This window comes from Neurospora tetrasperma (genome assembly GCF_000213175.1).
Source record: "Neurospora tetrasperma FGSC 2508 unplaced genomic scaffold NEUTE1scaffold_81, whole genome shotgun sequence".
NCBI lineage: Eukaryota > Fungi > Ascomycota > Sordariomycetes > Sordariales > Sordariaceae > Neurospora > Neurospora tetrasperma.
Window position 1 is genome coordinate 8,090,201 of NW_009799179.1, and position 65,840 is coordinate 8,156,040.

The 65,840-nt window shown below is 44.1% G+C and overlaps 14 protein-coding genes across 14 annotated transcripts; 6 read left to right on the forward strand and 8 right to left on the reverse strand.

The window, feature by feature from the left end:
* Nucleotides 1–19,642: 19,642 nt before the first annotated feature.
* On the forward strand, nucleotides 19,643–22,261 carry NEUTE1DRAFT_73917 (uncharacterized protein; the record flags this gene model as incomplete). The annotated part of the gene is made up of 2 exons (XM_009858686.1): nucleotides 19,643–20,056; nucleotides 20,119–22,261. The coding sequence occupies 2 exons, from the start codon at nucleotides 19,643–19,645 to the stop codon at nucleotides 22,003–22,005; spliced, it is 2,301 nt and encodes a 766-aa protein (XP_009856988.1).
* On the reverse strand, nucleotides 22,213–23,783 carry NEUTE1DRAFT_51277 (uncharacterized protein; the record flags this gene model as incomplete). Its single annotated transcript, XM_009856664.1, has 2 exons — nucleotides 22,213–22,298; nucleotides 22,358–23,783. 2 exons carry the CDS (start codon nucleotides 23,781–23,783, stop codon nucleotides 22,213–22,215), a joined length of 1,512 nt encoding a protein of 503 aa, XP_009854966.1.
* Nucleotides 23,784–24,202: 419 nt separating this feature from the next.
* On the forward strand, nucleotides 24,203–25,423 carry NEUTE1DRAFT_119177 (uncharacterized protein; the record flags this gene model as incomplete). Its single annotated transcript, XM_009858687.1, has 4 exons — nucleotides 24,203–24,323; nucleotides 24,424–24,449; nucleotides 24,510–24,638; nucleotides 24,717–25,423. 4 exons carry the CDS (start codon nucleotides 24,275–24,277, stop codon nucleotides 25,224–25,226), a joined length of 714 nt encoding a protein of 237 aa, XP_009856989.1.
* Nucleotides 25,424–25,449: 26 nt separating this feature from the next.
* NEUTE1DRAFT_92625 (uncharacterized protein) lies at nucleotides 25,450–28,392 on the reverse strand (the record flags this gene model as incomplete). The annotated part of the gene is made up of 3 exons (XM_009858688.1): nucleotides 25,450–26,604; nucleotides 26,661–28,126; nucleotides 28,202–28,392. The coding sequence occupies 3 exons, from the start codon at nucleotides 28,386–28,388 to the stop codon at nucleotides 25,555–25,557; spliced, it is 2,703 nt and encodes a 900-aa protein (XP_009856990.1).
* A 1,768-nt stretch (nucleotides 28,393–30,160) lies between these two features.
* On the forward strand, nucleotides 30,161–31,357 carry NEUTE1DRAFT_106297 (uncharacterized protein; the record flags this gene model as incomplete). The annotated part of the gene is made up of 6 exons (XM_009858689.1): nucleotides 30,161–30,244; nucleotides 30,309–30,495; nucleotides 30,555–30,694; nucleotides 30,749–30,929; nucleotides 30,991–31,140; nucleotides 31,215–31,357. The coding sequence occupies 6 exons, from the start codon at nucleotides 30,161–30,163 to the stop codon at nucleotides 31,355–31,357; spliced, it is 885 nt and encodes a 294-aa protein (XP_009856991.1).
* Nucleotides 31,358–32,041: 684 nt separating this feature from the next.
* NEUTE1DRAFT_119178 (uncharacterized protein) lies at nucleotides 32,042–32,998 on the forward strand (the record flags this gene model as incomplete). Its single annotated transcript, XM_009858690.1, has 3 exons — nucleotides 32,042–32,144; nucleotides 32,214–32,380; nucleotides 32,492–32,998. The coding sequence occupies 3 exons, from the start codon at nucleotides 32,115–32,117 to the stop codon at nucleotides 32,658–32,660; spliced, it is 366 nt and encodes a 121-aa protein (XP_009856992.1).
* Nucleotides 32,999–34,206: 1,208 nt separating this feature from the next.
* NEUTE1DRAFT_51131 (uncharacterized protein) lies at nucleotides 34,207–34,599 on the reverse strand (the record flags this gene model as incomplete). Its single annotated transcript, XM_009856656.1, has 1 exon — nucleotides 34,207–34,599. A coding segment is annotated over one exon (393 nt), but the record flags the coding sequence as incomplete, so codon positions are not given.
* Nucleotides 34,600–34,736: 137 nt separating this feature from the next.
* On the forward strand, nucleotides 34,737–37,586 carry NEUTE1DRAFT_92629 (uncharacterized protein; the record flags this gene model as incomplete). Its single annotated transcript, XM_009858691.1, has 2 exons — nucleotides 34,737–36,834; nucleotides 36,913–37,586. 2 exons carry the CDS (start codon nucleotides 34,867–34,869, stop codon nucleotides 37,231–37,233), a joined length of 2,289 nt encoding a protein of 762 aa, XP_009856993.1.
* A 198-nt stretch (nucleotides 37,587–37,784) lies between these two features.
* Nucleotides 37,785–39,192, reverse strand: NEUTE1DRAFT_73932 (uncharacterized protein; the record flags this gene model as incomplete). Its single annotated transcript, XM_009858692.1, has 2 exons — nucleotides 37,785–39,069; nucleotides 39,156–39,192. The coding sequence occupies 2 exons, from the start codon at nucleotides 39,190–39,192 to the stop codon at nucleotides 38,078–38,080; spliced, it is 1,029 nt and encodes a 342-aa protein (XP_009856994.1).
* Nucleotides 39,193–39,922: 730 nt separating this feature from the next.
* Nucleotides 39,923–41,236, reverse strand: NEUTE1DRAFT_51919 (uncharacterized protein; the record flags this gene model as incomplete). The annotated part of the gene is made up of 1 exon (XM_009857261.1): nucleotides 39,923–41,236. One exon carries the CDS (start codon nucleotides 41,234–41,236, stop codon nucleotides 39,923–39,925), a length of 1,314 nt encoding a protein of 437 aa, XP_009855563.1.
* A 962-nt stretch (nucleotides 41,237–42,198) lies between these two features.
* NEUTE1DRAFT_126708 (uncharacterized protein) lies at nucleotides 42,199–43,825 on the reverse strand (the record flags this gene model as incomplete). Its single annotated transcript, XM_009858693.1, has 2 exons — nucleotides 42,199–43,684; nucleotides 43,730–43,825. The coding sequence occupies 2 exons, from the start codon at nucleotides 43,823–43,825 to the stop codon at nucleotides 42,308–42,310; spliced, it is 1,473 nt and encodes a 490-aa protein (XP_009856995.1).
* A 4,758-nt stretch (nucleotides 43,826–48,583) lies between these two features.
* On the forward strand, nucleotides 48,584–50,721 carry NEUTE1DRAFT_92636 (uncharacterized protein; the record flags this gene model as incomplete). The annotated part of the gene is made up of 2 exons (XM_009858694.1): nucleotides 48,584–49,336; nucleotides 49,412–50,721. 2 exons carry the CDS (start codon nucleotides 48,854–48,856, stop codon nucleotides 50,021–50,023), a joined length of 1,095 nt encoding a protein of 364 aa, XP_009856996.1.
* Nucleotides 50,722–51,296: 575 nt separating this feature from the next.
* On the reverse strand, nucleotides 51,297–55,559 carry NEUTE1DRAFT_73938 (cytoskeleton assembly control protein SLA1p; the record flags this gene model as incomplete). Its single annotated transcript, XM_009858695.1, has 4 exons — nucleotides 51,297–51,820; nucleotides 51,887–53,725; nucleotides 53,786–55,229; nucleotides 55,362–55,559. 4 exons carry the CDS (start codon nucleotides 55,557–55,559, stop codon nucleotides 51,795–51,797), a joined length of 3,507 nt encoding a protein of 1,168 aa, XP_009856997.1.
* A 1,923-nt stretch (nucleotides 55,560–57,482) lies between these two features.
* On the reverse strand, nucleotides 57,483–60,683 carry NEUTE1DRAFT_150719 (uncharacterized protein; the record flags this gene model as incomplete). The annotated part of the gene is made up of 3 exons (XM_009858696.1): nucleotides 57,483–57,889; nucleotides 57,949–60,574; nucleotides 60,674–60,683. 3 exons carry the CDS (start codon nucleotides 60,681–60,683, stop codon nucleotides 57,499–57,501), a joined length of 3,027 nt encoding a protein of 1,008 aa, XP_009856998.1.
* Between the last annotated feature and the right edge of the window lie 5,157 nt (nucleotides 60,684–65,840).

Sequence of the window (65,840 nt, forward strand, 5' to 3'; positions counted from 1 at the left end):
AAAATACCTCCTTAATTCTAGAACCCCTAAATTTATTAATATTATTAATACTACGGATAAATTAATATAGATTTATTACTCCTAATAGATAGGTACGGTTAAAGACTTTGATAATAATAGCTATTGAACTATTTCGTTTATATAAGTTTAAATATTATTAACTATAATAAAAGTCCAACCCGGTAAAAAATTTATATTTATAGTAGAGTTCGAGAATATTATATTAACCCCTAAGACGGCTATTGTACTTAATAAAGTAATTAATAAAACGATTAACGGCGTTTATAATTACGAACTAACCGAATAAAACGCTTTAAAATTCCTCTATAATTTATTAAAACGAAGCTTATCCCTAGGTATTAATAAAAACGAAGATATTCCGGAAATTAAATCTATTTATAGCGTTAAAATGTATAATTACGACCCTACGTATATATAATACGTCAAAATACTACTAAATAAATACAACGTATATAATAGGTACAATATTATTAAAATAAACGAAGAAGATATACTTCGTATTAACTTGGTCAAAAATTAATATAAATAAAAAGTCTTATCCAAGTTATACCAATTTAGAATATAAGATCACTAGTTTCTTAATAAAATATTAAATAAAATATATAATAATAGTAAATTCGAATAAATATATAGAGTAACGCCTTTCGGCTATCTCTATTTTATTATTTAGCGTACTATTAATAGTATTTATAAAGGTTATATTATAATTAATTTGCGGCTATTGAACCGTATTATTATTAACGATTCGTACCCTCTACTAACCTAAAATTCTATTATTGCCCAAATAAAGAATAAGAACTTCGCTAATTACTTCGACGGTTTAACATTCTTCTACTAAATCGGTATTTACTTACCCTATCGAAACAGAATAATCTTAATTAGTCCGAGAGGATTAAAACAATCGAATATTACGTTAATAAGCTACAAGAATTCGCCGGCTTATACGTAACGATTTATCGACCGTAAATTCTATTTATACCGTACATTCGCAATAGGATATATTAACGATATTATTATATTTAATAATACAGCCGAAGACTATTTTAAACACTTAGAAATAATCTTTAAGCTCTTTAAAGAAATTAATCTTAATATTGTACTAAAAAAGTTATTCGTCGCTTTTCTATCCGTTTATCTATTCGGTTATTATATAAATAGTCTAAGTATAATTACTATTACCGATTATATCGTAACTATTTATAATATCTAATAGCCAACCGATCTAACGTTATTAGAATACTATATTAAATTAGCGAATTTTCTTAAGAGGTTTATTCCCTAATTCGCCTAAAAAATTAGTCCCTTAGAAGAGAGGAAAACTAAACTTATTAAATCTAATAAAAAGGATAGTAAAATACTAAAGAAAAAGTTATTAGTAGTAAGAAAGATATTTACTAGTACATTAAACTTTATACTAACGGATCTCGAAAAAGAAATATTCGCTATTTTATAAAATTAATTAATAAAGGAGATAATAGTCTTCTACTATTACCCTAATCGGACTACTTTCTTTAAAATCGATACTTCGAAGAGGTAAAGCTTTAGTATTATAATTTTTTATATCGATAGTAACTAGTAGAACGGTAAATCTATTCCTATTTACAAAATTCAACCTATCCTTTTCTATAGTAAGCGGTTATCCGCCGCGGGAAAGAATTATTAGCCAACTAAATTTAAAATCGCTTACCTTATATAGGTTTATCGATCCCTCTATTAATTAGTATAATTATATACTAAACCTATTATTATATTAAAGACTATCATATACTTATTAATATAATTAAGTAAATTAATTTAAATATTATTAACTTTATAAAATTAAATTCAAGGTTTATTATTACTTTAATATATTTCTCCTAATTTAAATTCGATATTTATTATATACTGAGGAAGGTTAATATTATACCCAACGCCCTATTTAAACTTCCTAAGGCCGAAGCCGAGCTATATCTGGAAACTAACAAGCTTAATAATATTTAGAAAGACACTATATATATAATTTATATTTATATAGATAACGATATAAAGACTAAGTTTATCGACGGCTATATAAAGGATAAATATTATATTACTATCGTACGAAAATTGAAAGAATATAACAAATATAGTACAAAACTCAGTCTTAACGCCAATAAACAATTCCCCTTCCGGTTTAAGGATGGGCTACTATACTACTTTCTTCGCATAAATAAATTAAAACTATATATACCTAGTATTACTTTATAAAACGTATTAGCCCTTACTTATAATAAATACTATTATTTCAGTCTAGTGAGGATAATAAAGGAATTAGAAAGACTCTATTTTCTTTATATAATAAAAGTCTTAAAGCGATATATAGAATATTACCTATAATACCTAAAATTTAAAACTAATTATAAAATTACCCCCGGACTAATAAAGCCTATTCGACCCTACCTTATACTATTCTATATTCTTTATATAAATTTCATCGTAGGACTTCCAAAATAAATAAGTTAATTAACGGTCTAGGGTAGAGACTAATATAATGTAATAATAATCGTTATTTATAATTTTAATAAGAAAACCCTATTAATCCCCAATTATATAGACTATATAGCGGAGTAATAGGTTGAGTAATTAATTACTATACTACTCCTCTACGATTAGGGTCTATTCCGAATATCTATTTCCGATTGAGATATAAAATTCTTATCCGTAGTATAGAAGGTAATTTTCTGGAAGTTGAATATTATATTAATATATATTATAATATAAAATTCAAAGTTAAATAGTTAAATTGAATAATAAAACTAAGAAATTAAACTAACTATTTGATACTATATAGCGGAGAACCCTGAAATTCTATAGTTAGATATTTTGCCTACTCTATAGTATAATTTAAATTATAGTTTATTAATATTATTAAGCCGTACCCCTAACGAATTTGTAATAGGATTTAAACTTAATATAGTATTAAACTTGCTTAAATTAGAGAATATAGCTAATAATCTGTAGGTTATTAGAAAATAATATAATTGTAAAACTATTAAAGCTATTAATTAGGCTACAACTAAATACAAACTATTATTTGATAAAGGTTATTGACAATTTCAATTCACCGAAGGAGATAAAATTATACTATAACTATATAAAGGCTACACTTAACTTAGGATTAAATTGTATAAATATATTAACTAACGGGTTAGCCTATTTATGATTAAATAGAAAATTAATAATTTTATATATATATTTAAATTACTTCGTATATAGAAAATTTATTCTATTATCTCCATAAGTTACTTAAGAGAATATTCTAATAGTAAAGATTTATTTTATTACGAAGAGTAATTAAGCGAGCGTATTATTATTAATAATAATATTAATAATTAATAATTATATAGTGTTGAGAAGATTATAGACCGAAAGATTTTATAGTATAGGGGTAAGCCTTTAATCGAATATTAGATCAAATATAAAGGATATAGTATAGAGTATAATAAATAGTACCTACGAAGTGGTCTATATATTAACAGATTAATAGAAAATGCCTAAAATCTCGTATATAATTACAAATAATTCTATTCTATTAATCCTAAATTGTTTATGCGTATAAATAAATTATTATTAAATAAAACTACAATTACTGAAGTCGACTATATCCCTAAATCGAATATTATTATCGTTATTCCGACAAAAAGCAAACGAAAAGAAACGTTAATAACCTCGGACATAGCGCTACTTATTACGCTAACTAAAATACTTTTAATAACAAAATTTAGAAAAAAGTATATCTCTAATATAAAAGCGTTCGTATCCCCAATTTAACTATCGCTACAATTACTACCTTCTATACTATCGCTTCCCAAATAATTATTATTATAATTACTACCTTTTATACTATTACTTCCCAAATAATTATCGTTATAATTACTACCTTTTATACTATTACTTCCTAAATAGAAAATACCCTCGCTAACCGGGCTCTAGAAAATTAATTTATAAGAACCTTTATATTCTACTCTATTGCAAGTTTAATATCCCTTTATATTACCGACTATTTAAATCTAAATAATTAATTTATAAAATGCTTAACGTCCCCTTATTTTACTACCTACCCAAACTTAGAATATTAAACTATAATAAACTCAATATACCGTTTATTAAATATTATCGCGTATAATAAACGCCGACAACGAAAAATATAAATTGATAATCACGCAGCTTACTGATGTATAGAAGTAAACGGGCCTACTATAAATCTAACTATTATTGAAGAAACGAACTAGTAAACCCTAATTTAAATACGCCGACGATACCCTACTCCCAATCGTCGAGCAAACTATTTACTTACCCGCGGAAGAGAAAGCTGTAATTATAAACTTACTTATAGACTACGGCGTTTATAAACGAATATCTAATAATAATTATTATAATTGTAATTACAATATACGTAAAATTATTATAACTATTAAAGGAACTAATTTATATAAGGGAATTGATAACGCTATCGCCGAAAGCGCTATTAAATTGCTTAATTATATTATTATTAAAGCGGCCTACTTTATAATAGTAGTATTAAACTATAATATAAAAGAATAGATAGGCAACTTCGAAGCCGCCGGCTTTATATTTATAATTAAGGCTAATTATTACTACATTTATACTAGTAACTAATCTATAATCTTCGCGTATTAGAATAATAAAATAGTGCCCCTAGTAAAATAGAAGATGAGAGAAATAATAGATTTTATTATCGATAAGGCCGTATACGCGTTTAATACGAATAAACCAACCGATATATAAATAATTTCCTACGAAGAATTCAAATTGAAAGCTTATAGTATTATAGCGGTCTATTTATAAAATATAGGCCTAATCGATAAATAATATACGGCTATTATAAAGGCGCGCTAGAATTAGCTTTTAATATATTCTAACAATAAAGAAATACGTTAGGGCCCGATTGAACCGACTATTCCAATCGCCCGTAATATAAAACTAATTACCCTAATACCGAATATTAAAGAATTAATAGTCCTTAGAACCCTCGATTCTATTAAATAAATAACTATTAATACTACTAAACCAATTACTATTAATAATACTACTAATCTAATAATACCTAAATATATACTTAATACTATTAATAATAATTTGGCTAAGAGGCGTAAATCCTAGGAAGTATTTTAAACCGAATTGAACAAACTTAGAAAGATTTACCACGAACTTCGTAAGGATTAGAAAAGATAATACAAAAATTAAGAAAGCTAGTACAATAATTACTACAAATTTAATAATAATTATATTAATCTATGTAACGAATACGACGGTTTATAATATAAATATAAAATAATAATTAAGGAGTATAAAGAAACTCTAAATAAATTAAAAGAAGTAATCTACTACTCTAGGCAAGTACTTAAAATTATTAGAAATCTACCTAAAATCGAAGGTATAAATACAATAAATTATTAAAATAATATTAATACGGCTATTAACCGGGGATATAGACCTGGCCTAACGACCGATTTATTATTCGAAATAAAGTAAATCGCCCAGACTGTATAAAATAATCTAGTATTTAATAATACAAACGAAACTATAGGCTCCTTAAATAGGCCTAAATACTTATATATAATAGAAATATAAGTAAAATATCGATATATATTTATAAGGGTTAAACCCTAGACCGGCTTTAAGAAATTAATTGAAGCGCCCGTGCAACCCGCGGCCCAACCCGCACAGCCCGTATAATACCTATTTTAAATACTTATCCCCGAGCCAGCTACTATCCCCGTATATATTAAAATCCAATCTACCGAGGATTGGAGTACGTTAGAGGACTATTAAAAGCATTTCGGAAGCTTAAGTCTATTATTAAAACAATTATCGAACGATTATTATAGGACATTACATTGGATGTAACTATCTTAATTCTATTTCCTTTTTTTAATTTCCTTTATTATAGTCCTATTAAGACTAATTGAATATAATAACAATAATTTTTCTCTAAAGAATAACCATCGCCCGCTATAGACTATTCTACTATTATTTTACTAATTATTCTTTCCTATACTTATATAAAATTAATTTAAAATACGAACTTTTCTTTATAAACTACATATATCGATATAACTAGCTTAATAATTGTAACAATTATCTTTTTAACGGGGGGCACTGTAAGACGATAACCCTATCGGGTAGTATTAACCCAATTAGAACGACCTAGGTAACTAGGTACAACCCGCAGGCAGGCAAGTCTGACTAGCTTGTACCGCCAGGGTATAAAACCTAGGCAGTATATAAATTGTAGAAAATAGAATAGTTTATTAATTAATACTATTAAATTATCTGTATAACGATCGGGCCGTTCATCTCACATTAGGGCAATTACGCTACAAAGGACGTTTCTAAATCCCGGGAGCCCCGGCTATATCCGAAGTAACTATATTTATAGTTACCGATTAAAAATAACGGTTCAATGCCCTCTATACCGCTATAATATAAAAGACGTACGAAGCTTTAGTATTCGGCTACCCTGGTAGAAAAGGAATAATTTTTACCCTTTTAAAAAAATACTATTAATTATTATTAGAAACCTACGTATAGCGCTTTCTATATAATTATTACGTCTATAGTTCTATAAAAGTTTAAAGAGACGTAAAGAGAGGGTTCTTATAAATATTAATAACCCCCGACTAATACTATAGGGTTATATAAATAGACTATATTATAAACCTCCTAAATATTAATAATAATATATATTTATAGGTTATTAAAAACCAGCTTAGTAAGAATATTATTCTAAAGCCTATACCCTCTATAAATGTAGACCTCTATACGGAGCGCTTTCTTTAATATTTTATATATTACTATAGTTAGCTATATTTAATTGTTAGTAATAAAAATACTAATTAGACGGGTAAATTCTAAAAACATTTTCATAAATTAATATATGTAAGATAACTCTTTAATACGGCTTACTACCTATAGACTAACGGCGGGCCCGAAAGAATAAACTAAGAAGTATACACCTTCTTTAAAGCCTATATTAATTACTTATAGAACGATTAGGACCGTTGGACTCCTATAGCTTAATTAGCGATTAATAGTAAAATAAATATTTTTATTAATATAGCCCCCTTCTTCGCGACTTATAATTATAAAACTAGCCCTATTATCCTTATAATTAAAGATTCTCTAAAGGAACTACCTATTACATCTATCCCCGAGCGGAAGGCCTACAAATGTATTAAAAACCTATAGCAAATCTTAAATATATACTAAACTATTATAATTATAGCCGTATAATAGTAAAAAAGATTCGTAAATTATTTTAAGTAACCTATAAAGTAATTTTAAAATAGAAATAAAGTCTAACTTAACTTTGAAAATTATAATTCCGTACACTCTAAGAAGAAATTTAATATAATCTACGTTAAATATATAGTTTCTAGGGTTCTATCCCTATATATAATTGAACTTAAAGAACTACTATCCGCAATCTATAACGTTTTCTATATAAATCTCCTCCGTAGAGCCGCCGAAGACCCTCTACCCGGATAGTAAACTATAAATTTATAACCCCCAACTATTATTATTAAAGGAGAAAGGGAGTAGGAAATAGAATGAATCTTCTATATAAATAGCTTTATAAAAAGGGGAGGGTATATAATCCGTATAATTTATATAGAATAGAAAAACTTTAGAGAGATTACTTAGGAACTATTTAAAAAGTTCCTAAAAACGACCGCCCTTAATAAATTCGAATAGAAATATAGGTATACAAATATAAATAATAGACTATTAGAATAATACTAGTACAAAGGGACTATTTACTTTAATAAACGTAAGAGAAATTAATTATAATTAAAAATTAAAACCCCTTTCCCCTATACTATAGAAAGGATATAAGGAGGCTAACCCTCTACCTAAATATAACTAATCTATAAAAATGTAAAAAAAAAAGGATAGTTAGAAGAGGGGAGCGGCTATAGTAATAAACTTTATTTACGGATTTTACCCTCCTCTAATATTTTAATATTAATAAAAGTATAGCCTATAAAACCCTCTCCCTCTATATCGCTACTAATTAGAGAGGCTAGACTAATAAAAGGGTTAATTTCTATATTATTATCGGTAGCGCTAAAAGTATAAAGCGGTATAAATATAATATCGGTAGTAGGACTAGTCGGAAAGGTAATCTAAATACAAGTAACCGAGCGGGTAGTATAATAAAGGGGCGAAGTATTAAATAAACCCTAAATTCCTCCCTTAACTAAATTATACTTACCCAACTTTAAAATTAGAAAGAACGATTCCTTCTAAATTTAAAAATTAATTACCTATATACAAAGGTTATTTATAGCGTAATATCAAAATTCAATATTATTATAAATACTATTTATATTACTAATAGTCCGCTATAGAGATTTTAAATAAGTATAAACGTTATTAAATTCTATAAAGGTAATAAAATTAATACTAGTGGTAAAAATAGGCGTAGGAAGGACATTGGAAATAAGCAGGCTAATAACTATAATAAACGTACTAGGACCTACGAATAAATAGTCTACAACCGTATTATTAAATTAACCGCGGATAAAAAAACAATTACTATATTCAAGAATCTCTATAATCGAGATTATATCCTTGTAGGTAATAATAATTCCGCCCTTAGTATTAGAAGTAGAATATCCTTACAATTTCTAATTATAATAAATAGCCTATAAGGGGACAGTAGAGCGATACGCGGGTGCTGGCTACTGTGTATATATTAAGGTTCTACGAAGAAAGAAAGGAGAAAACACTACCCTCCGGGTCGCTTGAGTACTAGAGTTTAAATAGCCGTACGCTCTAGTAACTACCTTATAGTTTAAAATAGTAAGAGAATATTCTAAAAGACCCGGGCACTACTATACTATAGTCCAAGTCGATTAGGGTAGTCTCAATATATATTACCGTCTTAGCGTTCAAATTTAGCTAATTAGAGCCAAATATATTATTGGGCGCTAATCCTATAATATTAGCCCCCCCCCTTCTCCCTCCAACTATAATCGTACACTACAATTAATATTTATATTACCCCTATCTCACCCTTCTATAGTTCTTACTCTCCTTCTTACTCCTTCAATGAATAATTGCAACTATATTGTACGTATACCCTTAATTCTATTTTAGAATAACTTTAAATAACCGTTATTAACCTTTAATTATAATATTAATTCTAATTAAAATCCTTCTAAACTCTAACCTACTACTCCAATTTATTGTTACCCGGCTATAACGCCCGCGCCCGCTCCTACGCCCGCACCCGCTCCTACGCCTATACCTACGCCTACTACTACTACTCTAACGTTTGTTCCAGTTCTTATTCCCGCGCCGGCTTTCGCTTTTACTGTGCCGGTCTCTCTAGTACCCTAGACCCCGGGCGGTAGCGGCGGCGGTAAAAACCGCAAATTTACTAAAGTGCCTATTAAAGGTGCTATAGCTATTTAATACTCCTAATATATAGTATTAGGGGACTATAATACTTACGTACCTAATAAAAGTAAAAACTATTACGTACCTTCTATATTTAAAAAATTTAAATACTTACCGGCGGCAGCCCTCTACTATTTAGGAATAATATTCCTCCTAATTAGAGGAGGACTACCCAAACAATAAAGCTCCGTCTTACTAATCTTTCTATTATATAGTAATTTCAGTTCGTAACGTCGAATAATTAGTAACCGAGGGCTATATAATTCCGTAAGTATCTTTCGAATACCTTCATTCTATTTTAACTACTAATTCAATTTTAAGGATATTACTTACCTTATACTCAATTACCCTATTAGTAAAACGCCGCCAATCCTCCTTTCTACCACCGTAATACTTTCAATTATAATTCCGAATATTTTTATATCTTCGGCTCCAACTTCGGTTAAAGTATTCAAAAAATTAGGGGCTCTAGAGGAGAGCCTTTAAGCTCTTTATATAAATTAGAGTAATTTAGTAACTTTATAATTATTATTATTCGCCGAATTATTTTGGATTAGTTGGGATTTAGTTATTTTAATAAATATTATTATAGAATCTACCTAAAATACTAAATATACCACTACTACAACCGTTATTTATTTAAACGCCCTCGTAGTTAAGTTTAATATCCGAATAATTAAACTAATTTAAACCTTCTAGGAAAGAGTAATAACTAAGGCAATAAATACTATTTTTAACGAATCGGTCGTAGAATTAAAGGTTCGTATTAGGAAGCTAAAGGAGTAGTGTAGGATAATAGAAGGGGATAAGGTATTATTAGGTAAAGAGGATTTATAGGTTCGTTTTAATTTATTATTTAATAGGGAGGATTTATTAGTATTAGTAAGAGGGGAGGTAGTAAAAAATAGGTCGGTAAATATTAGAGTACTTAAAGAGGAAGAGGAGGATTTAATAATATTAATGGAAATAATATAGTAGGAGGGGGATATTTTAGAGGAGAAAATTCGGTTAAAGAAGGTAATTCGGTTTTTAAATTTAATAAAAGAGATTACTTCTCTTCCGAAGAAAAGGAGAAAAGTACGGGTTCCCTACAATAGTACAATTACAATATTATTATTTTTAGGTACTATAGTCGGGTCGGGTATTAGGGCGGCGCTAGGTATTAGAAACTCTTAAATAGGACGAATTAATAGAAGAAATATTTTAAATTTATATAATAAACGGCCGCGTTTTTTACCTTTAAATACTAATTTTACTTACTCTTCTTACTCTATTAATACTTTCCTCTTTGTAAATTAATTTATAGGTCTATTATTAATTCGAGCGTCCCCATATTACCTTTCGAAGAATTCGAGCGCCTTAATATTTTAAAAATCTTTAAATCGGTACTATAAAAATTTATAATAATCCTTCTACTTTATAAAAACTATCCGGTTAATCGGGGTTCTTTTAATATATAGGATTTTTTCTATGTAGTATTCTTCTTCTCCCTCTATAATTACCAGCGGCGGTTATTCGTCGGTTAGGACTTAGCTGGGTAGGGGGTTTCTAATAACCTACTAGAGGAAATTAATATAAAAGATATTATAAATGTTATTTAGGAACTTAGAGAATTCTACAACCAACGGTAAAAGTACTTTTAAAATAATATACTTTACATATAACTAATCTAACTTCTTCTTAAATTTTAGTAAAACATAATTCTTAAGGTTGAATTATACTTTATTACTTACTTAGAATTTCTTTATAGACTAGCGGGTATAGTTAGTAAACCTTTTTTATTCCTAGGCCGCTATAACTATTATAATTTAATATAAATCTATAATTTATAATAATTTCTTAACGAATTATTAGGCCCGGACGTTAGCGGGGATATAAAAATTTCTAATAGCTTCGGAGATTACTAAAACTATTAATTCTAAATCGAAATTATAAATAGCGAAAAAAGGAAATATACTAATCGAAGTATTAATACAACTATTAATAACGAACTACACTAAAGGATACTATTCATACTAATTATCTTAAACCTAATTAATATATACCTTTAAAAAGGTTTATACTTCTTAATTTATTTGTTCTAGGCCGCCGTCGGTTTGAGAGTAATAAACGGTACTAAGAAATTATTTAATCCTAAATAATTCGTAAAATCTATTCTAGAATTATCCGGTCTAATTAGAACCCCGGTCGCTAATTATAAATCGGGGCTACCCGTAATACTATATAAAGTAGCTTATAAATTTCTCAGTACAAATTTCGGCATTTATCGATAGTATTAATTCCAATATAACGTTTTTACTAAGACGGTCTTTAATAACGAATAGGTAAATATTCCCTCTAATTAATAGAAAGTCCGTAATAAAATTTATTTAGATTTTTCGGAAGAATTAATCCGGCACTAATATTAATTAAAATAACCCTTTCCTCTAGGCTCTCTAATACTTAATAAAACTATATATATAGTAATTATATAAAAATTATTTTATATAAATTCCTAATAACAACTAATAAAAGTAACGGACTAGAATTATAATAGTATCTTCTCTACCGGGATATCCGAACGCTTAAAAATCGTACGTAATTTAAATAATATAAGTATAAAAGGTATTAAATTCTCAATCGGGGTCGAATAATTTTACAACTTCTATTTCAATAATTACCAGGTACCCGGGGATCTACAGCCTTCCTTAATATCTCAAACGCCCGAAGTTATTAATAAAATAGTCGGCAATTTAGATTTTAAATTTAAAGGAAGGGGGTAAATCTTTTATATTATTCCTTATTATTTTAAGGACTTACTAATATATAGCATCCTTCCCTACAGTAGAACCCTAAAGTTATTATAAATCCAAATCTTTAAAGACTTTTATACCCTTCCTCCGGGCTACTTAGGAACCCTAAAAATTCATTACCGAAATACGAACGTAATTATATAAAATAGATTCGGAAATAAATTAGAAGTTTCGAACCTCCCTATTATTTTTAGTAGGCCGATTTTAATCCTGCTAGAATAATATATCTAGTACTACCGCTTTTTTACCCGGCCGGTACTAGAGTTCGAAGGAAAACCGGGAAAAATATTCGGCCTAGCGAACTTACTATTCCAATAAATATTACCGGGTTATAAAATATTTTAAATTATAATAATCGGTTAGAATAGTAAAGCTATTATAATTATATAATTCGGCCTATTATTCTTATAAATAATTAATAATCGCTAGTATCTCTTTATTATAAATAGGATAATTATATTCGGCTAGCTTTAATTTTCTCAAGTAGAACGTTATAATACGCCGCTAACCGTCTACTTCTTAAATTAAATAGCCTCTAAGTACAAAGCTACTATAATCGGTCTTAAAGAAAATCGGGTATTTAAAGTCCTACTCAATTAGTATTAGTACTCAAATAAATAGTATCTTTAATAATTAAAATACCTCTTTATATACCGCCAATTATTCGAATAGAACCCCCTTGCTAATTAATACTATAAGCGGTACTACTACTATAGTAAACTCTAATATAAATATCCAGTAGTAATTTATAAATCCTAAAAAACTCTAGACTCCCTTTTAAAACGCTAGAATAGTCTATTCTAGGATAATTTTAACCTTCTCAAAGTCCGCTTAAATACCAACGCTAGCGTAGATAATAAATCCCAAATATTTAACCTTCTTAACTATAAACTCGTACTTATCGGGGTCTAAGTAAAGTCTAGCGTTTCGGAAGCGTTCGAACACTATACGGACCTTTTATATATAGTCTTTTCGAAACCCGTCCGTAAAAATTAAAACGTCGTCTATATATACCGAATAAAAATCGTTAAGAAACTCCCGTAATACTTAATTAATATACCGCTAAAAGGTAATTAGAACGCTATATAACTTGAAGGGTATAATTAACTATTTAAAAAAGCTATAATATATCTAAAATACTATTTTATACTCTTCTCCTTCCGCTATCCGGATTTTATAGAAGGCCTATATTATATCTACTTTATAGAACTACTTTATACCCTTAAATACCCGGAATATCTTTCGGATAAGTAGTAGGGGGTATTAATCTATTCGAATAATTATATTAAAGGCCCGGTAATTATAATAGAAGCAAAAACCTCCGCCCAATTTCCAAATAAAGAGAACGGGGGTTCTAATAGCCAAACTATTAGCCCGGATAAAGCTTTTATTTATTAAATCCTAGAGAATCTTTTTAAATACTAAGAATTCTTTTCGAAATATATTATATAATAGGCCGAAGGGAAGCGGAAAGTTCTTACCGTCCGGTCCCTTTTTTAATTCAATTTTTAAATCGATTCTAGGCTTATAATTATTAAACTAATTAGCTTCCTATTTCCTAAAAAGGGGAATAAAGTCCCAAAAATCCTTAAAAATAATCTACTAAAATTCTTTATCGGTCCAAACCCTTTTAAAAATTAGGGTCTTCTTAATATTCTTAAACCATATAATAAATATAGAAGCTTCTATAACAGCCCGGCCTTTCTCTTTAATAATATAACGGATATACCTAATAAAATTAATAGCAAGGATATATATTACTCCTTTAAATTCTTTAAGAAACAGGGTCTTAGGCTTAGATTCGTCAATATAATTTATTTAAAATTATATAACGCTATACTAAAATTTTTTCTCGTAGAGGATTAAATATACTTAATTAACTATTAACTATAACTTCCCAAAAATAACGGGGTACTCGAACTCCAGTACTATATATATACAAATTAATAAAATATAGCCCTAGAATTCTATAAAAAAGTAAATAATACCTTAAATAGAAGCACCTTCTATAGTTACTATAGCGCCTCGGATTTACTAAACTAAAATCGGAACGATAGGGATCTAAAAATCCTAAATAATATTTTTACTAATAGCGGTATAGTACTAGTAACCTTTATTAATAAAAATATAAAATAAATTAGTAGAATTAATAATAATTAGTATTAGGGTTAATCCTATCTCTATTTAAATTTTAAATTCTTCTACTTTACTTAATACTTTAGAAATAGACTCTAACACCTGACTTCGTACTAAAACTCCTCTTTTCCCTAATCCAATTCGGAGTCCGAAATCTCAATCACTTGAAATTTATTATTAAATAGCAAAGCTATTTAAATAACCTAAATATATACTCCTTTACCTTAGAAGTTTATAATTAGAAAGTACAAATACTTAGTAATAATATAACTAGTAGCGCTGTAATAAATATACTATCCCTCGGCCCAATATTTATCCCTTTCTTCCTATAATACCTATTTAATTTATCCCTTTTACTAAGCGGAAGAAAAACCCTTACTTCGAACGCTACGAATATTAATTATACCTATAAGGATATTACTATTAATATTATATCGAATCCTAAAGGAAGGGGTAGAAGGGGAATTGTAGGTCTAATATTAAAAATTAGAGCGGCCCGAACCGGGGGCGATAGGAAAGTATACTCTAAACTGCCGGTTATTCTAATTATTATTCTAAAAATAATTTTAACAAAAGGTTTAAAACTCTACGGTCTTCTTATATTTATAAATAATATTCTAAAATTACTCTACGTAAGTAAAATAATTATTAGAGAATTTAATAATAAAGAAGTAATTACTAAACTTCTTATTAATAGTACAACGAAGGAACCCTAATTTAATATAACTATCCTAATCGTAACCGCTAATCTTTAAAAGCTTATTATTAAAATTAATAAAAAATTTAAAGAATAATTCGCCGTCCTTCTACTTTATTTTAATAAAATTATTAAAAGTATAATCTTAAATATAATAAGTACTAAAGACTTACCAAATCTATTCAAATAACTCGGTCGGGTCTTTATTACTAGAAAAGGTACAAGCAGTTTAATAACCTTCTAACCGCTACTACTTATTAATCGGTAAAATATTAAAATTAATACGTAGACCGGCTTTGAAATTTATATTATACGTTTTAATTAGCTTATTATAATAGAAGAAAAAGGTAGTAAATTTACCGTCCTACTTAAGGAGCTCGAACGGCTTCCGTTAGTAAGGTCTACTAGAGTTACTATTAAACTCCTCGTCGTTACCGTCGTCGGCTTTAGACTTCCTTCTATTCTTATTACTACTAAAGAAATCCTACTTAGTAGGATATATAAATTCAGGCTTTAGAATAGGTTAAAAATAAATAGAAAAAGGGATTATAAATTTAACCTTCCCCCGTAGCTCTAGGCTAACCTATAGAATTCGGAATAGAATACCAAATAGGCCGGTAGTATCAAAGGGGGCCCCAGTACCTTCAATTACTAAAAAATCGCAAAATACTTCTATATCGGTATCGGTATTATTATTATTATTCAGTATAGAAAAAGAAACTATTCTAATACTAATATACGCCGCGCTATTAGCCGTAGGCAATCCTTCCTTCTAATAATTGACTAATAAGAGGGTAGAACCTAATATAAGGGGATAGTAGAGCGATACGCGGGTACTAGCTACTATATATATATTAAGGTTCTACGAAGAAAGAAAGGAGAAAACGCTACCCTCCGGGTCGCTCGAATGCTAGAGCTTAAATAGCCGTACGCTCTAGTAGCTGCCTTATAGCCTAAGGTAGTAAGAGAATACTCTAGAAGACCCGGGCGCTACTATACCGTAGTCCGAGTCGACTGGGGCAGTCTCAATGCAGATTGCCGTCTTAGCGTTCAAGTCTGGCCAGTCAGAGCCAGATGCATTATCGGGCGCCAGTCCCATAACATAGCCTAAACTATACTAACAGTAAGGAAATAAGCCTTACTAAATTCTATTTTATATATAATATACTTCGTACTAAAGTTAAAATTAACGCCTACGCACTTATAACCGTAAAAGAAATAAAGTTAATACTAAAAAATAGCCAGATTATACTTCTCAACTATAGTAAAACCCTAAGTATAAATTATCCTCTTTTATATATTTATATAAATAGAAGGTAAAATACTATAATATTTAATAGTAGGGTCGTTCTTTACAACCCGGGCCTTAACTCTACCCTAGCGAATAAAAAGACTATCGAAGAATTCCTATTTATTATTATCCTCCTTAAAGACTATAGCTGGCTAAATAGTAAAGATAAGGACGGAAATAATAATAAGTATAGGGGTAAGAATAGTAATAAGAGCGGGAATTAGAATATAAAGAATAATAGGTACGAATTTAGTAAATATAGTAGTAGGAATAGGAACAAGTATAAAAGTAAAAGCGGGAATTTAGCCGGGAGGAATATTAAAAGGACTAGGACCGTACTATAGCAGCGGGTACTAATAAATACTATAGTAATATTTATACAATAGTTAGGGAGAATAATAATAACTAAAGAATTAATTATATGTAGGAGTATAATTAAATTAGGCACTAGCAGGCGAAAAGGAAGGTATAGCGGTCAGAACGCTAAAGGATATAATACCGGCGGGAACAATATATAATTGGAACTACATAGGAGCAACTAGCGTAGGAGTAACCGGCGTAGAGGTAACTAGAATAAGAGCAGCCGGAATAGGAGCGGCCAAAGTAGGAATTACTAGGGCGGGAAACTAGAAAGAAAGAGCAATAGCCTACTACTTATACTACTAAACAAAGAACTACTCGTACTACAAATTATTTAAAAATATTATAAAATTTATATAAGAATTAAAATTTAAAATACAATATTATAACGGCGGACTTACTACTATAATTAGAAATAGGCATAACCTTACAATATGAAAGAATTAAGTAATACATTAGGAAAGAGGAAGAAGGAGAAGGGAAAGGAGGAAGGAAGAATAGAAGGGAATTAAAAGAAAAAGAAAAGTACAAAGTAGAAGGAAAAGTACAAAAGTTAGAGGAAGGCCGGGCATATAAAAAGGTTACACTAATACTAAAATAGGTAAAGACAACTACCGGGCGGGAGGAATTGTATAGAAATAAAAAATATACAATTATTTATATATAATATAACGTTAGCGCTTACACTAAAGGCCGGTACTAGGAGGAGGAGGCTAATATTATAAAACTACCGCCCTAAAGATTTATATCGGGCTCTATAGCCCGACTACTACTATAGTTTATTCTATAACTTACAATAGCGCTATTCTACTATAACGTTAATTATATAGCTATAGCCCCCTTAAAAGGCTACTGCCGCAAGCTCCACTTATAGACCTTTCTCCCTTTCCTCTTTATAGAACCTTATCGATTACTTAAGCGCAGTATCTATATAATACTCTACTGTCCCCCTTATAATTATACCTAAATTAAAAATTACTAAGTCCTTTAGTAGGTACTTTAGTCCATTTTTATAGGATTTTAGTACTAAAAAACTCGCTTTACAACGTATATTACCAACCCGCCGGCCATTAAATTAGAAATTACTAATATTATTTTAGTAAGATTCGTTAATTTTTATATTTTTTAAGAACTCTCTAATCTTTTTTACTAGCTTAGGGTCTTTTTAATAATTCTTATTAACCCGCTTATATATATAATAGTTTTTTTTAAAATTATTCAATTAGTTTGCTATATTAATATACTAGTAGTATTCAAATTTGTAACCTATACGTTCATATATAGGGCAAGCCCTCTTCGACCGTTTATTACAATCTTAATAATTTTAATAATTACTAGCCGGCCTTTTACTTCTATTATTCCGGGGGTTATTAAGAACGTCCTTACTAAATTTAGTATATATAATTACCGCCCCGAACGTACTACCTTTATAAATTTAAGAGCGACCCTTATTTAATAGAAATACTTTAAGAACCGTCTATTTAAATTCCCGGGCTATATTTATAAAAGTATAAAATTTATTATCTTTAATTTAATAATATACTATAATCTAAATAGTAAGTAGGGACCTAGGGAATTTACTTACTATATAGAGGAAGTTTTAATACTAATTCTCTAAATTAATATACTTATCGATATTATAGTATTAATTAATAGTTATAACCCCCTCCTACTCTTCAAACTAAATAGTCCAACTCTTTAAAGTATAAATAAAGCAAACCTTCTCCTAACATTTAGTACAAACGTTATTTCTAACTCTTATTAAATTATAATTAATTGAAGTATATAATTTATTATACTAAATAGTAATAATTTTAGTTTTTAAGAAGTAAATTAAATAAAGCTTCTTAATAGTATACTTTTTTATTTAATCTTAAATATTATTAATATTAATAATAAATTTATTCTAATCTTTCTTCTCGTAGCAATAATCGGTTAGAGCAACTTTATAATTACAAAAGTCGAATTTAAATATAAAGCTTAGGCGTTTAATAATAAAGGAAACTTTTACGGGCGGACTAATAGGAGTTTAAATAAATATTAGGGTCCGAACTAGGACTATAATCGACCGGATAGTTTATAATAGCCGGGTATTAACTATTAAAGAATTATTATCTACTTCTATAATATTAAAGATCTATTATTAAATTTAGATATCCTTAAGGGGTTCTTAAAAGTTAATAATTAATAGTTTAATAGGAGTAGCGGGCTAGAGGATTCGCTTTTCGAGATTTAGGTTAATAAAAGACTAAAACTCCTTATTAAAAGCCTTATCTTTAAATCCCTTTTCCTAAAGATACTAATCTTCAAATTTATTAAGGATAACCTCGCTAATAGTCTTAAAATCGATAAATATTATTATATTACATTACTTTATTTACTTTAGTAAATAATTATTATACTATATTTACTTAGGTTATTTCAACCGGTAATTATCGTATATAAAACTCTTAATTATAGAATACGAGGACAAGCAGGGGTATTGATTGAGTAGAGGGTACAGACTGTATATTGTATAGATCTCTATATTAGGTTAATCCCTCACACAGAAAATCTAGTATCAGAAGGTTGCCAGGGATGCTAGCTTACGTAAGGTACTGGGCTGGCACCCCGGTTACCTCCAGTATCCGACAGCTCCGTCAACAGAGCTCAAGCGGGAGTTAGCGGATCCTGCAGGGATGTTAAGTGCCCTGGACGCGCTAAAGCTTCCAAGACGCGTCTTGCCTGCCTGTCATCTATTCCCTTCTTCAACTTCGAACGAACTCTTTTATCTCAGCGAGGCAGCATTCAGTACCGGAATTGCCAAGCTATGTTGATGAACTGTTTGTTTTGATTTCCGACCGACCGACTAAATTGATAATCAATTTCTACCACTGGCCTCTTCAACAGCTGGCCGCCATGCCTGCCACCCCCGGACGGCGGTCGTCTCGAGCGCAAGAGTTTCGTCTCCCAGGCGTAACCAGAGAAGATTCGGATGATGAGCTTGGGACAGATGATTTGCCGTGGGAATGGATTTATGACAGGGAAGAGGATGAAGGAGAAAACGAGGTTATACCAGCAAGCGGACCGGGATCGAGGAAACGGAAACGAACAACGCAGCCAGAGCGCAAGATTATCGGTGCACAAATGGGGGACTTTGACTGCTACGTGGGAGACACTCTGCTTCTCAAAGCTGAAGGCTCTAACGAAGCCTGGGTTGGCATTGTCTCGGAGTTTTTGGTGGATGATGGCGAAAAGTCAGCCAAGTTCATGTGGTTTTCTTCGGAGAAGGAGATTCGGAATGGTCCGAAGAAGAGAACGGATTTTGTTGAGGTATGTCATCATAATCTTCATCTCAACAGTCTCTGGTTGAAATTGCTAACTTCGAAGTGCAGAACGAGCTGTATATAACACCGAGCTTCGACTTCAACGCCCTGACCACTATCAATGGCAAGGCCATAGTCATGTCCCAAGAAGCCTTTATGAAACAGTACCCAACCGGCAAAGTCCCTCGAAAATCGAAAGAGTTCGGCAAGGTCTTCATCTGCCGTCGAGGCTGCAACACACGAACGTGTACCTACACCGACGAATTCAAATGGGAAGATATCTACAAGGGCAAGGAAGATCTCGAATCCCTCCTCGACTTCGTCCTCAAGCGCACCAAAGCCACACGGAGGAAACGACAACCCAAAGCCGAATCTCCCGAACGAGAATACGCCTCCGACGACGACGCTGACGCCGAACCCGCCGCTAAAGTCCCTCGCACCCCTCGAAAACTCAAAGTCCGCAGCAATGCCGCCACCCCAACCAGCCGACGCAAAGGCACCAAAGCCGCTCTCAGCGCCGCCGTAACGCCCACCTCCCACCGCAAGATCATGATAAAGAGGCACCTCGAATTCACACCCTTGGCCACCCGCGTGCTCTCCCCCATGCACATCCACAACTCCCCCTACCAACTCGCCCGCACCCAACTGCACGTTGCCTCGGTCCCAACCTCCCTCCCCTGCCGCGAAGCCGAGTTCTCGCTCGTGTACTCGCACCTCGAAGCGGCCATCACTGACGGGAGCGGCACCTGCATCTACATCTCCGGCACGCCGGGCACGGGCAAAACCGCCACGGTGCGCGAAGTCGTCTCGCACCTGGACGCAGCCGTGCGCGCCGACGAGCTGGATGACTTCATCTTTGTCGAAATCAACGGCATGAAGATTACCGACCCGCACCAATCCTATTCTTTACTTTGGGAAGCACTCAAGGGCCAGCGCGTCAGCCCCTCACAAGCGTTGGACCTGCTAGAGCGCGAATTCAGCCACCCGTCCCCGCGCCGCGTGCCGTGCGTGGTGCTGATGGACGAGCTGGACCAGCTGGTGACCAAGAACCAGGGGGTGATGTACAACTTCTTCAACTGGCCCGGGTTGAGACACAGTCGGCTGATTGTGCTGGCCGTGGCCAACACGATGGACTTGCCTGAGCGCACGCTGAGTAACAAGATCAGCAGTCGGTTGGGGCTGACGCGGATTACGTTTCCTGGGTATAATCATGAGCAGCTGATGCGGATCGTGCAAAGCCGGTTGGAGGGCGTGCCGGGGGATATTGTGGATGCGGACGCGGTGCAGTTTGCGGCGCGCAAGGTGGCGGCTGTGAGTGGTGATGCGAGACGGGCGCTGGATATTTGTCGACGGGCGGTGGAGTTGGCGGAGGCGGACGCGAAGGTTGTTGCTGAGGCTGAACCGCCAACGCCAAGCAAAAAGAAGGGTGTTGAAGATAAAGTGGTCAGTAAGAAGAAGGGGTCGGCCGGTAGGGTCACGATTGAGACGGTGCGGAGGGCCATTAACGAGGCTACGAGTAATCCGCTGCAGCAGTACCTGAGGGGCCTCCCCTTTGCGTCAAGGTTATTGCTTACGGCGCTGCTGTTGCGTACTCAGCGGACAGGGTTGGCGGAGAGCACGTTTGGAGATGTGCTGGAGGAGATGCAACGGATGATTAAGCTGGCGACCGGAGGCGATAGTCGGCCATTGAATGCTTTGATGGCCACGGCTGGAGTAAGCGTGACAGACTATGGGGATGGTATCATGGGTGGGGCTAGATCCAAACCCGATGTCAGGCAGATGCGGCCGGGCGGACTCGCCATCGCAGCGGTTGACCTGACAGGAGCGGGTGTCATCAACTTGGAAGCTCACAAGGCCGAGCGACCGAGCAAGATCCGGCTGGCTGTTGGAGATGAGGACGTTAGGTTGGCTTTCCGTGATGATCCGGAAATCAAAGCACTGGGTGTGCTTCTTTGAATGATAGTAATGATACCCTATAGTTAAAACATGGACAAAGATTATCGGTCTAATGCTCATTACTCTGAGTGTCAAAGTCCATTTGGTTGATTAACGCGCTATCCCAGGTTTGTCGTCTATCCATTATATCCCTTTTTCGCCTGCTCGTCTTTGACCTGCATTCAAATGAAGAGGTATGACATTCTCAGTTCTCGCCGTTCACGATGCTTAAAACTTCCGCTTAGCCAATGTTGGCTTCCACTCGAGAGGATGCGACTCTGGTGTTGCGCTAAGGTCTTCACCCCAGATTTTGACTAGTCATCGAGTTAGTACCAATATCCTCAAGACTACTGTCATGGCAGGGTAAACTCACTGGTCTTGTCCGCTTCACCACAAATCAAGCGGGCGCCAGACTTGTCAAAGGTCGAGCTCATGATACCCGACTCAGCATCAAGTGAACCAGGCTGAGCAATCGTATCAAGAGCTTGGAAGCGATGGCCCGACTTCCAATCCCAGAAGCTCATGGAACCATTGTCGCCACCAGAGAACATGACGTTTTGGTCGTTCACGGATAACGTGTTGATGATGGCATTGTGCCCCTCAAAGTTCTGCATAAAAGCACCCTCGGGACACTTCCACTGCTTGATGCTGCCTGTGCTACCCGTTGCGAACGTAAACTCGGTTGGATGAGTCGTCAACGCTCGCACACCCTTCTTGTGATGTGTCAAGACGCCCATCGTCTTGCCGGCTGCCAGATCCCACATACGAACGGTCGAGTCCAAGCTGGCTGTGATAACCTGAGGGTCGGCCTCCTGACAGACAAGATCCGCTACTGTGCCTGTGTGTCCAGAGAGGACGTGGATGTTGCTTCTTGTCCGCATATCCCACACACGCGCGACACCGTCGCGACCACCTGTTACCAAAACATCCAGTGTAGGATGCAGCGCAAGGGTATAAACACCGCTGAGATGGCCGTGGTAATGTCGGATAACTTTGTTCGTCTCCAAATCCCAGCACTTGACCATCTTATCCTCACCGCACGAGAACAGGTATGGGTGTCTCGGTGACACGGCCAATCCGCGAACCGTCGAGATGTGTCCGGTAAGAGTCAACTTCAAGGCTCCTGACGCCAAATCCCAAATCTTGATGGTGCGGTCGCCTGCGCCCGAGGCAAACCACTTGTTGTCCGGTTCTACTGCCAAGGCACGCACCCATCCCAGATGGCCCGAAAGCACCTTGAGAAGCTTCCAAGGCGGGTGCCAATCTGGCCTGGGCTGTACCAGCACGTCGGATCGCCGCGCCAGGCTGTTTGTTTGGGGCTCGTTTCGTTGCGCATTTGGTCTGGTTGACGACGCGCCAGCGCCGGGCTTGCTGCGCGAGAGGACCAGAGCATTCGAGTTGGCGGCGGCGGACTTGCTCGGTGGGATACCCTCGATGAGTTTGCGGGCATGTTCTTCGGATTTTGAGGGAGCCTCTTCGATGGCTGGCTTGGCCTTCTTTTTGCGTGGTCCACCGGCTGGCAACTTGGAGGCAATGGCTTCGGGGAGGGTCTGGACGTCGCTGTACTCGGCGTGGAGACGGAGAGATAGGCCGGTCTTGGTGATGTCGGGATCTTCTGACGCAAGCCCAGGGTCGAGTTTTAGACGCTTTCTCCCGGAGGTGCCAGAGGCATCTGTAGTTGTGGCTGTGGCGGCGTAGATGAGTTTCGTTTTTCTAGCGTTCTCGCGGATCATGGTCGAGAGCGGGTTGGCGTCAGGGCCAGAGCCATTGGCGGCGCTGTTGGCAACCTCGGCCGCCATTTTAAGGGAATGAGGTCGAATAGGGTTGTTTCGTCGTTTGGGTTCTTTGTGCGAATTTAATCAAAATGGCCGGAGGGAGTTACAAGTTGGTTGTTGTGATGAAATCCGAATTCGGGGCGTGGTTGTTGACTTGATGTCAAAGTTGAAGATACAGTGATGAAAGTGATACAGTGTGCCGGGCACCGACGAGCGCCACCGGCGCGGCCTGGACGCGGCTGGGAATTTTTGCTGACGTCCTGGTTTGGGGGAGCTTGGGCCACATCTTTTAGCACATTTAGCGTCTTGGCAAACACAGTTGAGCTCACACGGTGTGCCTCTTTCGGACTCTCACCTCATGGAAGCTCCCGGGGGAAGGCATCACTTACATGACGTTCAACTCATGCAACAACATCATCACCAAACCAAACAACTCTTAGGAACTCGATTCAATCGACTTTCTGGTTGGCTTTGAGTCCTATACTACTATTACATAATTCATCTGCTTGATCAATATGGCAGAAGACAAGTTTGCGATTCACGCTGCCGCCCGGGAGGGTAAAGGTGAGCATAGAAAGCTCCAGAACACATTAAGCTGAGCAGTTGAGGACACTCGTTGAACCATCCACGAAATGACTGAGTACTGACATTTCCACGATCTCAGTGTCCGTCGTCGAGTCTCTGCTCAACGTGAGTGGGATGTCGTTCCACAAATCCATATACTTGCAAAATGACTAAACACACAACCAGGCCAACCCCAAGCTCGCTCAACGCAAGGACGACGATGGCCGTCTCCCCATCCACTGGGCCTGTTCCTACAACCGCAAGGAAGTCGTTGAGCTACTCGTGAACCAAAAGGGCTTTGATCCCGATGTTGAAGTAGGAACTCTCAATTTTTTTTTTCCCTTTCCCCTCCCTCTGTTCACCTAGCACTTACAACTTACACCACACAACCAGGACGACATGGGCTGGACCCCCTTCATGATCTCCGCCTCAGTCAAAGACTCCGACGCCATAATCGACCTCCTCCTCGCCCGCGGCGCCGACATCAACCAAACCAACCACCAATCGCAAACCGCCCTACACTTCATCGCCTCCAAAAACAACATCGACCTCGCGCGCAAGCTTTTGTCTCCAGACATGAAACCCAAGCCTGCCTCGGTCCGGGTCAAGGACAAACGGGGGCAATACCCCTTGCACCGCGCCGCGGCTATTGGGTCGGTGCCAATGATCAATCTTTTGTTGCAACACAAGTCGCCGATCAACGCCAGCGACAACGCGGGGTATACGCCGCTGCATCATGCAGTGGCCGAGGGACATGGGCATGCGGCTGTTGCGTTGTTGAAGGCCGGAGCGGAGACGGACAAGAAAGATATGGATGGGTATCTGGCGTTGGATCTGGCGCCGGATAAGGACGTGAGGAGGTTTATTGAGAAAGAGGCAGAGAAGGAGGGGATTGAACTTTAGGTTACCTCGTTTGTAGGTGCAGGTTGGGGGTAGGTGTGGCGAAGATGACATGACGAGGAGAATGAGCGTTGACTTGAGTTGCTCCGAAGAAAGGGAAAGGCATATGAGGAAGTGGTTTACACAAAGTTGTGATACCTTGAGCTAACCCAATATCTATGGACATCAAGATCCAAAATATTTGAAACATCCTTATTCACATTTCCATTGGACTCCACTACGCTTCGTACCTATACATCAGCTCATTTTCATTATCAACCATCTTGAATAGTTTATTATGTATGCAAGAATCACCACCCAGTCCGTCCCCTATCACTCATCACTTACAACCTCATTTCATAGTCCTCTCCACCAAATCCCTATACATATCCTTCAAATCCTGCACATCCGCCTTCAACTCATCCACCTCCTCGCTCTTCTCGCCCAACAGCTCCAGCGTCGTCTCATACCGCTCATTCACCTCCGCCACCTGCCGCTCCAGTTCAGCAACCCTCTCAGCCGCCTTCTTCTGATTCTCCATTTCGCCCATGAGCGCCACAATCTCCGCCCGTGCCTCGTCCCGCTGCTTGGAGATGCGTGCCAGCTCTTCGCGCACCGTCACCTTCTCGCTCTCAAGCTGGCGGATCTTGGCGCTCATGCGCTCCACGAGCTGGACTGAGGGCCCGGCGGCGATCGTGGACACGGAGACCATGTCCTGCAATACGTTGTGCGGAGAGGAGGAGGAGTCGACGCTGTCGAAGCCCGTGTCGGAACGATGGAGCCCAGCGCGTGGGTGCTGGATTTCGGGTGCGCCACCTGCGTCTGATGTTGGGTGAATCGCGGATAAGGGTATGACTGGAGGCATGGATTCTGTAGTGGGACTGAAGAGGGAGTTGCTTCCTGGTTGGGTGCTGCCAGAGGCAACTGATGTGCGGATCAGGCCGGGTTGGCCGGAGGGTCGACGGCTTACGTTTGCTCCCGTTGCCGCATCACCGTTACTTGATGGGGCTGATGCCTTGCGGACCTTGTTGGAAAGGCCTTGGATGCCTAGGAAATCAGTGCTGTAGGTCCTTTGCGCTGTTGATAGTTGGGGTGATCCAGGCCCGCTACCCTCGTTCTTCAGGAATGGGCCGCCCGGGAGACCTTCTAACCAGGATCGTGGCCGGTTTCCTTGTGATTGGAGATCCCTTTCCCTTTCCTCTTTGATTGTTTCCTTCTCAGCCTCCCATGCCTGCTTCTGCTTCTCAAAATCGGCTCGCGCCTCTGCCAGGGCGGCTTCGGCTTCTTCTGCGCGCTTCTTGAGAGAGTCGAGTTGTGAGCGGTAGGACTCAACGTCTTCCTGGTTGGGAAGTTTGGTTTTGGCTTCTTCCAGCTCTTCCTCATTGCGTCTCGCTCGGAGGGCCTAGAGATTATCAGTATTCTGATTTGCAAAGGCATATGACTTCGAAATGTACTTACAGCTTCACGAGCCTTTCTGCGCATGTCAGACTCCCGCTGCAATGCTTCATCACGCTCCTTCTCGAGATTAACTATTCTCGACCGCAAAGTGGTCTCGATCCCTTGCCAGTTCTCGCTTGCAATCGAGTATTGACTTTGCAGGGTTTCCACCTGTCTAAGCAACTTGGCTTGGGAGTCTCCCGTTACGCCCGAGGAAGCTTCTTCAGCGCGGGTCCGCATAGCTTCCAGCTTACTTTCCATCATATGGACTTCGGCCTTTAGCTCTAACTCCAAAGCCTTTGCCTTTTCGCTTGCTTTTTCAGCCTCTTTTCGAAGTTCATCAGCTTGCGCCTTGGCGCGGTCGGCCATCAGGTTCTTCTCGATCTTGAGAGCTTCCACGGATTCTTCCAATTCTGCTATCCGCCGCTGATCCTGTTCTCTTGCCTTGTCGTTGGCCTTTGCTGACATGACATCGGCCTGTTCAGTAGCCTTTTGGATTTGTGATCGTAGTTCAGCGATGATAGTATCCTTGGACTTGACTTCCGGTCGCAAGTAGTTTAGCTCCCGTTGTGACTGGTCCAACCGTTTTTGGAGCTCATTCTGGTTCTTTTCGAGTTCGTCTGAGTGTCGAGCACGCTTGCGCAAGTTCTCTATTTCCCTGTCGGCCTTTTCCTTGGCCGCTTTAAGATTCCCCATCTCTTTTTCATCTTCGGCTTGTTTCTTTCGCAAGTTCTTCAAGATCGTCCGCAGCTTTTGTTCGTTACTAGCAAGATTCTTTCCTTCTTCCATCAGCTGGGCTATTTGTTGATCCTTCTCTGCAAGCTTCTTTTCAGCACTGCCAGCGGGTGCAGATAAAACCTCCTTGCGCGCCGCTGCGGATGCCTCCCTTGCAAGGTACTGGAGCTTGGCCTCCAAAGCATCGATTCGCTCTACGTAGGCGTGGATTTCGTCCTGGTTTTGCGGTCGCGTATCGTCCGATTTCGTTTCCTGGCCATCTGGACGTGCCCTCTCAATGACCTCAACGCTCTTCTTGGGTTCGGTCTTGGCGAGTATCTCCGCCGGTGCTTCCAATTTGCTTTCAGTCGTCGGGGCTTCATCCTCAGTGTTCTCTGGACGTGGCTGATCCGTCGAAGGCCTCACACTATCGGCTTTCTCAGAAACTAACTGTGCTTCCACCTCCTTGATGCCGTCCGCTGAGTCCAGTGGTGCCACTGGCGGCTCCTGTGTTGTATCCTGCGATTTCCTGGGCGTGTCTACGGATGCGCGCGGCGAAGAAACGGCATTCGGACTGTCCTTAGCAGCGAAATTTGGTCTTTCGATGCTGTCGGTCGAGGCACGACTTGGGGCATCCATGCTCTGGCGTGGGCTCGCTTGTGTCGAGGATGACGTTCGATCGAGGTTCTTGCCGGCAGCCTTGGCGGCCACGGCCCTGGCCAACCGCTCTTGTAGACGATCATTGGTACGTGTCGAGGCTGTTCTCGATGGTGCTATAAGTAGCAAAGAGTGTCAGCCATATGTCCTGGACGGATGTACAAGTTTGGGTTCGAATGGAAGCATCCTACTTGGGCTGGCCTTTGCCGGTGATGGTGCCGGCGGAGGAGTGGCTGCTGGTTTGGACTCCTTGTTCTGCTGGGCGGCATCATCATAGTCATCGGCGAGAATGGTGTCTAGTTTGGCCTCGACTCCGGCGACGGCCTGGGATAAGAAGGAGCCCCATCTTGACGAGGCTTGTTTAGCGGGTGCTGCCATGTGATGGTGTGGCCATCCAATGATGGCAGGTCAAGGCCGGGAATCGTGTTTGGAGTTGGTCAGGTACGGGTGGTTAACCGGCTGTCACATGGATCCGTCGTCGCAGTGGCCGTCGTCAGGGATTGTTGAATTGGTGAAGGACTGATGCCGGAATCCCTCGACACGTTTGTCGTTGTGTTAGGCTCGATGGTCTGTGTATCCGCAAAGGTCCGTCGACGGCCGCCTCGTCAGAATCTCGAGGGTGATGTTGCCTGCTTCGGAGGATGCGCCGAGTTCTTGACATCCCAACGCGCCCCGGCTTTCTTCAAGGTAGTCGCCCCTGGTTACCTCTTCATCGACTTGGCTTTGTAAGTGTTAACAAATATCCACTTTCGGCTCGTGGCCCGAGGTATTGTAGAGACGGCTAGGGGATCATGGAAAGGTGACAAGTGGACAGACAGTCTGTCTCCAGCTGATGGCCCGGGTGCAGTTTGATTCCTGGGGTTACCTCTACGGTACCTCTACCTAGCAGGTGCCACCCCCACTAAAGCCACTGTGGCATGCTGTATCTGCTCGCTGTACACTGGCAGTACAAGTTCGGCTGTGCATGCACGAGCCATCCGCTCGGATCCGGGCCGAGCGGGGCCGTTGCCGGGGGTTTGTGGACCCGCGTTTACAGGTTCCGTCTTTTCCAGGCTCGAGCCAGGCACATGTGACAGGAACCATCCTGCCGGTGTCTTCTCTGCTCATGTTTTTGTTTCGGTTTTGCCATATCAGTCGGCGATCAAGATACAATGATCACTTCGGGTCGCCAAAGACTCTGAGAGTGTCTGCCGGTTGTTCTCTCGAAAATGCTGGATATGGTATATATCCGTCACGTACGAGTCGAGGCGTCTAGTGGCATATTTATCGTTTCCAGCATCTACGCTTACGTACCTCTACCATGCAAGCAAAATCTTGCTGCTTTTCTAGTTTGGTCGAGCATTTGGTGACAATGTTGCGCCAGGCCGGACACTGATCCCGCATGGATCCTCGTCTAAACTCCTCTTTGGTAAATCAACTTTAACGCTCGGTTGTTGAGTTGTGTGAACTGCCCAACGTCGACATTTTTGGTGGATCCCGATCACCAAAGGTCTCAGATTTCGAGCAATGGTCTCGAATGTAGGGCGCTTCCTATTTGGAGGTCCACGGACCTTTTGTTCCTGTCCCAGGGCAGCATCCTTCCCCCAGATTTTTACATATACTCGTAGTTCCAGTTGCAATTTTGATGTTTGACCTGTTGTGAGCAAAGAACAACCCGTTCCTGGCGTGCATGGTTCTGCGCTACTTTCTGTTTTCGTCGATTTTCGTACTGTTCCGAGATATCCGGCCTTTCTTGGTTTTCAATTTCACCGAAGCCAAGCCGGTTTTCTCTTGCTTGATCGATCACATCTTGCATTTAGTTGCCCAAGATTTCAACTTTTTACTGTTTCGCTGCGATCCGCCATACCAGGACATCAGAGGCCCTCTCCGTGCTACATCACACATTGCCTTGTAGATTTAGGGGCGTGGCTTATACGACCGACGAATAACACGGACATCTGGTACACTTACTGGCAGATTTGTTTCGACTACAGCAACGATTCTTCACTGCCACAATACCCATCTGCAAGCTTCAGTTCACTTTACGGTTTCCAATCCAGCCACCCAGACCACCTTTTTGGTCGGGCTTGGCGCCATTCCAGGGTTCGGGGTGTTAGCTGTGCGTCTTATTTGCGGCGAGAGCCACGCTATTTGTTAAGCCACAAGTCAGAATGTCGATACTTCAGATTCCTTATCGGGAAGGCCGTGATGGCTTCTGGGGAGAGCAAACATCAACCTTGAACTGGTGTGAAGAGGTACCTAAATCACACCAGTTACAGCCCGCTTTGACCCGCGAGACTCACCATGAATCTGACATAGGATTACAACATCACATACTATTGCGCCGAGCTGGTCAACACATTGACCAACTTAATGTTTATGTGGCTTGGAGTCAAGGGGTTACGCAATGTCCTTGAGTTTAAGCATTCGCCCATTTTCATCCTTGCCTATGTTGGCTACCTGGTGGTTGGCCTCGGCTCCATGGCGTTCCATGCAACTCTTAAGTGTAAGTGAGCTATTGTTTTGTCATGGTGTTATTGTAAATATGCTAACAAACAATCTAAGATGAGATGCAACTCGCCGATGAGCTACCCATGATTTATACCGTCTTTATCATGTGTTATGCCACATTCTCCTACAAGAGATCCCCCAGGACCCAATTACTGATTGCCTCGATCATGGTTGGGCTTGGTATCTTCATCACTGTAAGTAAATCATGATATCTCTTGGGGGGAAACGGAGCTGACCTAGATGTTTAGGTTTATTATCTTTATGCGAAAAACCCAGTTTTCCATCAGGTGGCATTTGCCCTAATCACCGCAACCACCATCTTCCGCGGCTTCTACGTTATGGAGTATCAGTTGAGGCCGCAGCTTAGGGAGAGAAATCCTACCGCGTGCAGCCGGATTATGCGCGAGATGTGGACGTTGGCATTGGTTTGTAAGTGATGCCCAACCTCCCGGTTTTAATGAGGACTACACTAATACTTGGAACAAAATAGCCATTATCACCTTTGTCGGCGGTTTCCTTATCTGGAACATGGACAACATCTTCTGCAGACATCTCACCACCGCAAAGAACCAGCTGCAACTCCCTTGGTCGATTGTACTTGAAGGTCATGGATGGTGGCATATCCTGACTGGCCTAGGTGGTAAGTGCATCCCATAGCCGAAAGACGGCTCTATCGCTGTGGTTTCTTTTTGACTGACACTTGCTCCTATATAGCATACGAAATGATTCTCTGGCGCATCTGGCTGGTTCGTTGCCTCAGCGGCGAGGAGGAGAAATTCATGCTTGATTGGCGGCCTTGGAGGTCTATTCCTCAGGTCGTTCCCAGGACTCACAAGGGTGCAACCAAGAGCAGCTGATAATATCTGGCAAGAGGGCAAGCGTCCTTAGATAATAGACTAAAGATCGATTTAAGAGGATTAGCGAAGATAGTATGATCATCTTGTTGGTAGGATAATGGGACCAGGCACGAATGTAGGCCACTCCTGGTGAACCGATCACGGTCACTTTTTTTCGAGTACAAGTCGATCCGAGGGCAGGGGAGCAGTGAAACACTGATAACTCCGAGTCGCTATCAACATAATTTTCGAGAAGAAAGTCAATGAAGAGAGTGAGTATCGGCATAATGGGTAGTACCGCAAAACTGTCCGTTTGTTGAGGATCAACTGCGACCACAAAGACGATGTCTTCGCAGTAGAAGCTGTGGAGGCATAGGGTATCGTGGAAATAAACACCTCGATTGAGATAAAGGAACCAATGGAAGCATACATCGGTAGTTGCCCATAGAGATACAATGGAACATGGCAAGTTGTAATTTGCAAGAAGCTTGTTGCTTGTTGTGTTGGAAGAACTAAAGACAACTGAAACGGACCCTGAGTGCATCGAACAAAGACATGTGCGGATAGGCGATAAACACACTGTGCTTTCCAGCGCATCACCACTGCACTGTCCAAACTGAGGGTCGCGGCCGCCAACGTTTCCCTCACAGAACAGCTTCCCCCCTTTTGGACTTTCAGATTCAAAACACCCAGACAGCGACAATTCAACCCAGTTGAGGATCAAATCACCGATTATACCCTTGTTCCTCACCTAATCTCTCAGACCGCAACCGCAACAATGTCCATTTCCAACGAAGCTCTTCAAAAGGTGAGCCGGGCATCAACCACTTCAATGACGCTTTGCAGTGAAGCTCTGACATCGACCCCAATGACATAGCTGGTCCGTGAGATCGAAGCGCAGTCGATCGCGGCTCAGCAACAAATTGGTCTCGTCCGCACCCAGCAGGCATCCAAGCAGCGTGAAATGCGTCTGGCCCAGCTCACACGGAATGAGCTCGCCACGTTGCCCGAGACCACTGCCGTGTATGAGGGCGTTGGGAAGATGTACGTACTACCTCTTGATCATCACCTTTACAAACCGACGACCACAGGACACCACGTCCCGGGTGGCCACACCGATTTCCTAACGACACACTCACCAAAAAAAACAAACAGGTTCGTCTCCGTCCCTGTCCCGGCATTGAAGGATAGGTTGAGCACCGAGATGAAGGAGATGGAGACCGAGGTGGAGAACCTGGGCAAGAGGTTGCACTACCTCGAGACGACAGCGAAGAACAGCCAGGAGCATATCGAGAAGATGCTCAAGGGTGGTGGACAGGCTTAAAGGGGAGCTGGGGAGCTGGGTGTCGTTCAGGGACTTAAAGCGCGAGAAGGAAGGGAGGCTGTTGCTTGAAGCGCCGATGAGTTTGGCGCTCACAAGTTTCAACAGGGGAAACGTTATCGATGTCCCTGGAAATAGGAATCGGTAGGGCGGACTATAAAATATTTTTCTTTATGCCAACGGCACCGTGTCTATCACATTCAGCGGTCGGGAACAGATATCCCTTGAGCTTGGAGGTCCAGTTTGTGTCGTTGCTATATGTACACTAGCTGTGTATGGGGATGGCCCGCCCGCCTGCGTGCCAATCGAACAGTATCATATGCCGTTATACGCGGCTGTGTACAGTGTATACTACACTAATAAACACTGTGGAGTCTATCCGGGTAGAGGTAGTTATAGCTGGCGCTTAAATCCCAGCGGATGGAGGAGTGGCGGCCCAAGTCCCGGCCGAGCTCGGCAGCAGGGCACGGTGCCCAACCTGGAAGCTCTAGAAGATTGAGCGAGATGGGATGGGGTTGAGGTATTGGGTGCGTCACGATGTTACAAACATATTTCGATGTTGGGAGATACGACATAGCGTACGGTTGCCTATCATGACAGCACTTTCAGTGTCACCGGCGGCGCGCCTTACCTTGAATTTTTGTGTTCACATGCTGATATTATCATTTTTCATCAAGATTGGTGGCTGCTACGAATCACCACGCCCGATTCATCACAGCAACTGAAGCTCCGGTGGGGCCATCTTTCGGTCGAAAACCACTCGGCAGCCATTTCCTCGAGCAGTCGGAATGCCCTCACACTGTTCCCGTACGGACGCCTCAATTCTTTCTTGCACATTGATCTCGATATCTTGGGTCCTTGAGGTAACACCCGGCTGACAGCTAAGGACCGTGTTCCTTGGAAACAGACATCTGAAAGACACAAGCCTGGCAGCTAGATTCGATCCGCTGCCAAGACCCGGTTACTGCACGCTTCATGCACCTGGGTACAGCCCCTCACTTTTAGCCCTATGCATGGCGACTTTCAGCGACGGCATTCCCGAGTTTCGGGTTGATAACAGCGTTCGCACATTTTTCACATTGAAAAGTCGACGAGGAAGAAAACAATCGAGTTTCACTAGATGCTCAGTCGCCAACAGAGAGAGCTCTTTCAGACTGTGAGACCGTCACTACGGAATGTACACAGAAGCACAACATGTCTGGTTTACCCGACGCGGAAGATACCAGTCACAGCAGCTCATAGGACCCTCAAGCTAGAGCCGATGATTGTCGTTGGCGAGGCTCAGCTCTAAACCCAACCACAGCCCGTGAAACCCCTCCTTTGCGGGTACTGTCGTCTCAGACCCTTCTGCGCGACTTGTTCGTCCTCTACTCGGCATTGGAAAGTGGCTTTGCTTTTTTTCCACTGAAGGGATGGAGAATCTGGATTCTGGATCTTGGGATCTTCACCGTCCACATTCCACAAACCTCCACCACCGACCCGTCCAGATCACGTTCTGAGACCTTTTCTTGTCAGCACCTTGTCTATCGCTTGCCCATCTCTGGTCCATTCACTGGCTCATCATGCCGCCTATGGGCGTCTGGGACATGCAACCGCTAGGGTTGTTGCCGGACCACCCACCCGCTTTTGGACCAACCACAGCCAGGCCACCGTGAGAAACGAGTGAGAGGGCGTGATCACCGTTGCTAGCCCCTCCAGTATCTTCTGGCCTTCTTGTCGGCTCCATGGTTCGGCGGCTGTGTGGCACATGCCGCATCACCCGTCGTGTTTTGATTGTGTCCGAGGGTGTGGTCCGTCTGGGAATACCTGCTTGCCTACCAGACTGAGTAAAAACCCGTACACACTGTGTCGTTAACGTGTCTGGCCGGGGCCGAGCTGACCCAGCCCAACCATGCCTCATGGGTCCATTGAGACCTTCCCTCCTGATGCTCTCCCATGCTACCTTCCATGCCCCCCTGCGCTAGACCACAGAGCAAGTGGTGCGTCACACCCCGCCCTCAAGTAGTGTAAAACCGGGCTTTTATATTCCTTCTGGGCCCCTCCATGTGCCGCTTTTCTCTCTCGAGCCTGATCTCTTTTGCGACAAACCACCCACAGTGAGCCTTTCCTCCTCCAGTCCTGTCTCACTGTCACCTCAGTCAGTGTCAGTTTGGCTCCAGTCGTCTCACCCGAAACCCCATTCACCCATATCCAAATAAGTGTCGACAAGATGAGCCGCGCTGCTAGTCGTCACCATTACGACTATAGCGACGAGGAGTCGTTGGCGTCCACGGGCATCGACATCCGTGTCCATCGGGCGCCGCCTCCTGGCATGGTCCGTCCTCCTCCCAGGTCGCCTTCGCCCGATCGCACCCACCGTGGCCCTACCTACATCCAGTCCGTATCCCGGTCCGACTTTGGCGGCCCATCCCGAGTACCTTACTGGGAGCAACGCGCTCCTTCTGTTGTCAATGAGCGCACTCTCGTGGCTACTCACGCCCACCAGAGCCGCTCACGGTCGCGTGCAGGGTCGCGCGAGCGCCCCTCTCCTCCCGTTGGCATGGTCGTCCCAGCACCTCCCTCTCCTGCGACCAAGGGACCGGTTGTGGTTCAGAACATCATCGGCCGCGGCCATCACAGCTCCTCTGATTATTCGTCTGACTCGGAACCTGATTACCATGTTCATGCTGGCCTCAGCAAGCGGGACCGCAAGTCTCACAGCCGTGGTGCACACAGCCGCGCCCGTAGCCGGTCGTCGAGCGGCGAAAGCAACTTTGACGACGCCCATACCAAATGGGAGCTGGAGAGAATGAAGGCCGAGCTCGCGGCCATGAGGTCCGCCAACGAACAGAAGAAGCAGAGTCTCACTCAAGAAAAGTACCACGAAGAGGAGATCGAGCTGGTCAAGGCCCGGGAAAAGTTGGCCACGATCAGACTCGAGGAGGAGCGGAGCAGGTCCGCTTACGACCAGGAAAAGTCACTCCGTCTGCGCGATGCCGAGGCCAAGCTTGAGCGCCTCGAGCGTGCTGCCGAGGAGAAGCGATTCCAGGCCGAGCACGACAAGGATGTGGACTACCACCAGACCAAGCTCCAGCTCGAGCTGATCCGGCACAAGGAGGACGAGGAACGCCAGCTGGGCCACATGAAGGAACAGCAATCGCTCCATGAAGCCAAGTTCCAGCTGGACCTCATCAGGCGTAAGGAGGAGGAGCGCCGCCTCCAAGAGCAGCACGAAGAGCACGATCAGCTCTACCAAGCCAAGGTGCAGCTCGACCTCATGAGGCGCAAGGAGGAAGAGTCTCGGGAGCGTGACAAGTACAAGGAGCACGACGAGCTGGCCGTCTCCAAGTTCCAGCTGGACCTCGTCAAGCGCAAAGAGGAAGAGGCCCGCCACCTGGAGGAGGAGCGGAAGAAGGAGGCCGCGTTCGAGAAGCAGCAGCAACTCGCGCAGGCCAAGTACGAGCTTGAAATGATCAAGCGGCGCGAGGAGGAGCGCCGCCGCGAAGAAGAAGAACACCGCCGTGAGATGGAGTACGAGAAGCAGCACCAGCTGCACGAAGCCAAGTTCCACCTGGACATGATCCGGCGGCAGGAGGAGGAGCGGCGCCGTGCAGCGGCTCGCGAGGAAGAAGAAAAACTCATTCGCGCCAAGGAGAGGCTCGAGCGGCTGGAACGCGAGGAGGAAGAGGAGCGCAAGCAGAAGAAGCTCGAGGAGGAGCTGGAGCTGCGCAAGGCCAAGGAGGAGCTCGATCGCATGCGCAGGGAGAAGGAAAAGAAGGAGGAGGAGGAGCGCTTGCGTCGCGAGTACGAGCTCAAGCGGCTAGAGGAAGAGAGGAAGGCGGAAGAAGAACGGAAGCGTAAGCAGGAAGAGGAGGAGGCGGCCGTGGCCCGCTGGAAGGCTAAGGAGGCCGAGCGGCTGGCCAAGGAGCAGGAGGAGAAGGAGAGGATGGAGAGGGAGTACCAGCGCCGCCTGCAGGAGGATCTGATCAACTCCGGTCTGGACGAGAAGGCTATCGCGGCCATTCTCAAGAAGGAGAAGATCAAGAAGGAGAAGAAGGGCAGCGATAGTGACAGCGACAGTGAGAAGGAGGCCAAGAAGCAAGGACAGATTGCTCGTCCTACCTATACTCGCATGTCTCTGCGCCATCTCGACGTCGAAACCCTCTACCACTTCAAGATCGATTTTGAATATGATGCTGTACGTATTTCCCCCACCCCCAACAGTATCCCATTTTCCCATTTCCAAATCACTAACGCCCCATCCCCCCAAAAACAGGAACCAGGCTACGTCCTAATCAAGCGCTGGGTGCCGGAATGGGAGCAGCAACAACTCTGGGACCACACGCGCCAGATCCGCACCGTAGTGACCAAGGAGGTATCCGAAACTCTGGTCATCAAAGACAAGAGAGACAAGCACCGCGAACGCTCGCACTCGCGCCATCACAGCCACAGCCATTCGAGGAGCAGCCACCATAGACACAGCGGTAGTCATCTTGACGACGACCAGTTCGAGTTTGTGCGTAAGAAGAGCAGCACCAGACATCGCAGCAAGAGCCCTAGCTTGTTGATGTATTTGGCTGGTGGACGGCCTTCATGAGAGGAGGGATTCGGGGATAAGGGGATAATGAGGGATGATGTGTTTTGACTTTTGTTTGGGATGAGAGATGGATGTGTTTTCTTTTGCTTTTGGATATCATGAAATGATTGCATTGCTTACCTTTTTCTGATTTTTGGTTGATGGTTAAGGTTGGGTAGTAACAAAGATATCCATCATCAATTCACTCATTGTTGGGTTTCAGTTTCTTCTCAATACCCTCCTACTCCTAGAAAGATTGGATGAGCACCAGAAACACACGGAAAGAAAACCCAAGGGAATGACTTATTAGTACGTTTGTCGATGATGGATGCTGTAAGGATATCACGACAAGACAGAAACCCATGACTTGATTCACTACTTCGACTTCAGCTGTGGGTTGTGATTTGACTTGGTCACCTTTGCAACATCTTTTCCAAACAGAATTCCAAGACCTTCCAATGCCAATGCTAATTGACCCTTGACCCAACCTCGATATGATACCTACCCATCATCAATCCGTACCAAGACAAAGCCGCTGGCTGTGTCTCGTACCTATCTTACAAAGTCTTTGATCGCTAATTGTACATGTCGTTAATCGCTGAGCAGAGGGATATCTATAATGGTGGTACAAACCCCAATAACCACAAAAACACCGTCCGTGATGAATAACCCAAATCCGTACCCATACCTACCGCCTGCAGTACCTTTTTGTCCTTTTTCCTGTTTGACCATGAGCGTCATTTCATGATCTTCCCTTCCCGTAGCCATAATTGGCTTTTGATTTTCCCTTCCAGGCTTACTTTCTGCCCCCTCGATCTTCCAGTGTACCAACGTAACGAACACCCTTCCAACTTTCCCCTTCAACTTACAGCTGAACCTCCTCCGGCCCCCTCTTCGTCCACGCCCCCTCCGCCCGTCTAATCAGCTCCTCATAAACCGTCCACGCCAAGGCCGAGCTCATCGCCTTCCTGCTCATCCTGAGCGCCAGTCCATCCATCATGCTCCTCACCCCTTCCTCAGCCAACATCTTTCTCGAAGCCTGCACCATATTTCGGTACTTCTTGGGCTGCAGCTGGATCCTCGTCTTGACCGCATCAAACGGGTTCGAAATAATCGAGCAGATGATTGCGGAAAAGACGCCCGAGGCAAAGTTGATCGAGGCGGCGCGGGATTGGCTCATGCGTCCTCCGTCTTGTCCCGCTGCCTCAAGGGTGGTGGATAGTTGTGGTGGCTGCGGGAAAAGATTGCTGAGATGTTGTTTGGACTTTTCGTAGAACAACACATACAGTCCCGCGTACGGCGCATCGCGAATGGCGGTTGCGCCGAACCCAGCAAAAAAGCCGCGCGCCCCTTCCGTTCGCGCGATATCCCGCGCCGCGCCGGCTAAAGAGGTGTACTTGTAGAAGCTGCTTTCGTACCGGACCTTGAGGACGGTGAGCGGCATGAGGATGAAGCCGGCAAAGGAGCGGGCGACGGCGCCCGCGAGCAGGTTGCCTGTGTTGGAGAGCTTAGGGAGGGAGGAGGATGTCTGGTTTGCGTTGGGGGTGACGATGCCGGATGCGGCGGCTATGGTGGGCGCGGCCGCTGCGAGGGAGGGCAGGTGGCGCGCGGCATTTTCGCGGATGGTGTTGAGGGTCGTGAAGTAGATGGCGGAGCCGAAGCCGGTGCGCAGAGCTGACGGGAGGGTACCGCGCCAGAGGGAGGGGAGGAGGCCTTGTTGGGAGGAGCGGAGCTCGGCGAGGGCGGCGCGGAGGGAGTGTTTGCCGGATTGCTGGACGCGGGTCTTGAGGAGGTCGATGGGTTGGAGAAGTATGGCGGAGAGGACGCCGGAGCCGAGACCAGCTACGAAGTGGAAGGCTGTTTGGTTGAGAGGGGGTTTAAATTAGCGAGGAGGTCTCAAAGGTCAAAACGATTACGATGGAAGATTCGGACTGGGGACATACTGGACTTTGTGCCCGATTTACGGGAACCATCGGACATGGTTGCGCAACGGTTGGCTGACGAGCTTGATGCTCCCCTTTGGTCGGTGGGCGAGAAGATGACGACGAAAAGAGAGGGTTCAGTTTAAGCGTGGCGCAAACCGACCATGGCCGTAAGACGTTGCCGCTGGGTAGGAAAAAGAGGAAGGAGAACAGAGATCAAAACTAGAGACAAGTGAACATCGTGGCTGCGCTTCCGTTTCGTGTGTTGAGATTTGCCGTGGATATGGAGGGAAGAAGCTACCGGGAAAGATGCTGTTGCCGGAACGGCAGGGACAAAGAATTACAAGTATGACGGCATGGGAGTCGCCGATTATTTTTTTTCGGGACTGCCCCGCCGTTCGGGAACGGTCTTTCTCCACCCTGCCGCTGCGGGGCCGCTAACTGGCTCCACCACAGACCGAACAGGCCGGGGCCCCGGAAGCGGCCTCAAGTTAAGGTAGGCCCACTTTCAACATCTCTTGGAGGAGAGCCGATCTTTGGAGAGATATACTGTTCAAACGTAAGATAAACAAAAGGCCCAGAGAGGAAGAAGTGCCCGGGCCAGGCATGTCTGCAAATCAAGGGTCTTTGATGCGCCGATATACCTATGCCCGTCGGACATCCCGGTGCTAGTTAGGAGCGTCCTGAACACCAAATCCTGATTAATTGTATTAAGTGTAGGTTTCAGAACGACAAGCTCTAGTTAGCTAGTTATTGGTAGATTGGGCGCTCATCCAGTCGGTTTTCTTTTATTTCTTCTGATCCCCCACAATCGACTCGAGTCTTCCAGCCAAAGCCCTGTGTCTCTTCACAACCTCCACCCACTCCTCCTCCGCTTCCGGCCCAAGATCCAGACTGGCCAAGAACAGTCCAAAATCGCCTCCGAGCCTTCCCAAGCTTCCGGCACAGTAAAGGACCTGCGTCAGCAAACTATCCCTTGAGGCTTGATCCTTCACTGTGGGCAAATACAGCCTCAGTGTCTCCAATAACATATCCACCAGATGCAGCGGAAACGTCGCCAACGCAGCCGGCATGGGTTCCAGCGCATCTTGTTGCTTCAAGGGATTATCCGAACCCTCATTGCCATTCCCCTTTGGAGCAGCAGGAGGGAATATGCTCCTAAACATACTCACAATCGCGAAGCTCTGCTCACGGAAGATCTCAATGTACCGCTTGAGATAGCGTTCCGTTTGCTGCCCGCCCGACCAGGCATTCCCGCTTCCAATCGCCTTTTGCCTCGCCTTCTCCTGGTCGGCCAAGTCACGTAGTGGTTCCAAGGCGTCGAGCGTGTTTACCAGCGTCGCCAGTCGGCAGACCAAGAAGAGGGCCCCCAGCACCCGTTCTTGAGAGTTGTGACCCTTGCTTGTGCCGGCAGCCTCTAGGTCAGGAAGAACGCGCCGAAGCCAGCTGATAGTGCGTAGAGAAGCAGCTAATTTGAGACCTGGAGATTTTAGACTTTGGATGAGGTTGGCGGCCATAGTGCGCATGGCCTCATCTGCCTGGGCGGCGATGGAGGTGACCAGAGGTGAGTCCGGGTACAGCGAGTGCAGACGGCGAATGTGGCCGTTCAGGTCGAGGGCAGAGGAGTAGTTGACTGGGGCAGTGGAGATGGCTGTTGATAGAAGGTTGGGCAGCTCCAGCACGTCGACGAGCCGCTCGACATTTCGAGAGAGCAAGAGGGCCTTTTTGCGCCGGAGGAGGACATCGCTCTCGCTGGACTTGCTGTAATTTGTCGAGAAGCGGACGGCTTCGTGATCAAGCTTGGGGATGGAATGTCGCAGGTCGGCGGTGCTGGCTGCTAGGGCAGGTAGGCTGGTGCGGAGGGTGGAGTGGTGGGTTGCTGATTCGATGACTTGCTTGTGGGACTTCTTTGAAAGAGCCTGGATGGATAGAAGGAGACCATGTGAAGTCTGGGCGAGGGCTTGTGGCTCGGTTGTCTCCAATGCTGTGAGAGGTTGTGATGAGAGACTGGTCAGATACTCGAGTGAGCTTGGATCGGGCGCTGGCCTGGATGATGGGTCCCCTGAAGGAGGGGACAAGAGCTCGTAAAGAAGATCTGCCATTTTCACTTGGCGATACTTCTAATGGAAGACTCGGCGAAAATATCCAAAGATTGCCCAAACTCAATGACAGCCGTTGAACCTCGAGGTCTCTGCTGCCTCAGCTAGTTGCACACGTCAACTCTCAGGAGGTTGCCCACTCAGCCCAGGACCCACCACTCGAGGATAACCAAAAGGGCCAGAGTGAAGTTATGAATTGCGATGAGATATCGATCTCAAAAAGCTCCTTTTGTCCGAGGTTCCACCTTGTAATCGTCAAGTACTTCAGTTTGTTTTGGATTGAGATTCATGGAATTACCTGATGATGGGAGTTTCGTTTGGCCAGATGCTTTCTTCCTTGTTTCATAGATGGTTGTTTGGTATTCTGCTTGGAAGAGGAGCGGCGATGCAGCAACCCACACGATGGGAAGGGAAAGCCCCGGGGGGAAGCGTGGTCAGTGCGCGGCCCTCCAATAGGCGATATGTAGCGCTAGATTTTAGAAGTCCTGTGGGTCAGTTACAGTGAGTGGCCCTTGGCAGAAACATCATGCTTGATATTCTAGATCGCTTCATGTTGAACTGTACATTTGCGTCTCTACAAAATCCTCCCTTTCCAGAAAGACTCAGTACCTATCCTCTTGTTTCCTTCGTTTAGCTTACAGGCAAAGCCCAGATAAATCAGCATTGTCTCATCAAACGACTGCACCTCCCACGACACTTGTTCTTTACGCGGGCCATGCCAACTTGTGTTAGCGGTCTGCCATCACCATACCATCTCCAAAACAACACCCGACTTCGACTGCCTACTGTGGGAGTGTGGTTTCCTTCAGCAACGCGCCTTGCCCACCAGAGAGCCGCATGCTATCCGACGATGCGATGTCATTACAGATTTGTTTCCCTCCCCAATTCCTTTCAACTCCACACATCATAATACCCGTTCGCCTGTCAATTCCATCGCCGCTCCAACTCATCTTTCCTTCGGTTTGCCACGCACGGTTTGGTACCATGGGAACCGGCATCTCCGTGTCAGAGTCCTCATTGAACTGTTTTCTTTCCTGGCCGCTGGATTGTACGCGGATGATTCTACGTTTGGTGTCATTTTCCTTGTCGACCCCAATCTCCTTTATCCGCACGGCCGTCCCCGGTTAAGACAGCAACTCCAAGCATCGCCGAGATAAGCTCCCAGATAGTAACACATTGAAGCCAGTGCAGGAGCTTCAGCATAAGACCAACCTCCATTGGCGGCTCATTGCACGGATGATTCTCTCCCTTCATCGTCTTTTCCGCACTGGACTCGTCGCTCGTTTTGGCTTGTCTTTCCACTGTCCGCCGTGGGGTTGAATTAGACTCCCAAGGGCTTTCACTGTCTTGGTCGTCATCGACCAGTGTCGTGCAGCCCGAAACAGCCGGCTTCGGGGTCAAATCAGGGATGTCAAGATCTATCGAATCAGAACGGCCAACAGAGTCCAATCCGGCGGCCCTAGCCATGTTATCGTGTGTCGATGGCATCAAGTTTGGGAGAGCATCGGTCAGCCGCAGCAGCGTAGGTGGCACATCTGTTTGCAGCCGCGGAATCCTTGCTTCAGCAGTGTTATCGCGGACTGTTGGAAGCATAACGTTGTCGGAGTGGACAGACGTCCTTCGAGTGTCGGTGGCCGCCTCCGAGTGCATAGCTGGTGGGTAGAAAGTGGCTGGTTGAGGCTCCGGGATCACCATCGGAATGCTGTGCATATTCGCCTCATCCATGGCCTGTGAAAGATATTGGGCTTCCATGTCCAGGGGGAACTTGGCAGACGAGTATCCGTTGCTCCACTGGAACTTGATTGTTGCTTGGTTTTGCGGGGTGTGTTTACTTCCCCCGAACTTGAATTTCTCCCTTGACCAGTTTTTGAGCTTATCCCGTTTCCTAGCAAGGGTGCCGGTCACCTCCACCGTCAGATAAAAGGCCCTCGCATTGTGCCCGATGGCAAAGGCTGTGTGAAAGACGGGGCCGTGCGTCGGTCGCTCCTCAAGGAAGCTCTCGTCAAGAACCCACTCCAGCCTGTTGTAGTTCGGACACCCATCAACAGACCGGAGATAGCCAGAGAAACGCCAGCTGTCAGTGATGGTTTGGAGTTTTTCTTTTTGCATGCCAACACCGCCAACCTCGACAAAGCTCCCTACTCCTACTTGTGGTCTGAACTCGTCCAGTTGTCGGGTTTGTATCGATTGTCTGGGTCCGCTCAGTTGTCTTGGGCCATAGTGGCCGGTCATGAAGACAGCCGGCTCACTCTGCTGAAGCGTATAGTCATCTCTTCCCAGGGTTACGGCGATTGTTGCTGACTGAAGCCTGCAGTCAGCAGGTTGACGGAAGGCCAGGTCAAGATAGAGGATGCCGGCGGGATAAGTGTCACTAGGCCGAGGACCCGGACCCTCCTTAGACATCTTACCCCATCTGGACCTTGAGCAAAGGAACCGGCAATCGACTTCAATCTTTCCAATTTTTGATGTTTGTCCGATAGGTATAAGGGGCGGAACACTCTCGGGGAATCGCCCATAGTCGACGCGTGTGTATTTGGGCGCACATCTGGTTGCCCCTTTCCACGACTTTGACTCGGTTTGATGATATGCCATATGGATGATCCAGAGCGGAACGAGGTCGTTTGTGATCGGGTGCGCGCAAGTCAACCAAGCGGACAGCACTTGTCGACAATCACTTGGGAAGAGTAGCGCTTATCTGCGTAGAACCCACAAGCACATTTTCCTGCCGCAGCAGCTGCTCCACGCTCAGCCTTGTTACCTACTTGCCTGCGTAGGAACACCTTCCAGTCTGCCTAGTGAAGCTAAGCCACTCGAAACTCATTGCTCCCATCATTGGTCTGTCATACAGGCTCTCAGCCGCAGTGCAACCTTAAGGAAAGGTGAAAACCAATGGCTCAGGTTGACTCAAGTACGAGCTTGCATGAAGAAGAGAAAAGGAAATGAGAGGCCTCCAGATCTGGAAAAATACCTACTTGAAGGTGGATGGCAGGGTACAGTTGTTACAGCAACCTCGAAGATAACTATCAAGCGGTTAACGGTCCAATCGTCATGAGCTGTCTCGTATGGCTTCTTACATCCACGCTTGACCAGGTTGGGTAACCAGGCCGTCGGCTGCTTACATGACACCCAGAGCCTTGTGGCTACTGCAATTCTCGGGCAAGTGTTGATCCCACAGCTTCGAAAGTCGTCCTTAAATGGGCAAGGGTGCCACTCAGCACCCCAAAATTCTCGCATCACTCCCAAACGTCCCACAGCATCACTACGAGAAGAGCGACAAGAGAAAGACCACGTCTCAGAGGCTACATGAGATTAGATATTTTCTATCAAAACCTATGTTAGGACCGAGCACCAACGACCTCAAACCGCACAACAGCGGAAATCAACCTTTGCTGTCTCGGCCTTCGAAAGTCCGAGTGGAAAAGATTGCCTTTGATGCTGTATATGATCCCTCACAGTCATCAAAAGATATCAGCATTCAGTTTGATGTTCCTATCGAGCATGACTTGAGCCCATATCTGGATGACTTCTGTCGATTTCGACGCTTGGGGAGGTTCAAAGAGGCTAGGGATCTCTATCAGTCAAAGCTTGCTCAACATGGCACCATTCCATACATCTTTATACACTATGCTGAGATGCTTGTTGTGTCGGGGGACTATAAGAGCTTCCAGGAACTCACTTTTCCCGGTCTGAACGAGGAAAAGGGTCCGAAGAGCGCGACAGACGGCAGGCTCAAAACCAATTTTGAGCTCTTGAGACTCGTCACGCGCTCACCGATATGGAATTATACTAAAGTGGCGTTGGAGACTGTCCGGGACGTTTTAGAGGACCTTTATGATGAACAAGTAATAGGATCAACAGAGGTGAGTTGGCAGACCAAATTCGGAGTTATGTTTTGAAGACTTTGCCAGTCAAAATCTAACAGGGTTCTAGATTCAAATTCTCTCCCTTTGCTTTCAAGTATTGAGTTACCTGAAAGCAACCTCACACTACCAGGTCGTGGCCCAAGCAATACGGCATGCCAAAGCATTGCTGGATCTGGAGCTCATCTACTATCGCCTACTGAGCGAAGCTCGTATCTGGGACTTCAGGGATCTACTCGTCAGCGCCGTCTCACTGTTTGGGTGGCTAGAGACCATCGTAATGCTATCCAAATCCAAAGATTCGGACGGGGCATTTGCGCGTATTCACGAAGACTGGGCCCAGTTGGGGAGCAGTGAATCCGTCACACTTGGTCTCTTGGATATTTTCACCTCTCTCATGTTGCAAACCCATCCTATCGACCAAGGAGCTGAGTTGTCGTCACCAACATTAGTCGAACATGCCAGAGTCTTCGCAGAATCCGTCCAGAGGTATAACGCGGATAACATGAAAACGAGACCTTTCATTCAGTGGATTCTCGCTAAGACATGGTGGGAAACTCGCCCAACACCAAAGCGTCCTGACGGGGTTACCATCAATGACTTCCATGGGCTCCTGCTTGGGCAAAGGGATCGCATACACCTTCCAGTTTTTGTCCCCATGCCTTGCGAAAGGCCTAATTGGGCACTGGTTTCTGCACGGCCCGACGCCGCGCAACGAAGCGCCGTCGAGGTTGCGCTAGGAGCGGCCATGGAGGGAGACGACTTATATCTACAAGCCCTGGCTCTAAAATTTCTTTGTCTGCAATCTCAGGATCCAACGAGGCTGATGAATGCTCTTTCCACTTTGCAACTTGATTTGCAAGGCGATATGGAAGGCTACCTAGGCACCTGCCTGGCAAGATACCTCGTGCCACAGGGACAAAATGAAGCCGATGAGAAGGAGCTTTTGCGAAACTTCGAGCCACTCGATAACGCCACGGGATGCTCATATCTCCCCTCCGTCGTTAATCCATCTTTCATTTGGGCCCGGGATGTCATTTGCACTTATATTTGGGCGAAGGCCACTGGGTATGAGACCATGACACCTGGCTGGGCAATACATCTGAGGATCTATGGCTCACGGCTTCCTCAATATGTTGCCACTTTCATCGAGGAACAGTTTCGTCTGAAAATGCCTCCTCCGATGCGTGTAGAGGTACCCTTCAACATCATCGGCAATAAGAACGCACAGCAGGACAGTGCGTACGCGTCACGAAGGTTGTCCGATCCCCCATACATGCCTCATGTGCATGACCGTGAAGATTGGAGACGTGGACCCTCGAATCCCTTCCTTGATCGAACAGGAAAGTCAAAAGTTACAAGTCGCGTTGCAATCCGCGACGGTCATGATCGCGACAACGATTCTTCCAGCTCATACGACTCGTCCTTTGACTCGTCTTCCGACTCGTCCTCTAGCGATAAAATTGTATATCAAACCTCGCCATCGAAGTATTGCGATGAACGCGATCGTCAGCACAGGGCAGAGCCGGACAGGTTGAGGGCCAGAGCTGCGGGTCTCAAAAAGCAGAAGGAAATAAGGAAGGGACTGGAGAAGGGAAAGAGAAAGGAACTGAAGCAGGACCCGAAGAAGCAATGGCTTGATCAGAAAAAAGTTCACGAGCATAATGCGCTGGCTCGAGAAAGGCTAGAGAGGATTGGACTTGCTGAAAAGCCAGAGATGCCAAACTTGGCTCAGGGTAGGCACCATGTTGAAAGGCCCGAGTCTTTGCATGGGGCGGCTGCCGGTGATCAAGACGCTGTTAATTGACACAACTTGAAGAGTCCCATTGGCATAGAGATCGACCCCAGGCTCCTGAAAGACAACACGGTTACAATTCTTGTGCAACGCAAGGACGACCCTGAGCAAAAGGAAAGTCGTCCGATTTATAGCACCAGCCTCTTTTGCCAACCAGCTGAAGGGCATGATGATAACGAAAGAGCGGCTCGGGCCAATAGCGCAGACAGCCCGCCGCGGGTGTATGAATTGGACGGCCTTAACAACAACAATAACTACAATAACTACTATAACAACAACATGTTGGTTCCAGCACCCACCCCTCCACCACGCTCACGCTGCCCTCCACCACTCTGGAGCACAATGAAAAATGCCGACGATGAGAGGAGTTGGGGTCGCCCTGTAGGAGAACAAGAACCTGAGATGGCACTGTGCTTGGCGAACTTCATGAGGATGGACTGGGTGGATGGTTATGACGGCAATCCCGAGTAAGGGCGAGGAAGCGTCTTCGAAGGGTCCCGCGCAAGCAAATTTGCACCTTGACAGCCACAGCGGCTAACAAATCAAATGATGAAAACAATTTAGAGGGAGGACCCGGTGGTAAAGAAGATGAGTGAAAGGTTGACAGGAGCATATGAATACATTGGCCAAGTTGGGAGCTTTGACGATCTTTGATGGCAGGCAATATGGATGATGGAGTTTCAGGTAGTTTATAGAATGGAAACGGGGACTCTGATGACCCTATAACGCGTACAGATGAACTATCAAGGTTCATGCAATCCCATGCTATTCAGATGAGTGTGTTGACTTTTATACTGACACATTTCGACTTGAATGGTGCACAAGATCATATAGAAGTCATCAGCTTTCCAGTTGAGTGGTGCTATGATACCCTAACCCTCCCTGAGTTGAGCTCAACTTCTGTGCCTCGGCTTCATGGTCAGGGGGGCAGCAAGGGACCTAACATATGACCTGCCCTTGCAGTTGCAGCAAAGGTGGCGGGGCAACACCCATCTGCTGGTGGTAGTACCTTATGGTCATGGATAATCACTCTTGTGACTCGGGCAAAAGTCAGTCATAGATTTCTGGAGAGACAGAATGGAGGTTATGGGAGTTTTCTTCATGGAGATTGAAGTCAACATGTTCAGCAGCTTGTGCCACTTGAACGCATGTGATTTTGAAGCACTTGGACCCGATAAGATAAGGCCAGCGCCAGAGGTACCTCTACTTGACATCCCTAGCACAGCGCCAAGACACCCAAGATCCCAACAAAACGCACAGTGACAGGCGGGAGTGACAGGGTCCCCATCCATCTCTTTGACTTTCCTGGTCTGGACTGCCCGAAGGCCATGGATGCCTCCCCCAAACAGTTGTCTGTAGTTGTCCAGCTCGACAAAAAGAGAGGCGGCCCCGAATACCGAAGTACTTGACGCTTCCGAAAGCACGAATGACAACATCGCACATGGCACCACACCCTCATTTGGTGGTCCCAACGTCCATCGTGTAGATCAAGGAGGAGGAAGCTGTTGCTTCTCCTGATACTATTGTGATATTGTCCCAACTTCTCTCTCTTTGCATGACCTTCGGCCGTGATCATTAGTATAACACCTATCCGCCTGAGACTCGTCTCGTGCTGGCCTCCACCGTTCCCGTCGTAACGATCCAGCTGTCAAGGCCTGGGGCTGGAGGCTGCTGTTCGCTGCTGCACGTTGACGGTTGCAGCTTTGTCGACCTGACCTTGTCAAAAGCTCTAGACTTCCGGGGTCCATTTGACAACCTAGTCTACCTTATTTATCTCCGCCTCTGCCTCCACTAGAAGCCACCTCGACCCTGGACCCCTTCCGTCGTCCTTTGGGCAGCCAATCTGCCACATAAGCTATCGTACATATAGCCAGAGCTTCCCAAACACCGTCACCGACAGAAGCTTGTGTACATTTCGCAGTTATCAACAAACCTCCTCACAAACTACGTCGCCGCCGCGTCGATATGCGGGATCCCTTCCCGTTCCCCCCGATTCCGGCTCTGGCCAAGACCACCCAGCCATGGGCCGACCGTCTCTCCTTGCCGACCCTGCCGCTCCATGTCCATGAAGTCATTGGCGCCGCCGCCCTCTACACCTTTGTCCACGTCGTCGTCTCGCCCATCGTGTCCAACCTTTTCTTCTCCAAGTACTACCCCAAGCACTCGCGCTCCAAGAAGGCCAACTGGGATACCCACGTCGTCTCGCTCGTCCAAAGCACCCTCATCAACGTCCTGGCACTATGGGTCATGTACGCCGACAAGGAGCGTGCCGCCATGGACTGGGAGCAGCGTATCTGGGGTTACACGGGTGCCTCGGGCATGATCCAGGCTTTGGCCTGTGGCTACTTTGTCTGGGACTTGGGCATCACGCTGCTGAACTTTGATATCTTTGGCTTCGGTCTTCTCGCCCACGCTGTCAGCGCACTTGTGGTCTACTCATTTGGATTCGTACGTTCTTTGTGCTCCTCCCCTCCCAACCCAACTCCCAACTCATACCAGCAACTAACAATGCCCGTCAACCAGAGACCCTTCCTCAACTACTACTCCACGACCTTTATCCTATACGAGCTCTCGACACCCTTCCTTAACATCCACTGGTTCTTCGACAAGCTCAACATGACCGGCTCCCGTGCGCAGCTGTACAACGGCATCGCCCTCCTCGTCACCTTCTTCGGCTGCCGGCTGATCTGGGGCACCTGGCAATCCATCGAGGTCTACAAAGACATGTGGAAAGCCGTACACAGCGCGCCCACGCCGGAGTACATCCAGTCCTACTACAACACCACCAGCTCCACCATCGATGCCGAGAACGTGATGCTCTTCGCCGCCAAGCCTGAACCCATCCCCGTGTGGCTTGCTCTGCTGTATGTGGCTAGCAACTTGACGCTGAACACGCTGAACTGGTATTGGTTCTTCAAGATGATTTCGGCGGTGAGGAAGAGGTTTGTGCCTCAGGACGAGACGAAGGAGGAAAAGTCTGATCTCATCGCTGCTGGTAAGGAGGAGAGGGAAGCCAAGTCTACCGCCACCGAACAAGCCAAGCGCCCCGTCATCGTCAACAGACACCGTCGTCAGAACTCGATCGAGGACCTCATCCCCGACAACGAGGAGCTCCGCGAGGGGACGATCCAGTAGGACTAGCGCGCCTTTTTAGGACTCCCTTCTCCTACGCGCCCGCCATCCTCACCACCTGTGGACGGGGACGCGGTCGCCCATAGCAGCAGCGCCAGCGGGAATGACAATGATCCGTCCCTGCCGGCGCTGAGGCGTGTTATCGAGGCCATGAGCGCAGGTCATAATGGTAATAGAGACCTGCTCGAGTTGTTACCGTTGCCACGTCCTGAGAGCGGGAACGAAGAAGAGTCTCTGCTGCTAAGGGATGTGATGCCGAGAAACTATGTCAGGACTATAAAGGAACTAAAGAAGAGACAAAGATACGGAGGGGGAGGTCCAATTTAGACTGACAAGCGCGCTATGACCACAGAATGTCGGATGACAAGAGGAGACGAAGGAATTAAGAGGCCGGTATAGAGACGGACTAGGCGCCAGTGTCGAATTCATGCTGACAATCACGGTGTTTTACTCGCCATATCTCTTTGGATACATCGTCAAAGAGGGTAGATGAGTTGGAGAGGTTTGACCAGCGGACTCACGGAGTGAGGTTCCTCTATATAATCTTGCAAGCGTTTCTTATTTTAACAATGGGACAAGGATCAAATGAAGCGTATGCATTGGCTTTGTATGGTAGGTAATATCTGAGATATTGATATTGGTTTAGGGTCATTCAAGGTAGTTTGTAGTATAGGTTAATGAGAATAATAGACGATTAATGCATGGCCCTTATCCTCAATATAATCGGCGAAGTGCGTCTGTATGGTGAAGTGATGTTGATGTATACCTAGCTAGATTGACAACCCCATAAGTCCCTACCTATTACTTACTGAGGACCATATATCAAATTACTTCTACATCACGAAAATTGTGTGGATTGCTGCGTGTGTCCAACACGTCTGGACGAAAGTGATACAATATAAGAGTTAGGGACGAAGCAGGAAGACGAGATCACTCAGTCTATTACACGAGGAACAATTGTGTATATCTAGGGACTCTAATATGCGATGACAGCCAGCAGTCCAGATAGGATGAAAGGAAGACCTGAGAGACTAGATGGCAGGTAAATAAGATCTTATTGCGACAGGTGCTGGTATCGATGTGCTGTCACAGACACATCAAGTACGATATATGTTCAAGTTTATCCACCATTGGTACCTAAGGATAACGAAGCAAATGTCATCGTTTGATCCATATGGGCAACTTCGTTGGGACTTTTGAGAGTTTTCATTCACATCCAAGAAGAGGTAATTCGAAACTTGACAATCCATCCTAGTAATTATCATATTAAAAAGTTATCGATCTTATTATAAAAAAAAAGATTGCGACGATGCTATGCGATCCGCGGTGCTGCTGCTACTGCTGCTACTGCTTCTTCTACTTCTTCTTCTTCTTCTTCTTCTTCTTCTTCTGTTTCGTCGGCGTGTGTGTCTAATTGTGTTCGTTTGTCTCGGAGAACTCGCTAATGCTTTGCACCACACCTCACTAGGTACCTTTCCCACCATGGAACTTACCACCCAACCTTTCCAACTCGCTCGCATTTGCGTTTCCTTCCACTGAGTTCTCTCTTCACTCCAGATTCCCCTCGCTTTGCATCACCCATCTCTCGGGTATCCGCACAGTCTATCAACAAGCAGCCCCAACCAAGTAACAAAACTAAACCCAACCACGCTCGATCCCGACTCAACCACAGGCAACCACTGAACGGAACCCACCCACCCACTCACTCACTCACTCACTCACTCACTCACTCACAAGAATCCGACAAAGCCTACGTGAATTGTATGGAGAAAGCTTAGAAACCGAACGGGTTATCAGGAGCTAGTAAACTGTTAGCACATTGCATTTTACTACAACAAGACATGCCGTTTATGCGGGAAAACTTACTAGCAGCAGCCAAATTGGCTCTCCTCCCCGTCGCCTGCGGCGCCAATTTCTTCGCATCACCACTGATCCCGAACCTCACAGGCGGCGCCGGCCCCGTCTGCTGCGGCACCAACGGCTGATGCTGCTGCTGGGGTCCGTTTCCAAAGCCCTGAGTGAAGCTCATGCCCGTAGCCTGAGGCTGGAGAGGAGGCGGGAGTCCACCACCGACGTGATTGTAGCCGGTCGGCTGGGGCATAAAGGGTTGTGGCTGTTGTTGAGGGAATTGACCGAAGCCGGTTTGCTGGGGCTGCATGCCCGTCATCATGGGCTGTTGTTGCTGCTGCTGCATACCAAAGCCGGTAGGCTGGGGCATGAAGGGTTGTTGTTGAGGGGGGAATTGACCGAAGCCGGTCTGCTGGGGCTGCATGCCTGTCATCATAGGTTGCATGCCCGTCATCATGGGCTGTTGCATCTGTTGTTGCTGGGCCTGCATCTGGGCGGCGTACTGTTGCTGGAGACGTTGCTGGGCGAGATCGCCGAGGCTCTGGCCAGGAGGAGCGATCTGGGGTGCCTGGAAGCCTGTCATCTGAGGCTGGATAGGGGGTGGCGTGAAGGCGCTGGGTTGAGCGGACTGAGGCGCCGAGAGGGGGCGAGATGGAGGTGGAGCAACAAGACCACCCGGGGCCGCAGTGAACTGAGGAGCAAGAGGTCTTTGACGGGCGATGTTCTGAGGAAGGATCTGTGCACCAACAGCAGGAGGTTGCATACCGGTGAAGAAGCCGGGAGTGGCGCCCGTAAGCTGAGGAACCTGAGCAGGAGCAGCAGCCGCAGCCGGAGCTGCGGAGGGCGGAGGCAACGTGATGGCCGGTTGCACAACTGGCGGAGGAGCAACCTTCTCGGGTTCCAAAGGCTGGGTAAGCAACGACAACTCCTGCATCGACTTGGTAAGAGCCGCCGGCGGAGGGGGAGCCGGCGCGTCAACCAGAGCTGGCGCAGCAGGGGCTGGAGCGGCAGCGGGTGCCGCCGCAGGAGCGGGAGCAACGGCTTGCGCAGCCAGCTCAGGGGTTTTCGTCTTGGTAGGCTTGACATCCCAAGCATCATCATCAAAGCCACTGGAAGGCTTCGAGGCAGACGGCGTTGGCGTAGCCGCAGCCGTAGGAGATGACGACTTGCCACTACTAGCACCCGAGTCCTTAGAGAAAGCGTTGGGATCGACGGTGTTGCTGACCTCGACAGGGGGCGCCGGCCTGCCCTTCTTCGTGTTGTTGCGGAGCGCACCTCCTGGCCCAGAGAAGAGTCCTCCCTCGCCCTCTTCGCCTTTCTTGTTCCGCATGTACTTGTTGTCCAGGTACCGCATGACCTTGATAATATCACCTTCACGCAAGCCCAAGTTCCTCAGCACAGTAGCATCAACATCTGGCAAGACACTTTCGTCGATAGCCTCCCGCAGGAAAGCTTGAGAATACCGTTCGCACAAACCAACCTGTATGTCACAACCAAGGAAGAAGTTAAACCAGTCGTAGTCGGGCTTCTTCGAGGAATCGATGGTAGCGCCAACCCGGGAGCTGGAACCACGGTCTCTTTCCCTGTCGCGCGTCGATCGACTAGACCTCGAAGACTCACCGGCGGATCGCTTGTTCCGAAGGTCGGATAGGGGCTTGTCTTCGTCGAGAGATTCGCCAGTTACGCGCTCCACGTACTCGAGATCCTCAACAGACATCTTCGAGACGGGCACGGCGATCTGCACACCGTTCATCTTGTGGAGCCTGATCTTGCCATCCTTGACACCGAGGAACTGGGCCTCAACGCTGAAGGACTTGGATCGATCGGTCCATGTTCGCACTTTGGAAGGATCGGGCTCTGCGACAAACTGTCAGTATTCTGCATATTCTGAGAAAATCTGGACATAGGTGTACTTACTCGACTTGCTTGACGACTTGGAGCTGTTGCTCTGACCGGGTTCGCGCCTACTGCTTCGCTGTTTTCCTCTCCTGTTATCATCTGTGGCCGGCAAACTACTACTTCGTTCTTGCAATTGCAATCCTGGGCCTACCTCAGAGTTCCTCTTCTGCTTCTCCTTCTCTTCCTCGCGCTGGGCAGCCTTGATAGCCTCCTTGGTCAAGCGCGCCTCTTCCAGGCGATTCTTCTCGACTTCCGACATGCCCACAGCAATACCGGAAATGGCCGTCTCCGGCTCTTCCCACACGCCGTTGATCTCAATGTAGCTGCTGGGAACCACGCCCTCCTTGCCGTTCTTGATGCGACGCACCATCCACCACTCGTCACTCTTGGTATCGTCGAGAATAACCACCTCATCACCAACGCCGACAGTAACCTCGTCCTCACCCTGAGCCATAAAATCATACAGCACAGCACCCTTCTTCTTTTTGCCTCCGGCTCCCGCGGCAATGATCTCCTTGAGTCCCTCGAGGCGCACAGTTCCGGCCATGTCGCCCAGCATCGCGACGATCTCTTCAGCGGTGTCCTTGGCGCCCGCATGAAAGTCAACGCTCTTGCTTGGTCGCACAAGCTCCATAAACACGTGCTTGCCCTCCCGAGAGTAGTGTGTCATGCAATCGGCCCGCCATTCCTGCGATGGACCGTCGTGGGAGTGTTCCGGTGCTATGAGAATCATTCCCGTCCTCAGGTTGATGCCCAGCGTGGTGGGCATCTTCTTCTTCTTGCCCATCACCGACGTCATCTCGTTGATGTTGTACATGTGGAAACCGCCAGGGGTAAGCGCGGCGGTCTGAGGAGGAGGAGCCTGGGAGGTTCGCGGGCTAATGCCATAGTCGTCGGTGTCGTGGGCTGCCGACTGAGCGGGCGGCGGCACCGGTCTGTAGGATTTTTGCTCCGGAGCAATTTGCGAATCGCCCCGCGGGCGGCTCGGAAGCGGCGGGGACCTTACCTCATTTTCATAATCTTCCGAAGCGTATGACTGTCGCTGGGGCAGGGGAACACTGATGGGCGCTGGAGGTTGGAAAGAAGAGCGGTTGGCCATAACTCCGGCGATGGCGGCGGCAGCAGGGTTGGAAGCGGCGACAGGGGTGCTTGGCTCGGAGGGCACACTCCTGGCGGGCAGGGGCGGGCTGGCTACATCGACGCTGACGCTGGGTGTCCTCTGCGGAAGAGGCGGAGGGGGGGCAGTCGCTTCTTCCTCCTCCTCGACCTGGCCAGCCTGGCCATCGCCCAACTCGATGTAGTTGGCGGGCGCGAAGCCGTAGTTGCCATCGTGGCCAACAAGGATCCAATCGGGGTCGGAAGTGTCGAAGACTGAGAGCTGCGCATCCTCGGGGAAGGAGAGCTCTTCGTCGGTCTGACGCGTGTACTCGTAGAGAGCGCGAGCGTATGATACGGGTTTCGCCTGGCGTCATGGTGTGCGCGGTCAGTTCAAGTGATCCATCTGAATGCCAAGGCCAGCCAGCTTGCTATCCAAGTACAAGTAACCCGATGACACTGCACGCAATCCATCTAGACCTCAGACCACATTACATACCTCCTCAATGTAGTTGTTGGGGATCAAGCCGACGGGCTCGTCATCGTCGGCGGCATTGGCCTTCTTCTTCGCCTTCCACCAATCGTCCTCCTGACTCTTTTCCAACACATAGAGAATGTCGCCCTCGGAGATTGTCAACTCGCCCTCGCCCTGGGGCGTGTAATCGTAAATGGCCCTATAGACGCCGAGGAAGCCCATGGCTGCTGCGGGAAATCTGCTCGTATGATGCCCTTTGGATGGCAGCCGACATGAACCGACGCAAGGGAGTTGCTGTTACGAAGAAAGGGATTGGGGAAAACGAAAGGCGCTGTGGTGCGAATGGTGGCTGGTGGTGGTATCACAAGTCTTGGTTCTGCCGGGGAAGGGGGGGGGGGGTGTGTGTGCGTCCGGTAGGAAATGGAAACAAGGAGCGAGCGGCGGCGGCGGCGGCGGCGGCAGCGTGTGAGAGCGGGTGACGCTGGGTTGGTGACGGGTGACGGGGGTGCGGCGCTGCGGCTGCCGGGCAGATGAACGAGGATGGAAGCTCTTCTAGAGTGTACGGGTGCTCCTGAAGCAAGGGGTAGCCGCTGAAGCAAGCACTGTAGGTATGCCCGCTTCCTGCACGTAGGATTGCGGCCGGCCAAAGCCCTCCTGTATGGTACCTACGGATAGCCTGTAATTTCGAGCGAGGCAACGTCGGGAAGATGTCGACGACAGCGAGCACGCGCGGCTGCGGTGACCCTGCGAGGAATTTGACCTTTATCGTGATCAAGAGTTTGAAGTTGCGGTCGAAATGGTCGAGCCAAGGGAGACGTTGGAAATTACTCTATGTCCAAGTCGTGGACCCAAGTGCTCGTTTAAAGGAGCCGGTCCGGGGGGGTGTGTTCGGGGGGGTCGCTGAACTTGGGGGAATTGAACGATGCAACGAAGCGGTCGCGAAGGCGCCGCGATAGTCTTTCATGGATGCTATCACCAAAATGTATGTTTATGTAATTGCAAGGTCCACGGAAGATCCTTTCGAGATCAAATCAAGCGTAGGTAGGAAGTGCATTGACCCGAGGACAAATGAACACCTTGTTCGTACCTTACAATTTGAAACCCCAAGAACAGGTACGTAACCTCCCAGCGCTGGAGGTGTATGTACCTACCTTTTATTTGGAATAGCTGCAGCGCATCTCGATGGTTCAATCCAACCCCAATGACCGACCGACAACGTCGAAGCAAGGCACTGGCGCAGGAACGAAAGATTATTGTCCAAATTGAACCCGAAAGAGTGAGATCGTGCAGGAGCAAGCACAGCCCAGCTGCATCTCGAGCGCTTCCGGTACGGCATAGCAACTGAATACCTCGAAAGCGCAACTTTCACTTTGTTACAAAAGTGTTGATTGGCCGTAATTGTGGCTTGATTGTGACAGTCAACTTGGGCTCTTCTTCACGCCCAACTCTCCCATCAATCAATCAAGAAATAGCAGCCAGCTGGTCCCGACCGGCAAACCCGGGCATTCATCAGCGATCTACTGTAACCGCACGTGTAGATAGCGTCATATCCCGGGTTTTCCCTCTTGACATTTGGGCGCCTGGTGGATCGTTCATTTCAGGTCGGGGGTCCGCTGGATATGGGAGCCGTTCAGCGGGTGTCGATGTTATTTATACGCCCCCTGAATTGCATTTGTTTCGTCGTAACTCCCTCGCGTACGGTAACGTAATCATCAATACCAGCTAGTAGCAACTATTGTCGACCCCCTTTTTCTTGGTGGAGATAACCTGACCAAAAGTCGAAACGCCAGTTCAACGTAGATTATACCTATAGCGATGATATCACCCTCTGAACTCGGTTCAAAATTCTGTCAAGTCTATATAGCGTGACTCCAGATACCAGTACCACTTGCATTACCCAGCCAGTCCAGACCCAGAATGGCCCAATGTCTAGATATCTTCAACGAAGACGCCCTTCACTCACTCACTCACATACCACCTCCAAACAGTCAGGACAGTCTTGCACAGGCGTACTCCCCACTTCCTGCGCCATCCCCACCGTAGCTTCTGGAGGCTGCATGTCCTCCATATAATCCTCCATCACAATCACGCTCGGTGTGTCCTTCCTTCTCATCACCTCCACCTCGCCGACGAATTCGCCAGATGAGGTGATGTCAGCCACCTACGGCTTGGCATCGCTCTCATGCAACGAACTCTGTCGGGTGCTGGTCTTGCGCCCCTGGCTGCGCGACATCACCCCGGGGAAATACCTAGGTTCATGCTCGGGGAGATGCAGCTCCCTCATCGAGTCGGTGAGGCCAGTGGCGGTTCCTGTTCCTTCGAGGGCGGCACTGGGGAGTCCCAGCTGAGGCGACTGCTGCATGGGGCTGGGAAGGGTCTGGGACTGTGAAAGGGAGTCGGTTCCCCCGTGCGGAGCGGGCTGCAAAGTGCTGGTGTTGAGCAATGTCTTCGCCTCCCCAATGCTAGCCTTCGCAGGCGGTGCGGGAGATTTGGGGGCTGCTTGGGCAACAGCTGCCGCCGATTCGGCTGCGAGGGCATTGTATCTTTCAACCCTGTGTTCATTCACTTGTCAGCAGTCGTTCAACAGCTCGACAGAAGTATATAAACTTACATTCCCCTTTCCTCAAGTAGAGTTCTATAGCGGAACTCCTCTCTGCGGTCAGGCACGTTGGTCTTGACCATGGTATTGCCCTGGGCTCCTGGCAAGTCAAAGTTCTTGCCCAGCCACTGCTCCTTGATCGAACGCTCGTAACCACTCTGCTTCACAGAGTTCTTTGCAAGCTCGCACATATCCACCGGGCTGAGCTTGTAGATCTGCGCCGCCACCGCATACTCCTCGATAAGCGGCTCCTTGGTGAATGCAAACTGGAGAGGATCATCCGTGGAGAGCGACACGTTGAGGCCACGTTTGAAGTATTGGTGCATCGGGTTTCTCTCGTATGCCAAGAACAACGCGTTGTTGCTCAATGGCGACATGGCAATACCAATTTTTTCAAGGTAAAAGACGTATTGCAAGACAGGAACCTTGCGCAAGAGAAGACCGTGGCTGATGCTGTGGCAGCACAAAGCAGCAACGGCAAGATGCTCGCTGTCACCCGCTTCACCGCAATGGGGACGGAGGACAAAAGTGTTGAACCCACGCCTCTTGCGCCAATGGTTAAGCGAGGCCATGTTCGCATACAGGTAATAGATCCAGTAGCTGTAAGGAGGGTTCTGCTTGCCGTCCCAGATCTTAGGGACGGGAAACTTCCTAAACAGTCGTCGCTCGACCTTGCTTTCATCGTCGACACTGTCCAAACCAATGACTCTCTGCAAGAAGATGTGCAGCTTGGGGTGGCTGGAGGGATCCTTAGTGACCTCGAACAAGGGCTCGAAGATGTTCCTGACAATTTCCTCAAACGTGTTTACGCCGCCACTAGCTTTGTAGACATCGTAAAGGCGAGGAATCTGGACGAGCCAGCGGACGTTGTGAGAGAACAGCTTGTTGTCGACAACCCAGCTGGCAAGCTTGTCCCACTCATCGAGGGACTTGCCGTAGATGGACACACGCCACTCAACCATCTGGTATTTGCTAGACTCCAGATCCGCAATGACTTCCTTGGTGATTTCGGCCAGGTAGCGTCCGTTGATAAAGTTATCGGTCTTGAGAAAGATGGTACGCAAACGCGACTCGCCGATTGGGTTATACTTGAGGTTGAACTTGTCGAAGCGGTGGAACGAATCCGTGTGAGCATGCATATCCAGCGTGTCGATACTGAGATCGTAGGCTGTGAGGTTGAGACTCTCGAATACCTCCGCTAGTGTCAGGTACTTGCCATCTCTGTAAAGCACAATCTCGTCCGGATACTTCTTGATCTTACTCTTGATAAAACGCAAGAGATGCTTCTGGTTCATGCAGGCCGAGTGGTGAACGTGGGTGTCAACCTTTCTGACGTTATAGAAATCACGATGGGGCACCTTCTTGCAGTCGGCCGTCTCATCGTATCCTTCCAAAAGCACATAAAGATCGAACCGCTTCTCGAGGTACTGAAGACGTCTGAAGGCAAAGCTCTTGCTAGGTCCGTCCGAGGAGACGAACAGGATGGCTTCCAGATCCAAGTAATACTCCCTCAAGGTTGGGATCTTGATAGCTGGCTGATCGGCCTCTTTGTCCTGGTCGTTGCTGTAGATCTGGTAAACACCATTTTCATCCAGTTTATACGTAAAGTCATCCGAACCAGGCACAGGCAACAAGTCCTCAAGCACAAAATCCTCGCCAATATCCTGCCCAGGTTTGCGCCTCTTACCCGTCCACTTGTATGGGGTGCCAGAGGACCCTTCGTGCTTGTCGTTATTCAGTATCATGCTGTTCGCTAGGCTGTTTCCTGCGCTCCAAGCCGGGCCCGGGGGAGGAGGATAGATGACCCAGCTAGGATCATCCTTAGGGTTATCATGCGGCCCTTGGAGAGACAGATTGATGTACTTTTGCCGAAGATCAATGATCTTCTGAACGCCCTGAAAGATGCCGGTAAGCTCAGCAGTGATCTGAGGGTCTGTGTCCATATAAGTACTGCTTCCAATACCAGAGACCATGCCAGTGTTCAGCAACGTCTCCCGCTGAGCAGCCTGGTTCATCCTCCCCGGCAATGGCGAGCTGCCGGTAACAGTCCGAGTATGACTATAGCTGCCAGACAGTCTCGGCATCTTTTGCCGTAGCGAGGCCTCGATCAGAGGATCATTGGCAGGGCCGGCCTTAAGCCCGGTGCCCATCGTGGACTCGGGAGACAGGATGGCGCTCTGGGAAGAGTCCGTAGGGATGTGCCTTGTTCCAGCGCCGTGACCGTGGCCTGGCGCGATGAATGGGCTGCCAGTGGGAGTAGCGTGGCCGTCTGTAGGAATCTGGTTTCTCTCGACCTGGCTTCGTTGATAGAACAGCTTGGCGTCTGTCTGAGTCATCTGGCGCTCGGTTACGGCGTCGTAGAATGTCGTCTTTTTGGGCATATCTCTGAGAAGCATGCCCTCTTCAATCTCTGCGTCTGTCGAGTGGTTCCCGTTGTTGGCCAGGTCGCCGTGGCTACCAGCGCTGCCAGGCCTGCTGCCAAGGTGGTCATGCTCGATGGTGTTGTCGAACTCTGTGTCACTCGTTTCATGAGCATTGTACTCTTCATCGTCGGAATCGCGAGCCGGTAGGTGGCTAGCCGCGAAGCTGGGAGACGTCGGGCTTGACGACTGGGTGTCGCGCGCGTATGGGGAGGGTCCTAGCAGGAGATCATCAGACCACGATCATGGAGGCATTGGAGAGGACAGTGGTCAAGGACGGGATCAGTGCGGGGGACGCTGTGGTTCCTGCAACTTACCACCACACATAGTAGCAGTCTAAAAGCGCAAAGCGAAAGTGAATCGTTGCTGCTGTAGTCGGGTGTGCACAGCGGAAGGATGGTGATGACAGCGAGGGGCAGGTTTGCAGATTTTCCCCGCTGGATGGAAGCCCCAAACAGCGATTGGCCGTTGTCGTCTTTGGGCACAGTCACAGCTTTACCTGTTTGCTTGTTGTCCGACGTATACGACGGGTGACGACCTTTGGCAAGGTACTGGACTTGTGCTTGTGTTGGTGCTGTTCTTTGGTGTAGTGTTTAGGTTTATGTTGGGTTCAAATCTGGAGAGAGGACTACAGAGAAGATTGACTATCAGAATCAAACGCCCAGACCAAAACCCCTCCAAACTCTGATCAAGACTGATAGTCCGATACGGAGATAGGCCTATAACTGCCCTGCCACACAAAGGTGGTTTAAACTCTTGGGTTACCAAAACCACGGGCACCAAGAAGCGAACGGGATCTTTCATCTGCCGCGTCGGATGACGCATCGCAACCCCACCATAAGGCTCTTGCAGAGTTGCAGGGGTGTCTCCCGTCGATGGACCACTAACAAGCTCCCTGCGGTCTCTTTCGGCCCCATTTCTGCACCCACTGCGCCTGACAGAAGGACCGCCCGTAAAAAGGAACTGCTTGCATTCTGACCCTACCGCTGCAAGGGCGCAAGGTGGCTCCTGGAGACAGACCCCTGAATATTTATCAATAGGGCGGTTCCGGCCCTTATTCTCGGTCACTTCCGGCAACAAACAGTCAAACTATTACCTAAAAGCAGACATCGAACCCTAGGATCGGTGCAGAATTGTAGAATACGAGCACGAGCAGGGGTGTTAATTGAGTAGAGGGTGTAGACTGTGTATTATATAGATCTCTATATTAGGTTAATCCCTTACATGGAAAATTTAGTATTAGAAGGTTGCTAGGGATGCTAACTTACGTAAGGTACTGGGCTAGTACCCCGATTACCTCTAATATCCGACATACCCCCCTAGCTGAACTGGAATTTAAGGAGGCTATCGTCTTTAAAACTATTTATAGATTCTATACCCTTTCTATCTCTTTTTTAATAATTACTTTTGAAGGTATTATTTACTATTATTTTTCTATTAATAGGGAAGGTTAATAGTACTATTTTTAATAATAAAACTACCTAATCCTATAACTTAGTAATTAAAGTATCGGGGTATTATTCTTAATTATCCGCCTACTATTTTTTAAATATATTGATTAATATAATTAACGGATTATCTTTAAATAATATACCTAAAAATCGTAGGTTCAAATCCTACTAGGACTAAACTTTTTGACTTTTTCCTCCTTATATAATTAAATTACTATATTAATACTTTTTATTTTTAGAGGTTATTTTAGCCGTATAGTATAGGAAGGTAATTTATATTTATAATAATCCTAACCTATATTTTTATTCCTTAATTACTTTCTCTAATTAATCCTCTTTATTAATTATAATTAAATAGTTCGCTTCTATTATTATTAGCTTCCTCCTCTCTCTTTATTTTTCTTTAATATTTATTATATTGAATTGCTTTATAAATTCTTAATATTTACGTATATCGAGCGCTTTAATAAATCTATTAGTAATTATTTTATTAGTAGGGATATAGTATATATTAATAATATTATACTATTGAATTTCTCTAAATTAGTAATTATAAATATCGATATACTTGAATTTAGGTTGGAGTTTAGAATTCTCTTTAGTAATAAAGCGTATTATTTATTTATTATTAAAACCGAGGGGGATAATTTCAATTCTTAATCGAAGGGTAAGAGTATTAAAGAGCTTCTTTACCTATATACCTTTCTTTACTCTTTAAATAAAGAATAATAATTCTACTTTAATTATTAAAAGAATAATAATATTTTACTTATTAATATACTAATTGATTATACTATTAAGTAGTTATATTACAAACCTTTATAAACTTCTTTAATTATTAATATTATTGATAAACAATGTATTAATATAGATTTTAAATTTATTACTTCCTTTTAATTGGAAGGTATAATAATTAGTCCTACGAAGGTACGCTTTTATTCGTTCGATTACTAAATAATAAATTAATTTAGGGTTAATTAGGAAGCGAATTAATTAGAATAGTATAAAAGTAATATTAGGTCTAATAATAATAAAGAAATATATAACTATACTATTTATTTATTAATATAATTTAATTGCGTATTAAATAGAGGATTAAGGCTAAAAAATAAATTTTTTAATTATTATAGGGGTATTAGGGGGTTTCTTCCTCTATTTAATTCCTTTAGTTATTTTAAGAATATATTTTTATTAGGATAATTAAAGTAGGCGTTACGGACGGTTTCGAATAATTTTAATATTTAAGAATTATTAAATATTTTAATTATTAATTAATTAGTAATATTGTTTAAGAGTAATATTTATTCCCTTTACTAATTATAAGTATTTTAATTTATAAGTAAGGATAATATTATTAATATAATAGAAAACGATTATATTCTCTTTAATTAGTATATACGGTTCTATAGGGATAGGAGTAAGGCCGGCTTTTATAAGAGTTTTAGTAAATTCTTTTTACTAAAGTAATAGAGAGCGCTATAATCCGTATAGCGTATATAGTAACTTTAATACTTTATCCTCGCGCTCTTAATTATATAGTAGCTTTATATAAATAATCTTGTTTAATATTATATTAATAAAAGTATTAACCGTATTATACTATTTAAATTTAAGATTAAAATAGGCGGTAATAACTATTATAATCCTAAATAATCGGATTATAAATATAATAGCGTACATTTCTCGTATATTATTATATAATTATTAATTTCTTCGAACTATTAAACGAACTTTATATTTAAAGTAATACCCTTCTATATTAAATTTATATATATATACCTATATTAAATTAAATAATTCAATAATTTTATTAGTATATTATTTGTCCTTATTAATTTACACTTATAATTTTTTCTTTTTATAATCTTTTATATATTTTCGTTCTATTTTATAAAAGAAATTACTAAACGGATAATAATTAAAGTTTTTATAAACTTAAGGGGGAGGAGGGAATTTTCGTTGGTAGAAATTAGTTAAAATATTAAAATTGTTATAACGATTTATAATATTTTTAATTAATTTTAAATTATTAAAGAACTTTTTTCCTTCTCACTTTTTACTAATAATTATATGTTTTAACCGGTTAAAGGTTTCTTTATTAATAGGCCGTCTATTATATAACTTAATATTTATTTTATTTAAAGTAATCAAAAAGGACCCGACCTAATAGAAATACTTATTATATATTAATTAGCTTTATTAGGAGTATAATATATTAAGACTATCAATAAAAAATAATATTAGACTTTCTAAGGGAGTAAAATACTTTATTTCCTTTTTATTTATTATTATTGCCTATTAATTGTCTTATAGTTATAATTCTAATATTAGAATTCTAATACCCTTTTAATATTATTCTTCTTTTTATATATATATAAATTCAGTTGGTTCGGAAATTATAATACTATTAATAGCGGGTAAGGATTTAATAACTAAATTAGCCTTCTTATCCTTTATTTTAATACTTCTAATTAGTAATAGGTTGGATATATTAAATTTTAATTAATAAATACTATTTAATTATACGGCTAATTCTTTAAGGGAGATATTGAAAGTATTATAGAATTCTTCGATTATATTTATAAAAACTTATTCTTATTAAAGATTATATTTCTTATTATAATAATTTAGTTTATATACGGATTTTAAATATAATAAATATTATTAAATTAGTAACTGATTAAATACCTAACCTAAGTACGTTATTTGAGCTTTTGGGTCCGCTTTTAACTATATAGGATATTAACTATAAATATAAATACTTTATAATTATAAATTTTAAGGTAGGATAATTATAGTACTAACTTTTATTAATTACTATTATAATTAATTATATACGTAGTAAAGCGTTCTTCTAGGGACTTTTAATTAAATTCCTATTATAAAATTAGGTTTAATAAATATATTACTACTATTATTATTTCTCTCTAGAGCTTTTATAGTAAATTTATTAATTCTTTTATTACCGCCGACTTTTCCCTAATTATACCCCTTAAATATTCGGTACCGTTATTCTATATTTAAATATATAAAACCGAAGGTTCGAAAATTGTACTACATTTAATTAAGAAGGTAGTAATATAGGGTTTATTTATAATTATTTTATTATTATATTCAATTACCCTTAATTAGATTTAATAATAAAGTTTAAAACCGTTAAATAACGATATTAGTATAGCAATAATTGAATTTACTATCCAATTTAGTAAATAATATAATTATACCTTCCCGAACTAACGATTTATAATAATTATTAAATTTAATACTATACTTCTATTGGGCACTTTAATTAGGGGATAATTAAAGAAATTAATAGTAAGAAAGAGATTAGGACCTTTTAACGTATTATAGACTTCTTTATATATTTAATATTTTATTTTAATTGCTATATAAGAATTATAGTAAACGAGATTGGGGCCTTTTAAATATACCTTATATTTTTTATTTATTAGTTGGGCTAAGGTTTTTAATTTTAGGTAATTAAGGCGAAGGTACTAATATAAAGTATTGCCCTCTTAAGGCTACCTAGCGGTCTTACTAATAAACCGGTGAAATTATATATAAAAAGAGGATTAGTTAGTACGTATTTTAAAGGGTATATATTTTAATATAAATTAATTAAACTTTAAAGAGAGATAGTATAAATAGCTATTATTTAAACGGAAGTAAAGGTACTTTAAATTAAAAGATTAATCCTAATATAATCCCTTTTCTAATTACTTTCTTAAAAATATTGAATTATACGCTATCCTAGGTATAAGTACATTATTATTAAATCTAAAACTAATAGAGTAGCCCTCGTTAGTATTTAATATTAGGTAAATTGAACTATATCCTTCAATTATAATAAATATATTTCCCGTCTAAATATAATCTCCTTTTTTTGTAGGTTTAAAACCTTTAAACCGACCGGCCTTATTAAAGATATAAATTATTATATTTAAATTAAAAATTATTAAGTCCTTTAGTAGGTATTTTAATCTATCCTTATAGGGTTTTAGTATTAAAAAATTCGCTTTATAATATATATTAC